Source organism: Balaenoptera borealis, assembly GCF_965194805.1.
Source record: "Balaenoptera borealis genome assembly, chromosome: X".
Classification (NCBI taxonomy): domain Eukaryota; kingdom Metazoa; phylum Chordata; class Mammalia; order Artiodactyla; family Balaenopteridae; genus Balaenoptera; species Balaenoptera borealis.
Window position 1 is genome coordinate 30962039 of NC_138881.1, and position 72089 is coordinate 31034127.

Here is a 72089-nt window from a genome sequence, read left to right on the forward strand (position 1 = left end):
GTTTTGTTTAGGTACCTACTCCATTTCTAGCTCCAGAAGGAGTTCCTTTTTGCCAATGGAATAAGAGCAAAGAATTTCTCTTGGTTATTCTTCTTGCTCCATATAGGCCATGTGACCTAAGTTGGATTTATCAGAATAAATTTTATTCCATGTTTTCAGGAGAAGTTACTCCCTTTTGTTTTAGTGAACAAGAAAATAAGTACCCCTGGTTGGCATTGGCATTCTCTTGAAAAGAAGTTGTTGTTAAGGAGAGCAAACTAGAGAGGTGGATATTTTATTGAATCATTAAATCACTGATGTTTCTGTACTTGACCCTGCACTACCTCTAGTCTTCCTGGTATGCAAGGATATACATTTCCTTATTGTTTAGGAAAGTTTTAGTTTTTTTACCAAAAAAAAATTTTTTTTCTAAGCAACATGGAAGCATCTCATTATCTGTACTTAGGCCTTGATTCACAGTAAAATAATTTGTCATTCCACTGAGTTTCAGGCTAAAATAGGATATGCATAGTTCATGGTTCTTGTCTACATCACAAGCAACAGAAAATAAGTGGATATGTTTTGTTTCATATGCTGTAATCTAATTCTGAAGTGGTTTACCAAACCATCTCCAGGAATATCGGAAGATAGCATTTTCGGTAGCTGAGAGACTCTAAAATCCTCTAAATTATGGAAAACTTCAAGACAAAGAAAAAGCCTCAAATATTAAAGTTTCGCACAAGAAACACAACTGTGGATTGAAGAGGGTTGGACTGAAATATAGCAATTTTAGAATGTTGAGATTCAAGAAGTAATTTCTATTATATCTGCTCTCTGATTTTTGAATGGTCATAGATGGCAATGGCCTTATTGAAGTTTTCTGTGCTGTTGGGGAATTGTGATTCAGTTTCACTGCAGAGCATGAGATAGTGATGAAAAACAGAATGGAGATTATTTCTCTTAAATGTTAGAAGTAGGAAAATATAACCTGTGCTTAAAGTATCATCAATACAGAGACAATTTTACAATGTGAACTTAACCTTCCAAGTCAGGAAAATGAACATCAGTCAATGCTAAATAGGAAAGGATTTAGACTACCGTGAGATGTACAGAAGAATAAAAGATGGGAAAGAAACAAAATCCTGAAGAAAAAAAGCACGATCTTTATGATCCATGTAGCAGAATATCAAGATTATTATTAAAGCCATAAGAAGCTTTCCAGTACAGTACAAGATGGTGACATAGGAGGCTCCTGAACTCACCTCCTCCCATGGACATCGGACATACCGATCTATAGCTACACACGGAGCAATTCTCTCTGCAGGAGATCTGGAAACTAGCTGAACAACTCCTACACACTGGGTAAATGAGAAAATACCCACATCACCCACATTGAAGTGTATAGGAAAGGCTGAGACACTCTCGCACAATAAACCCCACCCCTGGCACAGAACCATACAATCTGGAGGGATCTTCCAACTCCCAGCTTCTCCCTGGGGAGTGAAGGGTTTGGATCCCACACCTAATGCCCCAACTTTTAAGACTCCCGCATGTGGAACAGGCCCCCAAAACACCTAACCCTGAAAACGTGTAGGGCTTGCATCCATGAGACCCGGAAGACTATAGTCAAAAAGAAACATTTCTTGACAGGCTTCTGTGAACTTGCCATTGCTGTTTCCCAGGGCTCAGCACAGAGGGAGCAGGCAAATAAAAATCACATTTCCCAGTCTTTCCCTGAAAGAGACCTATTTGCATACTTTAAAAATTGCCCCCTGAGGATCAGGCTTATAATTTAGCACACATCTGGGGGCTGACTATGATCCTCCCTGTTGAACAGGAAGGCCAGAGACACCACCTTTGCCTTATCACTTGAGCTGACAACAAATCACCAATATCCTCCTGAAAGGAGCTTGTACGCACATCTGGTACACCCGCTTTTGTGGCTGCTGCTCAAGAGACAGGCCCCTGGATCACCTATCTCTGATAGCCAATGGGGCTTGCATTCACGACTCGCGCGGAACTGTAGCAGACAAAAAAATTAATGGGTGCAGGAGCACCCCTTCCCACAGCTATACACCTGGGCCTAGTACAGAGGGAGTAGGCAAAAAAGCCTATCTCCCAGTTTCTCCTTGGACTTTACAATGGAAAAACCTGACAAACACTAGCTCAGCCAGGTGTGCAAGATTAACCTCAACAGTGACAAGTCGTGTTGATAGTATGTACCCTGGATATGATGTGAGTGACACTTTACCTCTGTGGCCATCCTTCCAAAAATACATAGCCCTAGCCCTGTCATGAGAAAAACATAAGATAAACCCCAACTGAGGGAAATTCTACAAAATACCTGATCAGTACTCCTCACACAGTCAAGATCATTGAAAACAAGGAAAATATAAGAAATTGTAACAGACATGAGGAGTCTAAGGAAGCATGATGACTAAACGTAACATGGTATCCTGAATGAGCTCCTGGAACAGAAAAAGGACATTAGCAAAAGTCTGAGGAAATATTAATAAAGTACGGATGTTAGTTAATAATAATGTATCAATATTAGCTCATTAATTATAATAAATGTTCTATACTAATGTAAGATTTTAATAATAGGGGAAACAGTATGCGATGCATGGAAACTGCTATTTCTGCAATGATTTTTATAAATCTAAACCTATTCTAAAATAAAAAATTTATTAAAAATCAGTGAGGTAGTAGAAAAAAGAGAAAGAAATAAGATATAGGAGAAATAAATGAAAAGAAAATAGGACAGGGGAGAAATATGTCATTTAAGTACAACAAAAAGTGTGCTGTGCCCTTTTATTTTAAAAACATTTCAAACATTTGCATTTAAATAACTTTATGTATCAAAAGCTACATTACTTTTTTTTTAATTCAACCTTCAAATCATGGATTCATTCATTAGCTGTTTTCTTCACACCTTTAGTCACATTTATGTGCCTCTTACACCCAAATTCTTAAAACCCTTGAAAGTCCTACTGAAAAATTCCTTTGCTTTCTTCTGCCTTCCAGTTCTTCTATTTGCACTATTTTACATTGTTTTATTTTAACACTCTCCAGAGCACAATGATCATTCTCCCATCTTTTCTGCATTTAAGATTCTTTGCCTTCACCCACTATCTTCTCTTCAATCCAGAAACAACCAACTGTCTTCCTGCAGGCCAAGTTTATCTTAAAAATTAGTGCACATCACGCTTTAAAATGAATTGAATATAATATCAATACTACTAAGCAATTCAAAGTAGCAAACTACTGATGAATGTAACAACATGGATGAATCTCAAAAATATTATACTGAGCCAAAGGACCCAAATCCAAATTGGCTTTGTCATTCCATTTATATTAAATTCTTGAAAAGACCAAATTAAGTTCTGGTGAGTGAAATCAGTCGTTGTTCCCTCTGGGGGAGGGGAATTGACTGAAACTGAGAATAAGGGAACTTTTGGGGGGTAATGGAAACATTCTATAACTTGTTTGGGGTAAAGGTTACATGAGTATATACATTTATCAAAATTTATTAAATTATATACTTTAAATATGTATAATTTATGTAAATTATACCTTAAAAATTTGGAGGAATGAGGACTCTAAGGTAAAAACTAAAAGTTATTATAAATTAATGTTTAAGTGATTTTTTAAAATAACAGGCAACATTTTCAATTTAGAAATCTGTGTTTCTTTTTATAGAAAATGGGAAAACCTAGAAACATTGAACCCACAGTCTTACATAAGCCTAGAATCCATGACTCTGGTCTTATCCCTTTCATTCATTTAGGGCTTTTCTGTTGTTGTTAGATCCTTTGGTCTAAATTCTAGTCCTTATTCCCAATGTGACTGTTGTCCTTGTATTTGGACAAACTGGGAGTATCTTGAGATTACACATACATACCAATAGCACATATGCAGTCTCATTGAAATGACAGACCCCAAAGTTTACCTGATAAAATATGCCGTGTACCTAAGCAAAGGCAGGTCATTACCATTGACTCAGAGACCCTGGAACTAGATACGTTTTATAAAGGTATAAAGATGTAATAAAATAATAAAAAATACGCATTGCCTGTGCATAATGAAGACACTATGGATGATTAAACTTTCCTGGTTATTTCTGAGTTTAAATTTATAAAGATATCAAAGCCTAAAGTCTATATCATTAATATCTCTGTGTGTGTCTCACTCCACAGCGACATTTTTTTTCAAAGGGCTTGCAATTAAACACAGAGCATGTAAGTGATTTTATTAATGAGATTTCCTGCTAATTTAAGGTTATTCCATTTTTAAGACTGCCTGAACATTTATAGGTCACAAAAATATTTTTTTAAAGATTCCTTAGTGGAAAAGTGACCGAAATAGGTTAGATCAAATAAACTTCACCTCCCATCAGAGACTAGGCATGAAATATTTCCATTCAGAAGGAGGATTTGGGGGGGCTTAGATTCACCTGATGAATGAGATATGAAAACCAGATTTCTACTTTAGCTGGGGAATTTTATTTAGGAGACCATATTCCTCTCATTTCTATTCAGCAGCATATCCAGTGAAAACAGAAACACTGCAATTAGGTAATCATCAAGTTTCCTCATAAAAACACACTATGTTTCAGATGATATTAAGAGGACATGATAAGCAATCCACAGGACATAGAAATATTACATACCAGCAGAATGTTTTGAAACCCATTGTCAACAATATTAACTAGGCATGGCAAAATAGGATGGAGGAGAAGAAAAGCAGTAATGACTGAAAAGGTCTTTTAGCAAACACCTGTAGATTGCAATTTGAAAAGAAATTTTCTTAGCATCAAAAAGAAATAAATTTTAAGTAAGCATGTTATTTTCCTCCCTGTAAACATCTCCACGATTCACTTATCTGGGTTGCTAGCCAACAGGGTCCCAGTTGCATTGTGCATTGTAGCCTCTATAGTGCAAAAGATAATAATTTGCATTACTGAATTAGGGAGAAAATACAAATTAAATTAAGCTAAATTTCTGCTCCTCACACTAGTAGTAAACAAAAGGAGGTCTGGTTTGAAATATGAGATTTGATTTTGGCCAAGTATCCTAAGCCCAAAGGGAAGTAAGGGACTAACAGTGATACAATTTTCTTAGACATACTTGGAAGGGTCAGATAAATTTAAACTTTGAGTCATGATAGGGAAATGAAGTAGGGTGAGTAGGGAAAAAAGAGAACAAACAAGGTGACTTTGCAATCAATTGTGCATTGGTGTTTACAAATGTTGGCCTGGATTTAGAGCTTTCGGGAACAGAGTTAAATTATACCAGGCCAGTTCCCTGAATGGCTTTGTGCAGTCAGGCACTTGTCAAGTTCCAGAATGATGCTTCCAAAGCATTCATGGCCTTTCTCACAAAACTAGGTCAGTGGTGTTTGGACATTAAGTTTGTTTTTTCATAGATATTAAACATCCTAAAATAATCTTTTATTTCTCTCTACATGAAATAGTCAAGGGAGAAATAAATTTAAGAATCTGGATTGTCCAGATTATTATCTAACTTTTCTGAATTTGATGGAATACAGTCAATATGTTTTTCAAACTTCCTCTCTAATGCAACTAAAGATAATGATTTGAAACCCCCAAATAATGAGCATCTACTGTACTTTGTGCTTTACGATTAATTATCTGATAGAATCCTCACTATGTCTCTATGAAATAAGGTTTACTTCTATTATAATTCCCATTTTACTTTTGAGGAAACTGAGATTTTAATTTGTTCACAGTCACTATGCTAGTAAGTGGATGATTTGGGATTTAAATTCAGATCTGTTTTACTCCAAAGTATTTTAAAACGTATGTTGTGACACATTATTGCTGGGATACTGATCAAACTTTTTAAAAAATAAAATAAATTACAATAGAACAAAGCAGAGTAGAAAATATTAGACAGCAACAGAGGTAACAACAGTTCACGAAACTTTTCTTTCAGGTGTGTGTGTATGTGTGCAGCATGTGTATAATAAGCTAAAAATAAAATGAATTTCTTACTTTATGACAGAAAAAAAAAGTTTGAAAACTAATGAGGTCTATACTCTCGACCCAAAATAATCTTTGGCAATTATAATATGCAAAAAAGGAAAACCCTAAAATAAAGTACTATAATTGGGAGATGTGATTGGTAACTTCCTCAGCTTTAGAGGCTGTGTGGGCTATTTTTCATTTTTTGTTTCACTAGATATATAAGCAGATATCTCTCAGATGGTTCTCTGGATTCTTTCTGCAAATCAGAGCTTGAGCAACAACTCTGCGGAGTTTCAGTGTACACAGATCTCATTTGATGACAAGTAATAGTGTGTTAGGGCTTATACAAATATTAAAGACAAGGACACTGAACTTAAATATCTTCCCCAAATTCATCCAACTAGTACATGACAGAAATAGGAATCAACTCTGGAATCTGTGGTGTCATGTCCCCTTCTCCTCACACTTCCTTTAGATGGCATACGGCAAGTGTTCCATGTACACACAGCTTTCAGGTTCAGAGCAGAAACAGGATGCTTAAGAAATGCGAGTCCTTAGGGTGTTGCTGGTGTTGATAAGGTGCTAAGGCTTTTTGCATTACTAATAAACGTATGTCCTTCCTGATTTGACAGCACCAACAAAATGCAATCATTCAGTTTCAAAAGCATAAAGTAACAGAGTTCTGCAGTCTCAAAATGATCAGTTTTTCGGAGAACGAAGAGTCCTTTGATACTCCTGACCTTAGTGGAAATAGGTAGGGGGGACGGAATTGGGTCTACTGTAAATAAGATACTAGCTAACAGGTAAGGAGACTTAATTTAGCAGCAATATATGATAATGAGCAGCTTCAATAGTTTATTGCTCTTTATAAATATTCTCACCTTCTGAGCTATATGAAACATTATTTGTAATTGGAGAAATAATTTCATTTCAATGTTCATTTAACTGACTCATCTGAACACACATAGGGAAATCAGTTGTATTGTAACCATATGGCTATTTACTAATCTAGTCAGTAGATTGAGTAGAGGCCATCTGAAAGACAATACATGGAACATCTCTAGAAACATTGTGATGCACAGTTTAGTGTTAAATATGTAAAAATAATCCAAATGTATATTTGTACATAATATATCTGTTTAACTGGCTCAAATATAATGATATATAAGTACAAAATATATGTGAAAAAATACCATGGCCACTGTGTTTAGGAAAATACAAGCAAGATGAGCATGAAATAATGTATTTTGCTATAACTCAGAAATTCTAAAGTGCTTTTGAGATGGCTTTTCTGAGAGTACTAATATAGCATTTAGCTACTACCAGCTTCATTTCTATTTCTAGGAGCTAGTAACCAGGAGATGGAATGCTACGGGGTTATTGTTGGCAGAAGACCAGGTGTTTCAGATATCAGTACTCACTGGCAGTGCATGAGGTTTATGAGGATAAAGAGTTGGGAAATTATGTCTCTGTGTTATATATAAAGTTGTGTCACAGAATTGTTTATCTATCACCAAGCATCTCAAAATGCAGCTGTAATATAAAAGAAGACAACTAAATTCAGAAGACTACATTGAAATAAAAAGCTAAAATTTACTAGCTGATTAACTTTGAAAATTAATTAGGCTTCAGTTTCTTCCACTGAAAATTATAGATGATAATTCCCTTTTACAGGATGTTGTAATAGTAATTTGAGGTTGAATCATATAAAATTGCTGATATCGATCATTTTTATCTACAAAAATGATAATTGCATTTAGATCAACCTAATAGTAATAGCTTCACATTTATTGAATCCTCTGTCTTATATGCTCTTTGCTATGTTTTACACGTTATAGTAGATTATAATGATGGCTTCAATTTTTTACCCTTCCCTGTATTTGTGCCCTTTGTAATATACATCTTTAGTATCCTCCTATCACAAGTGGGCTGACCTTCCCTGTCTCTTGAGTCTGGGTCCAACAACTTTACTTATTTTGCCAGTGGGATGTCAGCATGGGTGAGCAAACAGAGGCTTGCAATTAACTTTAGCAACAGGGCTTCCCTCTTATGCCGTGAGAACATGTCCAGGACAGACTCCTGGAGAATGAGACATATCTAGAACAGAGTCAAGGTCACCCAGTTATTCCAGTCTAGACTATCCTAGATCAACTGACATCCAGCCAACTCCCAGACTTGCTCAGGAGGCCAGGTATGATTAGTATAACCAAACTCTAGCCAACCTGCAGCTATAAACTTACACTTGTATACCACTGAGGATTTATCAGTGCACATATTACTGTGGCAATAACTAACAGATACAAACGATGATCTCATTTCATTTACACAACAGATCTATAGGCACTATTATCATCTCATTGAACAAAAGAAGACACTGTGACCCAGAGAAAAGTTCAGTAGACTGTCTTGGGTCATATTAACAGACAGTAAATGACAGAAGAAGGGTTTGAAATTAGGGAGCCTCACTCCAGAGGACATATTCCAACCAGTACACAGAACAGCTTTGTTCTTGTAAAGATGAAATGAGATTATTTTTTGAAAGTGCTTTGTCAGTGTTAAAGCACACTAAAAATATAAGTCATTATTATGAAACTGCAAAAGATGCTGTAAAATTCCAGCTAAGTTTTCCTTTGTCTCATAAAAAAATTGTAAAAACCCCAGGCAAGCACTAGCTGATTTAAAATGCACTGTTCTTTGATATGCCAGTTACATAGGAAAAAACTGATAAATGGTGAAATTTAACATGCCACCTTCTTTCTGAATCAGTGATAGACTGCTGCTATTTGCTAGGCAACCACCAAGTAAACAGAAAAATAAAGCCACCGTTTTCGTGGCAAGTGTCATTAATAATAGATTAAGTTTACAGTAAATGTAACCTGTAGCATAGATCACACAGACAAAAAACCTGAAGGGGAAATGAAGGCATTAATAAGATATTTCTTAATTTTATGAAGCGTTATACACATCAGACCACTGAACCAAAAAACCTAAGGAAATAGCAATGAAACAGGGCATTTATTCCTCAGCTTCGAGGATGCATGCAAGTATAAATGGTGCAAAACAAGAAGATGATTATGCCTAGAAATTGGAATAAACATAAAAAAGAAAAGTCTGGAGATGTTAATAGGCATTAAGTTCATGGGGTGTGACTTTATTTACATGGAATATTTTCTATGGGCATGAATTTTTAAAATTCCATTAATTTTTCATTTTTACATATATTGAACCCCCCAAAGTTATTATTTTCTTCAAAAATAAAATAAAACTAGATGCTGCACTGGGTGAAATGAATAATGGGGAGAATTGAATGGAAACAGGACTCTGCGTAGAAGTGTGCACCTAAGCTGAGTAACTCATGACCCGAAGAGGGACTTCTTGATTTGGAAGGCTTTTGTCTGCAGGATTCCTCTTTTTATAAAACACAGAGATGACACTTTTAAAAAAAGAGAAAGAAAAAAAATGAACTTAATAGAAGAAAAGAGAAGAAAAATAAAAAGAAACCCCAAAGAAATGGATTAAACAGAATAGGAAAAGAGTTCTGCTTTAGAAAGCATAACTAAGACTTAAATGATTTATACAAAACCTGTTGTTTCATAAATATCTCCCCAAAATCCTAGGTTTGATTTAACTGGCTCTTATTTTAATCATTTGCTTCTCCTTTGATGATTATCATCTAATTTTCTTGGTCCTTTTTTGAATAAAAAGGAAATTTAGAGGGAAAAGAGAAAGAACACTAAGAAGAGTTTTGCTCTTGAGTGTGTTTACTTTCTCTAGTATTCAGCTTTGAAAACAAACCATTCATTCATTCATTTATTCACTTATTCATTAACTAACAAACATCTAGGGAGAAAAATGATGACTCCTTGTTAGGACATACACAATTCTGCTAAGAGAAAACTGATTGCGCTTGATGTAGATTTGGATAGCACTTATTTTTTCCTGACAACTACACCTTCATAAGATCCCACCACCTTTTTCATGTAAAATTCTGTAATACTTAGTCTCTTTATACTGTGCTTGCTCAGAAGATGTAGCTTTGTATAGTTCCTGCTTAATTTTACCTTATTGTCACTGCTTCATTGTCCTAGCCTGTCAATAGTTTTGAATCCTGACACCATAATCCTACAATGCTATTTGCACATTTTTATGTATTCTTAAAAGTCATTGAAAAAGTTTTCTACAGGCCAGGTGACTAAAAAAAAATCTGAAAAAAAAATTGGCACTCTATTACGTGGGAGCTGGGCATGGAAATTGATACCACTGCTTTGGAAAACTGCTTGGAAGTACTTACTAAGTTGAACATGTGAATTCCCTATAACCCATCAATTATGTTCCAAGTTATAAATACACAACAGAATTATGTGCACAGTTTTATCAAGAGGCCTGTACAAGAATAATCATACCAAAATATTTGTAATTGTCCAAACTAAGAGCAAACTGTATGTCCAGCTACATATCCATTTATGTATAATGGATAAATAAATTGTGGCATCTTCATATAATGGAACATTATACAGCAATGAGTTGAACAAAGTACAGCTTATATGCAACAATTTGAACAAATATCAAGAACACAGTGTTGAGCAAAATAAGACAGAAACAAAGCAAATACTGCATAAGTTCACTTTCCTGAGTTCAAAAATCAGACTAAATAAAACTATATAGGAGTGAGTCATTAGGTGGTCAAGCTACTTTAAAAAAAAGGGCACAGGGAAATGATTGTCTCTAGGGTGGAGGAACTCGGGGGACAGTGATGAGAGGAGCATGAAAGACCTCTGAAATGCTGGCAATTCTGTTTTTTGATCTTGGTTATGATTATATGGTTGTTCTCTCCGTGATAAATTACTGAGCTCTACATACGTATTTGTACATTTTTGTGTGTGTTTTATTTGACAGTAAAAAAGTTAAGCAAACAAACAAGCAATTATAATTAGAATGTCATGTTTGGACGCACCCCTATAAGATCATCTTCTGGTTCATTTCCATTCCTTTAGCCTAAGCTGCCATTAAGCATCATACTTTTTTTAATGGGTGCTTTTTTATAGAGCAAATCTTTCAAATAAACTGCTTAAAGTCTTCTCTAATATTTGTCACCATTATTATTTTGTAAATAAGTGACGTATTAGCCTGGAATTGCTAGGCTGGAAACATATTTCAGAAGATATATAGATAAGTCTCCAAAAATTAAAGAAACTGAAAAATAATGACTATGACATATGACAAGTAACTCTTCTTAAATCTCAGATATTTTAATCATAACTAAGAGCTGATTCTGAAGTGAAAGTCTTTTAATCACTTACAAATAAGCAATAACCATATTTCCTTAATCCTAAAACATATTTTTTCACACCTATGAAATCAAGGTCCATCTTATAATCAACTGCATCCTCAATCTTTGTCAGCCTAGATCAAAGTTAAGGTCTTCCAGAGAGAAATTTCACTTACTTTTGCCAGCCAACTTCCAGCACTACCCACCTGAGACCATTTTAAATTAAATTCTCTGCTTGAAGTTTTTTGGACCACACTGGAATTGTGAATTCAGACCTCAAACTTGCATGAGTACCAACTAGTTGTTCAAATTCTCCACCCAGTGCCAAGATTGAAATATTAAGCTTCCCTTGCTGTTCTTTTCTCTGTGGCCACTCTATTGAGTAGCCTAGTTTTAAACTGAAACTAATATAGCCTTTGGTGACCCAGTTTTATTCAAAGGACTCCTGTTAGACCATGCCTCCACCCAAACTTGGTTGTGTTTTTTCCTTTCTTATTAAAGTACATAAATTCTTACAATCCCTGGTATCTTAGATTATACAGGTAGAGATTTTCTTTTTTTCCAAAAGAAAATATTCAGTCTACAAGTGCATAGAAAAACCCAGACTGATTCTTCCATGTATCATTCTGTTTAACCACATTTTAATTTTGGTCACAATCTTGCTACATACTCTATATTGTTAGTAAAATATTAGGTTGCAATTAAAATTAGTGAACTTACTTTGAAAACTGTAAATCATATCACCATGTGAGGCAGAATTATTGTTTCTATGTGCACACTTTGTGTTCCCTACTTGAATTATAAGACCCATGAAGTCTCAAATTATACCTTTAGTAATGTCCTATTGCCTTGCACGTTATTGGGCCCATATTAAAGATGCAATAAAACTTAGTTTGGGGGGCTGAAAAACAACATGAGGTTAGCAAGAAACAAACAAAACTTCCATAAATAGGGGATGTGTGTGTGTCTGTGTGCACCTGAATGCAAAGTAAAAGTAAACATCCGGGCACAGAATCAAAGAAAGCTTCTTTGTTGGTCTTCATTATGAAAATATTTCAGCTTTGTCAGGATTAGATATTATGGAAGAGTGCTTGGGAGGGGATTGGGACTCCTATCTACAATACTTGCTCCAACAGATTCAATTCACAGCCTTAGCAGGTAATAAAAGAACTTTGCCTCTGGACCATGTAAGGGATTGCCCAGGCATAGCTAGGTGCACTGGCCATTTTATGTATTAATGCCAATCTCAAATAAATCACTTTTCTGGTCTGCTGTGGAAGGAAAGAGGATATTTCTGTCAGTAAGTGAATGGAGGATTACTGACTTGCCGACCTTTCCTGACTGTGATAAAAGATGACTTCTTTCCTTTTAGCAATACTTCAAAAATGGAAATTGCTCTTTTAAACGTACAATGTGAGAATGAAGTAGGGAGCCCGCTATTATTCCATAAATAGATCGTGGCAGAGGGCACCCCTTGGGAAAGGGAGAAATTCTCATTAGGGCTATTTTTCTGAGAGCTGTCAATATGCATGCGTTTGCATTTAAAGAATGGAGAAAGGAGGAAGCAAGTCCTGACCGGATGTATTTTTAAGACTCTATTCTTATTCCTGCAGCATTTAAATATAGTGTGTAAAATACAGCACTCCTAAATGCCTCATGCTATGTTTGTTCTGCGGATTCTTATGTCATTTTCCTGATGAAGGAGTCAGGAATGCAAAATTATTTTGCCTTGCACTGTTAGACCCAAATAAGAATGGAAATAACAAGGCATGCACTTTCCCTTGACCCAGGATATGTGACAGTTGCCTGGTATTTCAAAAACAAATGGCTTTTGCTGCTCAGGCCACAGGAAAAAAGAATGTGCTAAAGGACTGGACTTTTTGTTAAATGTGTTTAAGGGTCTTTAAAGGCCTGAGAAATTTAAATAAGTGAGAAAATAATGATGCAGAATATTCAGTGATATCAAATACTAAAACAACTCAAATGGCCCAGAAGTCACACCATATCTCTGGAGTGTTCTATCAATTAAGTCTTAAGTGACCTTTCTTTCAGTAGTAGCAGTTGTCAGAACCACTCTTCTGTTTTATGTTCTGTGTGCATGTGGCTTCTCTGGACAATTTGAAGGTATTGTTCACAAAAAGCAAGGATCCTGCGTTATACCAGTGGATGCTTCTGGTGATGAATCAGTTTGTCTTAAGGGCTCGAGGCCACCTGCTGTCATACAGAATCACAGAAAAATGTGAAAGCTAAAATCCACATCAATCAATAGAACTTTGTTTTGAAATTAAATAGGAAAAAAAAAAAAACCTCTGAAAGTGGATGACTTAGCCCCTGGATGAAAGCTGTGGAGATGACAGATAATTTGACTGCCTATAACGCTTTGCTCTAAGAACTAAAAAAAAATTATGCTAGCATATTATTTAAACACCTAAATATTTTGGTCTCATCACAAGAAAGAGTAATCCTCTTTTTGAAGGTATTTATCTGTCACAGTGCATCTGATATTGAAATACATATTACATCAGTGAATTTTCATGAACAAGCAATGATCTTTTCTTAAAACACACACACACGCACAGACACACACGCGCACACACACACACACACACACACATTTGCCTTTAGGAGGATACAATAGCAAGAAGCAGCAGGGTTTCTTCCCATCTCTTGTTTAATCCTAGGTTGAGTTGGAACACAAATGTGGAGGAGATTAAGCCCTTGACCTTGGGCTCAGTTCTCTGTGCTTGTGTATAACTGCTTTTTCATGTGTGGAGCCACCATTTTAGCCAAAGGATGATCCAGAAATAACTGGAACTGTTAGGTTGACTTCCTTAAGCAGCCATACAGATCAGGTCTCCAGAAGAGTTGGATGAGTAGACTCTTTTACCAAATACAATTAATGCGTACACTCCAGCATGCTTGATTCTAATTGGTCCTGATTCACCTGAGCGAAAAAAGCACCAGAGTGGAGGCAATAGAAACCTTGGTTGATAGTATTGTGTGTGTGAGATATTACTCTGAAATGCTCAAGAGAAGCCGTTAAGTGCAAAGAAACAGGCAAAATCAGCAGGACCAGCATTCTTGGAGAATGCATGTGAATGGTGCTCTCTGGAGTTGTGCAGCAAGACAGCTCTTATGGGCTAAGGTAGATTGCCAGTGCATTTGTGATGTAAGATGGGGGAGAAATGACCATGAGTGGCTTCAGAGATTCCAGGACAGTTTTCATGCCATCAGATAATTATTGATCTTTCCCCCTTAGCATATGACTTTGATCCTGGGAAAAATATAAACACAGAAGGGAGTGTTTACACTAAAATATTTTCACTTTGTTATATTTTACTGTGAATGAGAGAACTGGGAGAAATTCTGATGGGGAAATAAGAGTGTTAGGCACGCTGGGGTGGGATGGGAAGTATGTCAAGAAATCTTCATGTACTTCCCAATTCTTTTTTGGAGATTTAGCACAACCTGAATATTGAATCCTCTAACAAAGGGTGCTTTGTCTAACAAAAGGTTCTATTGGCTCCAACTAAAACTAGTTTAATCAAAACAGGAAATTATTGGAAGGACACAGGAATATTTCAGGGAACACAAGGCAGCTTGACCTTACTAAGAACTGGGACCACCCACTCTTATTCTCTCTTCGTCTTACAGGGTCCCTCCTGACTGCTTCTCTCTGCATATCTATTTCAATCCTTTATTCTCTGCAGTTTTTCTTTGCCTCCCTGCACATACCCCCAAACTCCATAGTTTATGCATTTTATTACTAGCTACATGCAGAGACCAATTCCAAATCAATGGGCAAGAGAAACAGAGGGGACTAGCTTAAGGCAGGAACCATCTCTGTTGTATGTAATCACCTCTGACCAGGGGTGCAGGGTCATGTGGTGCAAATATGGCTACCTGCCAAGTCCTCTATTGTTCTCAGAAAAATCATTATGGGTGAAGCCTAGACTCCAAAGCTAATCAATTACATCAATCTGTCAGGTTTCTACTCTCATAACTGCACAGTCTTATACCACATAGTTATGACTAAATGATAAAACTTGAAAGATCCAACTGTTAGATCTCCTTGTTCTGTATATATTTTTCTCCAATCTTTATGCTCACTTTAACTTTGTATTCCATAGATTGTAAATAATTCTAAAAATGCTCTGGTTCCAAAATAAAAAACATATACGCAAACCATTCTAAATATAAAAATGCACAAAATTTGTACATATTTATACTCGTAAATCAAAACGAGCCTAACTTTAGGAAAAGAGCATGTCACATGTGTTTTCCCCATCCAAAGAGCACAATAGTCCAACAAGCCTAACTGAAGTCAAACAGTGCTTTTGATTTGAATGGGCATAAGAAGTCTTAATTGTTGCCTCAACTTTTAGAGCATTTGTGATTCAAACATGTCATGCAATCAGCAGCAGCAGGAGGAGGTTGCTGTGTTTAGGCTCGTACTTGAACTTCCTAAAGTTCAAATACCTGCCCAAATGTGTACTAATATTTATTGACTTTCTGATACAAATGGGGAAAAATAATTTTATCCATGCCTGAAAAGAATGTGGGAAACAAACTCAGAGCATTCCATGTCTTTAAAGTTGTCTGGAAAGATGTGCTAAATATTGAGGTTTGCAAAGAAATATTCCAAGAATGGATTTTCCAGAATTCTGCTTCATTAAGAAGCACTTAAAAATATCAAGGTCTTCAGAAAATATAACTGGAAATTTTATATGAAACATTATGCCTCCATATGGATTTCTGTATTAAATCAAATTTATGCCAAATTTGTTCCAATAGTGAACAGCACCCATAGCTTGGAGTTGAATGAGAAACATACTTTTCATTCCTACTGTATAGCACAGGGAACTATATTCAATATCCTGTGATAAATCATAATGGAAAAGAATATGAAAAAGAATGTATATATATGTATAACTGAATCACTTTGCTGTACAGTAGAAATTAACGCATTATAAATCAACTATACTTCAGTAAATTTTTTAAAAAACATACTTTTCATGATCATTAGTGTTAAATGTTTTATTACATTATCTCATTTTGCTTCTTTCAGACACACCATGGCTCAAATAAGTAACACAACCATAATGGCTAGATAATGTTTAAGAAGAAGAATCACCTAAAATTTAAAAATGCTAAAACTTGTTCTTGATGTCAGGAATTGCCACATTACCACTGACCAGTGAAATGGCCACAAAGGGGAACTTACTCTCCAAAAATGTTTTGATCCACAAGTTTCCCAGAGAGAGGCTGCCAAGCATGATAGCATTATCTGTATTTTCAGTTAACACACAGTATCAAAGGCCAGCGAAGCAGTGTTTCTCCTCCATTTAACCCTTAATAATTTAATTCCCCATTCATAATCATCTTTTGTTGTTGTTGTTGTTGGGTTTTTTTTTTAACATCTTTATTGGAGTATAATTGCTTTACAATGTTGTGTTAGTTTCTGCTGTATAACAAAGTGAATCAGTTATACATATACATATATCCCCATATCTTCTCCCTCTTCCGTCTCCCTCCCTCCCACCCTCCCTATCCCACCCCTCTAGGTGGTCACAGAGCACCGAGCTGATCTCCCTGTGCTATGCGGCTGCTTCCCACTAGCTATCTGTTTTACGCTTGGTAGTGTATATATGTCCATGCCACTCTCTCACTTCGTCCCAGCTTATCCTTCCTTAATAATCTTAAGAGAAATGTCTTCTGTTCAGTTTTAAAACAATTTCTTTGAACTCTTCCTTGTGAACTACATTTTAATCAAAAAACTAAATAGGTTGTATGATATTAATTTCTTATTTTACCTTTCTGATGATAAATTCAAAGCAATCAAGGGGCCGTCTTCAGTACCATCATGTATATGCAGTGTTTGAAGTTCAAGTCTATGCCTGTCTCTCTTCTGTGTGTAAGAAATGCCTTCCGGTCACACAGAACATCCTCACCCATGCCAAAATTAGTATATAAATTATATATATAGTTTAGATACTATTTTCTTCATTAATCCATGTCACATGCAGAAATTGAAGTATTCAAGGTTTTTGCTGGTTTGATGACATGATTTTCCAGTATTTGTTCCAAGCTTCTTTTATAATCATTATTTCTATGAAGTCATTCAACTTGGAAATAATTGCTTGCCAAAACTGAGTTTCTCTGGTGAACCACTCAACACAGCTTTAGTTTTACAAAGAACACCATTCTTTGTATGCTGTTAATCTTGGCTTACAAACACCACATATTATCCTTCCCACTTGAACAGTTCAGCTCCTGTTCTCTTAGTTATACTTTGGAACCATTAGACTTACGGCTGGAATATAAATGTGTGTCACCTAGCTGGTGAGTCTTTGAAAACAGATTTTCCAAGTATGGATATATGGACCCTCTGCTCGTGGCAACATCTAGTAGTTGTTAAAAATGTGAGGACTTCCCAGTCTGCAAACCTGCCTTATATCAGAAAAATTGTTGGCATTTTATTTGATAGAGTTTTGTTAGTCTGATTTTAACTTTGACATTAAGTATCTATGACATTGTGTTCCCAATACTTGACACAGAAGTTATTCAAGTTAAATTATTCAAATAAATTAGTGCTTCCTGTGAAAATACTAAGCGCTTAATTCTCATTTTTATTTGCTCCTTTAATCTTATCTCATTTAAGGTTGCACTTCTGAAAAGCTATTAACAGAAGGTCGTAACATGAAAATTTGACCAATAAATTAAAAATCCAGGTATTCAGTGGATTATTCTACAGAATACAAAATAATTTCGCTATCAGTTAATTTTCTAACCAAAATGACTTAAAGACCACCAAAATGGAACATTGTGTTGACAAAGCATGGGCCTGACTTAATAAAACAAACCACAAACTGACTATATGGCCACTATGGCAAAGCAAATTAAAATTGTCTTCCTGTTTCCTGTTCACAGTGAAATCTCTGAAGGCAGTGGATTTTCCCTTGTCTAATGCTAGTGAAGTTATCTCTCCATGTCTTCCAAATTCAGAGAATCTGGGTCATGGATAATTACCAGGCAGGACATGACTGTAAAGGTGTTTTGCCCGTGAGAATTCTGTATGAAAATGAAAGTACCTTATACTGAAAATATAATACATCAAATGAATGATGCTGCTCCAACAAATTAGAATAAGGTCATTGAGAAGGAAAATTTCTACGACAGAAAATTTGTGAAAATGTTAGAATTCATAACATAAATGTGCATACTTTTGAACGTTTGATATTAAATACCTCATAGATTTATGAATGATTTACAATATTTTTTTAGCAGAAAAATATACTGTGAACCTGTCAAGATTTGAGCGTTCATGAGAAATGAAAGGCATGACAAAAAATATATATTTTATATTCAAACTGATTTTATCAACACAAGAAAGTTTGCTCAATTATATATGGTTCTATTTCTACCTTCCAGAAAATTTTCTGACAATCATACAAGTGAATTTTTTGCTCTAATATAAATTTCTTTCCAAGTATACGTAACATTTATCTAATACACAAAGGGTGATGGGAAATTTGGACTTTATGAATTTCTACACATACACATACGCACATTGAAAATTTAGTGTCTAATTAAAAAATAGAAATAATGCAAGAAAGCCTGCTTTAACATACCTTGCAACTACTGAAAACTAAACAAAAACCAAAATAGAGTATCAAACCCTTCACTACTCCTCTTTCTACTTGTGTGATTAGACAATAGGAAAAAGGAGAGCCTACACTATATCTCCTCTCTGTGCCTTTTAAGATAGAAAGTTTAAAAAGACACTTAATATTCTTTCTTTTATTGTTCATATAACTCAGCTGCAGAAGATAGAAAGGATTTGGGAGATAATTTGAAACAAAATATAGTTAAAAATTTTTTTACACAAAATGAACATGTCATATCAAGCTATGTTTTCTAAATAACATATACTTTATAAAAGAGAAAATGAACTGAAGACATGTAATTTAGAAACCTGTTAAAGAGTCCACACAGTAGAGAAGACACAAAGTCAAACCACATCAGTGAAGCCACTTTTATTTTTATTTTTTCCACATAGATAACTTCATGTCAGCTACAAAAATCATGAAATGAAGAACTGATCGTGAAACTGCAAACTCAAAACCACTGGAGTGATAAACAGGTTCCCCCCAGAGGACTGTTAAAAAAAAAATAACCAGAATAGCATGAATTCATATTTAAGTATTAAACATGTCATATATTTTAAAATAATAAATATATAACAGCAGTAGAGAAACTAATAGCATAAACAGCATGGAGTATATTTTATTTTTTAAGACAGATGAAATTTCTAGGCACAGTTTTAGGCATTAAAGAGGACACAGAGGCATAGGTTAGTGTGCGCTGCTCTGTACAAAAATACAGTCTGAATAAATTACATTGCTAGCCATACAATTAGACGTCACTTACCAGTCAGTTCATTGCATGTTTAATAATATACAGGTACATGCTAATCCATATATATCATTTATATTTCAAACACATAGGTCTCTCTATATTTATGTCTTTAAAATTTACATGTTGAACTTACAAAAAGCTAAATTGTTGTGCAAGAAATCCAAATAACTAGCCCTGCTGAGTACTTTATGCTATATGTATGTATGTATATCTCTGTCTAAGATAAACAATGGGATTGTAGTTAATAGTTTGGCTTGTAAGAAAACATTAAACAAACCTGAAGCTGCAAAGACATAATGTTATTGTGGGTGAAAAATTCACTTGTGTTGATTCTGATAGACAAAACAGTATTTTGGATGAGCAATGACAACTTTCATGTTATATTGAACTTGTTAGTAATGAAACACTTTCAAATATTAGTGATGGTAGAAATATAGCATAGGGCTCTTCACTGGGAAGGGGAAAAAAGTTATATAAGAAATCTACTTCTCAGTAAACTGCAAATATGTGTGCCTTAGCCTATACTATATTCTGTCACTTTCCAGCTTTTCATATTGACAGAGAATGAAAACGTTGTTAAGACTCAAGATATGATATTGGTCTAACAGCACACTGCATCCTCTACTAGGACTAAGAAAAGTGCCTCACTGATGTCAGCACCAAAGTACTGTTCTTCCATTATTCAGGAATAAAGAGATTCTCTCCCAATAAAGAGTGTTTAGTAGCTGAAATCCCTTTCCAACAAATACCGTTATTTCTCAGGCTGCTCTGATAATATGCAATTAACTGCAAGATAGTCTGGCCCAGATTTTACTATTTCTCAAGAAAATTGCTTCAAAAGATTCTATAATAGTAATATCTTTCTGGAAAATTTCCACTCATAGTTTCTTATGATTCTATACAGAATTATATACTTTTATAAAGGTTTCTCTCCAGGATGCATTTAATCATTTTTGTCTGTCATTGCTAAAATAAGAATAAGCCTGGTTCTTCAAATTTACTTTGTGATTCCATAGAAAAGTCACAAGATAAGAGGGGTTTCTTTAAGCCTTTGAATAATAAAATAGTTTTGTTTTTTTCCTGTTGTTTTGGCAACAGTTCCTAAGACAAGCTGAAAGCAGAACTCTGCTTTGGGAGGTAAAGCAAATTATTAAATACTATTGATGTGGTCCTGCTCTTAACAGATTTTGCAATATAACAGAACACAGGTACATTTTAAATGATTTCTCCAATGCTTCTTTCTGCAAGAGGGCCAAATAGTGTCTTTGTTAACAAAAATAATTATTTATAATTTTTATATTAGAGCTGTATATTTGATATAAAAATATGTTTACAATTAAACTAACCAAATTTGTATATTAAACAGGGTTAACACAAGTTTGCAGTGTAAGACTCGTTGCAAGCTTATTCCCTATTATTGATACTTCCTTCCATTTGACCAGTCAATAAATGATTCCCTTACCGTAAATCCATCATAATTGTGTGCACAAATCAGTTAGCCCATTAGTTAACTTCAGAGGACCAGGTGATAACCAGATGAATTCTACTCCTCTATTGACATTTAGACGTTTATATAAATCTATCACTATTTCTTTATTTTTTAATGAAGACATTTAAAATACTTGGAAAAAAAGCAGCCTTCTATTTTAATGAATTTTAAACAAAATGATCATCCTAGTTGCTACTCTCTTTTGAACTACAGGGCTTACAGAAGAATCATTAATTTTCAGATTAACACCATTTCAGTTTTTCATCTTATACAATTCTATTAACACTTTCCAGTGAAACAGTAGAGAACATAGAGCAAAAGCTTTAGGGTATATGCATTTTTGTACGGTAAATAAGTGTGAATACCGATCTAAGCCTCTTAAAAATGTGTACAAGGTTAGTGTTCAAATCACTTCACTAGAGCAAACATTTATTTTATGTGCAAAAGGCAAATGCATGTGTAGGCCTAGGAAACAACTTATTACCATTTATACTAATGGTTCACCTTCTATAAAAATATTTAAGCTTGTTACATATGCACAACTGTTTGCCGTAATGTTTGGTAAGTGATTTAAAGGGTACTTAGGACAAAAGCAACTCATGCATATTTCTTTCTAGTTGCCCCAAGGAAAGTAGAGACTCAATTTTTCCTCATTCTAGATATGGCTGAGGCAAAATTTCTAACCACATAATGAAAAGCACATGTCTCCAAGTCTTGACTTCCTTCCCAGGGAGATGCTGATTGCCAAAGCATAACCTCCCTTTAAAACAAGTATTCTTGAAGGTGGAACATGTATCATTAACCAGTTACATTCAGAACCCCCATTAGATGCTGAAGGGAAGTTCACTTTTCAAGAGTTCACTCAAGCAAATAACCAACGGTCAATGTAGTCACTGGGTGGGATAAGCAGGCGATAAGGACTCTAACAGTGGAATCCTTGTCAGCACAAAGGAGCTTCTAAACGTTGCTTATGCCAGCTGCTCCCCTGCAGGCAATAGGAGATTCAGGCATTTCTCATTCCAACTAGTTTCTCACAATGGTTGCTGTCATATAGACCCTTCGCTTGTCAAGAAAAGTGACATGAACATATTGGAAGTTTGCAGCATTTGCCTATGTCTAATCAGCTCTCTTAATTTGTGCAGGTCCCTAAAATGGATGTAAAAGCTGGTTATGATGTTGACAGCCAAAAGGCAAAAGATATTAAATCAACTGAGCAAACTGCTTGATGCTCCACAAGTGTTTTAGAAAATAGTGAGTTAGAAAAGATGCAGATGTAATCCTTTTGTTGGATGGTTGATTTTTTTTAAATTTGAGACTATTGGTTCTAGTAGTAGTCTTCGTAGTTCTTAGGGTTCAGGCAATAAAGGATGGCACCCCCAAACGAAAATATAGTTGCACCCCAGGCCAGGCCATAACCCCAATTGAACTCATGGTAAATTTTCAAGCTCACAGTTTCAATGAACTTGATTGGGTAAAGGACCAGGCTGCAAACCTGTAAAACAACTAAAAAAAAAAAGCAAATCAAAATTAGGAAAATGTTATTTACAGGAAATAAAATGATATACAAATATACATATGTATGAGAATTACACTTTAATCAAATAAACAAAAAAGCCAAAAAATTTGAAGCATTGCTTATTCTAGATGGTACACTTTAAAATATGGACAACTTTTTCTGTTTAACACTATTTCACAGTACCGTAAGAATTACTCTATTAATAATCAGCAAATCACTATAATAGTATTTGATGAAATAATTAGTGTAATATAATTTATATGAGCATACAAAGTAATGGTTCTCACTTTACAAACACATATATAATTATCACTATTATGGCAAGTAGTACTAGTTTAGCTAAACTGTTTCACTATACAACACCTGTAAATAGCTTTCCAAGAATAGTGACCCCAAATAGCAGCTAAAAACCCTTGTTATTTATTTATACTCTTGAGAAATTGGGGACTTTGAATTCATTTGTACTGATGAAACTGGTGTACCTGTGATTCAAGATGTGCTTTTGTTGCTGTCACTTCTCAATATCATCTAACTCAGCCCAATATTCCAAGTCCTACCTCGATGTCCTTACTCTGATCAAAAACTATTTTTATTCTTTTCTTTTCATCCAGTCCATACCTCTCATCTTTTAAAATGGGTTCAAAAGTCATCTTTGTCAAGAAGCCACACCAACTTACACCCTATTAGATATAACAGATGACATTTATATATTTATTCCTCACCTACTTTCAAAAAAGAATTAAGTCTATGAAGGCATGGGAGATAATCGTACTAGAAAACCTAAGTTAATGATGTCTACCACAATAGGGCACAAAACTTAGCTCTTACTTCTTAGTTAAATCTTAGTTCTTAGGCAGGGCTAAAGGGGAAATGTGATGAGTCATACTTAATAAAATAAAAGAAACCAGTTAATCAGGAAGGGGGAGGTGCTTTTTAAAAAAATATCTAAAATGCAGTTGGTATTTATCCAGTGGATATTTTTATATGGGAGACACTGGATTATACATGAGGTGATGTCTTCCATTCAAAATCATAACTTTCTATTGGATCAACTATTATATAATTTCTATTTTTTTTTTGGCCACGCGCACGGTTTGTGGGATCCCCGACCAGGGATTGAACCCATGCCCCCTGCAGTGGAGCACAGAGTCCTAACCACTGGACCACCAGGGAATTCCCTTCTATTTTATTTAAATCAATTTAATGAGAATTTATGGGATGCCTTGTTCTGCCTTGTTCTGCCTTATCTGCCTTGTTCTCTACTATATGATGGCTTCCACCCTCAAGAGACAATCTTCACCCTGAAAAATCTGAGATATAGTAATATGTGACAGGGATTGGCAAACTACCAAATCTGGCCTGCTTTTTGTTTTTGAAAAAAAGTTATACTGGAACACAGCCAGGCTCATTCATTTATGTACTGTTCACACTACCATGGCACAGTTGAGTAGCTGCAACAGAAACCATGTGGCCCACAAAGCCAGAAGTATTTACTATCTGGCCTTTTATAAAAAAAAGTTTACCAACGCCTGATATATAACGTAAATTTTGGGTTAAAATAATTATTATTTAACTCATCTTAAAAATACTGTAAATTCCAAAAATGCAACAACAAAAATGTGAATAATTAAGGTGTAGGAGACAAGAATAAACTTTGACACAGTAAAAATAATACAGCTTATTACATTTTTTTAAAACAGCAAGAGAATAGATAGTGTGTTTAATTAAAATGGAATTTCGTGCTTTAAAATCTACTCTCATCTATTCTCAGTACCTGTAAAATATCATTAGTACCAATATGGCTAATGTTCCTAGGAAGTCTACATAACAGTCATCTATCTCTGGCATAAGACTGATGAACTACAGAAAACTCATGAGGGGGCATGATTCCTCAAAATTATTACTTTCGATAACGCTCAGAGTAGGGGTGAAATGACCTTTCTGGAAGCAGATATAAGAATTCCAAACATTTTTGCCATGTAGCTCAACACTGCTCTGGGCCAGCACTAGCCTACCATACTTCCACATTACTACTGACAGTGGATGGATAAGTAGGTCCATATAACAGGAGAATCTCTCAACATTCAAAACAGAAATCACACCTTGTTTATAGTTTAAAAATCTCAGAAAAAGTTTTAAGTCGTTGTTAGAACAACTAACAGCATATTATATAATCCACACTTCTATTTCCAGCCAGTAAGTGCTAAATGTGTATTAATTTAAAAACTGGCTGGCTCTGTGCCTTTGTGATGGAAAAGGTGCTTTCATGTTTTAAATGTCTTAAAACTAACAAGAAGTCAATTACTATCAACCATGAACTACAGAAAAAAAAAAAATCCAAAGTTACTAAGTAAGTTAAAAAGAAAGAAAGGCATTTTTCTCCTTTGGTTTCTATACTCTGGTCACTAGTCAAATCATGACTGATCCTGCCAGGATATGATTGAAATATGAATGTGAATTAGAAACAGTAAAATTCATTTACTCATTCAACAAATACTTGAATGTTTCTAAAGTGACACAGTTTAAGGCACTGGTAACACAAGTTGCTACCCTCATGGCTAGGCACACCATTATCAGTAAATAAATACAGAATACGGCAGGTATTGCTAAGAGACGTGAAAACACAAGAAAGCAAGAAAACAAGACAGAGGGATGCAGGCTGCTCTTTTAAATGAGAGCTGAAGAAGGCCTCTCTGGGGAGGAGTCATTAAAGCACAGACCTGAATGAAGTGAGGGGTGCAGGTCAATATAGTGGGAAGTGAGCGATCTTGGGTAGAGGGCACAGGCAGTGCAAAACTCCTGATGCAGGAGCACACTGGGTACAGTGGAACATCAGTAAGGATGCTATGGATGCAGTACAGCGGTACAGAGAGCAAGGAAGGGAACAGCATGAGATGAGATAGAAAAGACAGCCAGAGGCTCATTCAGGAATAGCCTTGTGAACCGTGGTCAGGGGTCTGGATTTCATTCTAAGTGTGATGAGCAACTGCAAGAGGAATGCGAGCAGAGAAGTAAAAACTGATCTGAATTATATTCTAAAAGGATTATACTGCTTCTTTTGTGAATCAGCCAGTTCCTGGAGTGAGGTGTTCACCTAGCTTGCTTTTTTTTTTTTTTAATTAATTTTATTTATTTATTTATTTACTTATGGCTGTGTTGGGTCTTCGCTTCTGTGCGAGGGCTCTCTCTAGTTGCGGCAAGCGGGGGCCACTCTTCATCGTGGTGCGCGGGCCTCTCACTATTGCAGCCTCTCTTGTTGCGGAGCACAGGCTCCAGATGTGCAGGTTCAGTAGTTGTGGCTCACAGGCCTAGTTGTGGCTCTGCAGCATGTGGGATCTTCCCAGACCAGGGCTCGAACCCGTGTCCCCTGCATTGGCAGGCAGATTCTCAACCACTGTGCCACCAGGGAAGCCCCCTTAGCCTGCTTTTAATATTCATTTCAATGTGTTTTATTTAGCAAATATTTGGTCTTCATGGTATAATATAATGATATAGTTTCCCTCTAGTGGGAAAAGTAGAAATACAACTCCATTAGGCTCCACTGGCTTCCTTCTCTCTCTTGAGCGGCTTTCTTAGAGATGGAACTTTATTGTGTTGTTTGCCAGATGAAATGACCCTAAAACGCTTTATGCTTCTGAATTATTTTACTCTCTTTGGAATCACGGAGAAAAATGCATGTAATAGCAAAATTGAGAAAAAAATATAATCCTGCATTTGTAAATAATTTTCTTCATTTAATATAATATAGAGATGCAGGTTAAAATGCCTCCTTGCCTTTCACAGATGCTGCAAAGGAAACTAACAAACACACCTAGAGTCCAGAACTCAAGAAAATAACACCATACTATGTTTCTACTTTACCACCAATCAATGAAACATAATAGGCATTGGCTGTGGTATTGTCTATGCTCTATCTCAGAGGCATAAGTCAAGTTGTATAGCATTTTAGAATTTGAAGGGAATTTGAGGTTCATTTTATTCCCCCTCCCTACTTTTTGGAAAAGAGGCAACAAAACTACCAGCCGGGGCTTCCCTGGTGGCGCAGTGGTTGAGAGTCTGCCTGCCAGTGCAGGGGACACGGGTTCGAGCCCTGGTCTGGGAGGATCCCACATGCTGCGGAGCGACTGGGCCCGTGAGCCACAACTGCTGAGCCTGCGCGTCTGGAGCCTGTGCCCCGCAACGGGAGAGGCCGCGATAGCGAGAGGCCTGCGCACCGCGATGAAGAGTGGCCCCCGCTCGCCGCAACTGGAGAGGGCCCTCGCACAGAAACGAAGACCCAACACAGCTAAAAATAGATAAATAAATAAACTAATTTAAAAAAAAAAACTACCAGCCATGAAATTGTGCAGACAGAAACATGACAAGAACTTAGAGGTTCTTGTGTTATTTCTAGTTTTCTTTAAGGGGATATTTTTCAATGTTTTCAATATTGAAATATTCAATATTCAAATAGTCAATATTTTCTAACATGGGGATATTTCAATATTTCAACAAACATTTATTGGATGCCCACTGCATTCTAGGTGAAAGAGGTAAGACAGATAGGACACAGCCCTTGCCCTTTGATATTTCATACTCTATCGTGGAGACAGACACACCGATACAAACAAATGTGTTCAACAGTAATAGTAGAGGCATGTTCACTTATAATCCATTCATCATGTTTATTGAGCTCTAATGGTATTCCAAGTACCACTTCTGCCTGCAGAAAGAAGGGAGGGCTTCAGAGACGAAGCACTATTTGAACTGGTTCTTTTTTTTTTTTTTGAACTGGTTCTTGAAGGATGGACAGTACTCGGTCAGAAGAGAAACATGAAAAGACCTCTAGGAAGAAGAAGCAGTTTCCATAAAGCTTAGAGATATAAGAGGCTGTGCCCATAGAAAATTCACATGGGTAGAATGAAGGGCACAGTCACATGGAAATGTTTGGTTTAGACTATAAAAGACTTATTAGCATGTCATAAAAATACAGACTGGTTTCTATAGGGAGACATTTCAGAGGTTATTTGAATTGTAGATGCTGTTGGTACCCTATGCTCTCATCCTCATAATTCCAGTATATGTCAGCCTGACTTTCAATTGTCAGCACCTGCACTTCTTTGCCTGACTTTTCCTCTGGCCACAAAAGCTACTTTGCCTGACTCTGAGGCAGGTACAGTGTTCTGGGAAATTACCATTGCTGTTTCCCCATCATCACCAACAGCCCTTACCAATGACTATCAGCATTTGGTTTATAAATACTCCAATTCCCTAGTCCTTCCAGTGAGGTAACTCTGAGGGGTGTGTTCTGCACTGGTTTCCAAAATTTTTCCAGGAAGATTAAGCTCCAGGTGCTTACAGTGACTACTGGTTTGATAATGTACTCTTTATTGGCTGCCTTCTCTTCCCTGCCTCACGTTCTTTCCATATCCCTTCTTTTACCTCCCAGATTAAGTACTTGCACTTGATTCCTTGCTTCAGATTCTGCCTCTGGGGAAACCAAAGGAACAAGTGACAAGACCAGATTTGTATTTCAGAACTACATCTCATGTGTTTGTATGCAAGACAGCCTAAAAGGGAGGAGACTGGAGGAGGACAGGCCCCTAGGAGGTTAGTCAGTGCATGGATACCTGTGCACAGTGATGACTAAGGTAACATCAGTGGGAAAGGTCAGGGAAAGTAAAGACTATAAAAGAAAAACTGAGTAACTGGATTCCAGGAAAGGGAAAGGAAGGAGTCACATAGTTTAACTCAGACGTTACCACAGAAAAATAAATTAGGGGGAAGTTCAAATTTGGGAACTGAGATGTTCCACTTGAGGAAGAATTATATCCTCAACTAACTCAGTAATGGTGGTGTATAAAAAGAAGCTACAGACTTAGAAGATAATTTAAAGACAAAATTGATAGGACTATCCAGCCAAGTCCCCTAAATATCAAATTCACATAAAGGAAACAATATTTGTAGAATAAAAAACATTTGCCCATGAAAGGTTAACATGAAGCTATCAATTTCTCTCCTTTTTAATTTAATCTATAACTACTTAAAATTAAGCAGTACATATGAAATGAATTCTTGATGGTGATACTGTAAACTGTTCTAACCAAAGGGTAGTTTGATATGGATAAAGATCTGTGAATAGAACTTTTTAGTTTGAAATATAAGCTGGACACTGACTTTTCTGTCAAAATCTAGACTTGAAATACCTCCAGCCATCTCCTTGTGCCTGACAGGATGGAGAGGAGGGCTGCAATACACAAGCCTCTAATCAGAGATGGAAAGCAGGTGCAGGACCCCCTCCCAAAATATCCCCATTCTGCATTAACAATCATTTAGAGGAGGCTTTCTGCAGACATAACAGAAAGGAACATCCTCAATAATACAACTGGGATTCTGTCATTTAAAATCTGAATTATGAAAGACTCAGAATTTTCTGCAACTTGTCTTAAAGGCCATGGGGGAAAAAAAGGAAGCAATCATCCTAAGTCCCAGTGGGGCATAAAAAGATCTGCAAAACCAGACAATAAAAGAAAAGGACCCAGAAAAAGGCAACCCCTCTAATTTCACCAAGTCTTTAGTGAGAACTAGATGTCAGGTAACAGAATCTCCTCATGCATTATCTGTCATTGTCAGTTACACAATAAAAAACATGCTATAGTCAACTGTACTGGACATGTGCACAGTTTTCATGATGTGCTATGTTTCGGTCATGCTGTACTGATCAGCTTTGTGGTCTTTATGACACCTTGAGTTGCTGCCATCCTTCAGGTGTTGCTCCCAAGAGATGGGGTAACTGGAGTTACAGGATGGACTCCAACTGTAGTACACAGTTGGCAGCTGAATTAAAAATTCAAGGCTGATTCGGCTCTTATTTTTCTGTGTTATATGTACCCAAGTACAGATAACTCGTGAAACCTCACTTGGGCTCTCAAATTAGATAGCTGCCCTGAATTGAAACCCTGGCTCTGCAACTTACTAGCTGGACAACACCGGACAATTACTTAACCTTTCTGAGGCTGCTTCTTCACTGATAATATGAGGAAAATAAATACCTAATCTTAAGACTGTTATAGCAGAGATAGCAGTGTGCTACAGGTCTAGCAGTATGACACATGGTAGGTGCTCAGTTAATTATTATTATCATCAACAGTATCATTATAGAGAACATCTTATTCTGAAGTCTAAATTTGTAGGACTGAAGGTAGAAGAGTTGTGGAACATAGGACAATGTTTTAGATGGGTTGCAGCGATGGCTAGCTCTTAGATCTTCTAGCAATTATTCAAGCAGGTAGCAAACCCACCCTAAATCAAGGACCTCAGAGAAAAAGAGAAGACAAGAAAACCTTTAAAATTTGTTTGGCTGTGTTTATAAGACTTAATCATCAGCTTTTAGTAAAAACCCTTTAAGAGTATATTATCTAACACCAAGATAGTGTAGTTGCATACTATAGGCACCAACATATATTTGTTAAATAAATGAATGAAAATATGGATATATGAAAAATAATCTTTACAACTGTTACTTTTTTGAGCTGTTTTGGTCTTAGATTTGTGGTCACAGGGAACTTGCTGCTTCATAAATTGCCAACAGAGAAATGGTTTAAGAAAAACCAAATTACAGTTAGCTAGTTGTTTTCATGCCTGTTTTTCCCTATCAGATTATAAGCCACATTCCTCAGTCTTCTTTCCATCATTCATTCAGCTATTTACTGAGTGCCCCAGAGTACCAGGAACTGCATATGGTACTGAATTAATGATGTAGTTCTGTGTAGAGATGTTTCCAAGTGGTAGTGCTATGTCTGTTTTGATTTTATGTACTGCAAGTTTCAGCAGAAGCAAAAAAAAAAAAAGAATATTTCTTAGTTGAGATAAGTATCATTCCCTATGTGTGTGAATACCAAGATAAAGCTTAATATTATTTGGAGAAGAAAATATTGTGAGAAAAGCGGAGAAATACAGACCATTTTCAAGCAGACCAGGATGAGTAAAAAGGGAAAATAGTCCCAAATACACATTTACAAAGAATCACTAAGCTGGTGAGACAAGCCAACCACTAGAATAAGTATGTTTCCTAAGAAGCAAGCAAGATAAAACAACCATGATTTTTAGCTAGCATTGTTTCAAGTAGGCAGATTTTCCAACTTTGTTAATCTTACACCCAAATCATAAATGGATTATTATGTTTAATAAATATCTTTTCCAGAAGTCAGCTACAGGCAACTCTTTAATGGCTTTTTGCAGATGGGAGAGAGAAACTTTTTCATGACATGTTTCAAATAACCAGTAAGTTTTACCTTGCTTATATGCAAAGTGAACGCTAAACTAATGGTTATTTCAAAAAAAGCTTCCATAAGCACAGTCTCAAAAGAGAATGAGTAAAATTAAATCTCAGCACGTGTACAGTTTTAAAATGTAGCAGTATAATGCTCATTTTCGGTCTTGGCAGGTAGAATAATACTGTATGAATGTTGCTTTAGGGATTCGTCTCGTTATTTTATAATTTACTAATATTTGTGGCAGCGAGAGTTAAATCAAAATCTTTTTTTGACCAAATCCATTACCTTTAACTTATACTCATTTACAATATGTTTTCTGTTACAACCAGTGCTTATTTTCACATTTTCACAAATTTTGCTATACTTGGGAAAAACTATAGAACTTTTTAAGAAAAAACTGGAACTTCCAGTTATTTCTTAAGAATGTTTATAATAGGTGCTTTAAACAACAGATTTCTTTATAGATTCTGCATATGCCATTATAGAGTAAGTTAAAGGCTAAATGGGATAGTAACTAGGTAGCACAATAATACTGGATATTTATAAGAGAATGTCTAGACTGTCTCTATATCTTCATAAATCAGAAATATGAGTATTCTAAAAATTATTCAAAACATAATTCCAGTTTTAAAGAACTGTATATCATTTCAGAACAATTTATCAAGAAATTCTATTATAATTGACTCTCTAATCACTATGTTAATAAATCCTAGCTGCAAAGATAAACTTATACTATAATTAAAATATCTAAGTTATTTCATTGTAAAAATAGGAAAAGAGCCGTGGCAAATCCATGAACTGAGAAATAAACTGGAGAATGATGGAATCTTTAGGAGAATCTTCATGTTATACTAAATGATTCACAATAGAGACCTTTATTACACGAGATCAACAATATAATGATATTGTGGTCACCGCCTAAGACTTCAAAATATTTTTTGTAGTAGTGTTTTCTACTCTATTAGAAAGTATCTGTCATGCTATTTAGCCAGTTTTATAGGTGTCTCAATACAATGACCAGTCCATAATAGGTACCCAATAAAGAGTGAATGAATGAATGAGGGATTCAGTAGTGAATGAACCACCCGTTTAGGATTCAGTAGCCTCCTAGCCCCAGGTCCACCAGTAACTACTATGTGATCTTGAGCACATCACTTAAGGGATTTTAATTAGATCTATTTCTACATTCTTTCAGCCCTGTGGACCGTTGTTTTTATGACCCTTGCATTCTGACCAGTCTTCATGGGTATAAGAAGATGAACACAAACAGCAGGGGGCAGCAGAACACTTCTGATTTTATATTTTTAGACCAAATGACCCTTCAAATCCTGAGAAATTTCATCTATTCCCATCTTTAAACAGCTTTTAAATATCCATCTAACAGGCTAGATGGTTCTGTCAGTGTCTTCATTGTTGACAGTCACAGGGGCTTATTTTGCAGTCTTCAAATCAGATATGACTGACAGGGTAAATTGAAGGCACCAACAAGAATATTTCAGTTTTGGTCATTTATAAGAATATTTAAGGAGATCCTTATAAATGAAAATTAAACTCATATCAAATAATGTACTGGGCTTTTAGTCTTATAAGCCCCTTTTCTAAATAGCTCCCTGACTTTTAGTAAAACTTCCATTTTACCTGGGTTGATATTTTAATCCAAGCTGTGCTTCATAGAAAGATGGGTTGCTAAATTAATGAATATGCCATTGAACTCACACGATTGAATTGTTTGACGGGTCATGTTAAACGTTATGATTTTTCAGTATAACCATGTTTATTTCAAAACAGATTTATACCTTTAAGGGTACACATATTGTAATTTTTTTTCAGTTTTATGTCAGAGAAAAACAATTTTGCCTTAAGATCACCAAGGGGGCAGTAAAAGGAGGAAAAAAGTACTGGATGTGAAGAAAGACTTGGTAAACACATCTGCTGCAATTCCTAAGGCAACAGCCCTTGTCAAGAGCCATTATTTATTCGTGTTCTAGTTCGAAGTTTAGAAATTGCCACTGTGCTCTGTGAAATGCTTAACACACTGAAAACTGATACTATGATAAACCTGTAGCCAATTTACCTTAAAATATAACAAATGCCTCTTGATCTGTAGGTAATACAGCAACCACATTACTGTTTCTGCATGAGAAGGGAGGATGGTAGAAAGGTTCATGAAACTTTAATACTGGTTTGAAAGTAATGAATATATTTACCTGCTGCAAAAAGCATGACAGCAACAGGTCTGTAGAAGCGCCTTCGAGATCCCACGCAGATGGAAATCAAACCCACCAGGAATGCAATGAGAATGATGGCAGCACCGCCCAAGAGTAAAGCCAGAGTAGCAATCTGCCAGTCTGGAAGGAAAAAAGAAAGGCATTGCTTTTTTCAAGCAGTAAACTATGCTCAGCAGCAGTCACCTTGCTGCAGCTAAATAGATGTGATTTTACTGCATACCAACCATCCTTTGGGATTTGAGATGTTTTGCAACAAAAATTACTATAAATGTCCTTATTCAGGAAAGTCTCCTACATTATGCTAAACACAGTTGGGTTTTTTTTTTAATCTTTTTTTTCCATGTACCCAACTCTCACTTATCCTTCCAGACCCACCTTGAAATCTTCACTAAGCACAGTTTTTAGACCACAGGTTTGCCATGCTTTTCTTCCAAGGACTCTATTAAGCATTCATGCTAAATTGGTGCCCCCTGCACAACCTACTGTCATTATTATTATTATTTAATTTTCTATTGAGCTATAAAGTTCACAAATCATAAGTATAGAAAGTAGAGAACTTGATGAATTTCATGTATATTTACACACCCACGTAACTACCGCCCAGATTAAGATAGAGAACATTTCTATCACCGAGAAAGTTCCCTCGTGCCCCTCCCCAGTCAATAATTACCCTCCTACCCAGGCTACGAACCAACATTATTTACGTATTCGATTTGCCTTTTCTTAAACTTTATATAAATGGTATCAATTCTTTGATGTCTGGCTTTTAAGTCTGTATTTATTTTCTGTCTGGCTTTTATGTCTCTGATATTCAACCATGTTGTTGCATGTGGCTGTAGTACATACTTCGTTTTTTAATTGCTGTGCTTTCTTAGAAAGCCTTCCTTTGCACACACACACACAAAAACCTCAACTTTTTTAATTGCCTTTCTCTCCCTCCCCCCCCCAACTAAAACAACTCCCCCAGCAAATTAGCATCAGGAAGATTTGTTGTTTGTTTTTTCCTCTTCTCTTTCCTTTCATTCTAATCTTACTGTTGTATTTACCACCATAGGGATGGTTTCTGAAAGTAAGTATTCCCAGGGTGCCAGAATGGACTCTAAGTGGCTCCTTGGCTCCTTTCTTCATTCACACACGTTAACAGTAAGCATATACTGACCACTTACTATGTGCAGGCCTCTGTACAGATACTTTTGAGTCTCCCATGCCCTGAATGAAACCGAAACCTCGCTGAAATGTATTTGTTATTTCTTATAAAATAAAGATTTAGAAAGAGTATGACACAAAACTGGCCCATTTTCCATTTTACAAGAGTAGAATGTTCTCTAAGAAGTAAAGTGAATATATAAAAGCACTGTCCAGCTTAGGAAGCATCACAGAAAATGATACTGTGGAGAACATTCTTTCGTGGGTTTTGTTTGGAAGTCCCAGGCTGCCTCTTCTGGTCCTCACTTTAATGTATGTGCAAGAAATAAAAATAGACTTTAACCCATGGTTAAATTGCAATGCAGTCTATCCAAAGTCAAGAACTCATGAAAAAAAAAAAAGAACTCATGATATTTTGATGCTGCACTCTGAAATTATCCCTCCAGAGAGCTCCCAAAGTGCACTCTTTACCACTGCAGGATAAGGGACAAGTAGAGGAACCTACAATGCCCTAAGATTTTCTTCTTTTATTTACACTTGTATAACCCTGCCTCAAGCATCCTCTTCCACATCCTATCCTCCTAATAAATTCTGGAAATACAGCTGGCACTGAACTAGAACTCACACAGCATTCAAGAAACAAACAAACAAGGGAGAAAAACAGAACAAATCCATACTCCTTAAAATATAAAGATGAATCACAAAAAAGTGGAGAGCATTTTTTTATGCCATCTATTTGTAACAAAGCAATATAACTTCAAACAAAAGTATATCTGGCTTTCAACTAGAGTTTAAAAGGATAGCCATACTATGGGTTTTTTTGTTGTTGTTGTTCCATAAAAGCATGTAGCTTTGAATTAAAAAAACAAAAGAACAATCCTTACATTTGGAAGTCTCTAAATTTTTTTGAAAAAGTTTATGCATAGCACAATTTTATTACACTTTAACATAATAAAAATCCTTCTGAAAAGTTATAAGTTGAAATTTCTGAATAATAAATCAAATTTTCATTATATCTAAATGTTTGAGGTACAAAAAATAATAATAGTAAAATCAATCCATCCAGACATCAATCAAATTCCTGGAGGCTTTAAGAGCCAATGCTGAACATTTTCTTTTTGGAGTATTACTTTCATAAAATGATTATTGCTTTTAGCAACTTACTCCAATTTATTTTAAATAAATAAGAATTTTGAAAGTATCAATTTTGTTTAAATCAAGATACAACTTATTCACTCACTTTAAAAATATCTTAAAAATAAAAGCACAATAGATTGCTTTTTTTCAATAAGCTCTTTCACATAGCCCAAAAGGCATAAAATGCCATACATTTGACTATTTCTACTTTTCAATCCAAAATAAAACAGGAATTTTGATCACTTTTCTCTACTTTAAATATCCTCAAAGAATAGCTAAAATATATGTATTTATTTGCATTTTGTAAAGAACAAGACTAAGAAAAAAATTGGCAAACTTTCCCTCTAAAGGGCCAGATATTAAAATATTATTGGCTTTGTGGGTCATGGTCTCTGTTGCAACTACTCAACTCTGCCGTGTTGTGTGAAAACAGCCCTAGGCAGTATGTAAATAAAAGGAGCATGGTTGTATCCCAATAAAACTTTATCTACAAAAACAAGTGGTGGGCTGTCAGGCAATAGTTTGCTGACCCCTGGTCTATACCTCATGTACCATTTTTATTTATTTATTTATTTATTGGATGTGTTTTTAAAAATTTACTGATTGATTTATTTTTGGCTGCATTGGGTCTTCGTTGCTGTGAGTGGGGGCTACTCTTCGTTGCAGTGCGCAGGCTTCTCATTGCAGTGGCTTCTCTTGTTGTGGAGCACGGGCTCTAGGCGCATGGGCCTCAGTAGTTGTGGTATGCAGGCTCAGTAGTTGTGGCACGCAGGCTCAGTAGTTGTGGCGCACGGGCTTAGTTGCTCCGCGGCATGTGGGATCTTCCCAGACCAGGGATCAAACCTGTGTCCCCTCCATTGGCAGGAGGATTCTTAAATACTGTGCCCTGCAAGGAAGTCCTCATGTACCATTTTAAAATGTTGAACTTTCGTTTAGGTAAAGGCCTCTCAGACAGTAATAATTTCATAATGAAGTCAATTTGATTAATGAGTAATACAGGAGTGCAAAGTGATGCATATCCAGCATAACAACGGAAAACTGCAAAAAAATCCTAATTTCACATGTTGAATTTCCTTAAAATAGTAATACTTTATTTCATACCGAAAACCAATAAAATGCAATAGAAGCTACAGGAGAATAACAAGTATTAAAAGGGACTAGAACCTAATTAGGAGGGGAACCTCTTGTAGCAAAGGAAATAGTTCTAAAAAGTAGATGAATACAACCAGTTCTGACTTTCTTCTATATGTCCTATATTTAATTTTAAGTATTGAGGCTGTGGCTAATGAGAAAGTCACTTTAGACATAAAGTCAAAAAGGAGCACCAATCACCAGCATCTCCACAGTTATGATATTGCTACCCTTCCCTTTGGTCCACAACCATAGCTATGCCTGCTCAAACAGAAAAGCCATTTTATTTTCCAAGAGACTAGAATTGGGCCACATATGTCTGCCACTGTCCTGGCCAGAAGCTGGGGCTTAGACTGAAGTATTGAGGCTATATCTCTGGTGGACGGTGCCAAGTTTGGGGATTGCTGTCATTATACCCATTTGGAATGATTCACTTGGGCAGGTTGCCCAGGACCAAAGCTTTAACTCGCTGACCAGTTGAACATCAATCAGTAAGCTGAAAAAGCGGTTTGAAATGGCTACCATAGTCAAGGAGGCTCAGGGTAGTTTTCAAGGTTCAGCACTAGGCATATTGGAGCTGAGAACAGTGCACGTGGCATTGTGTCTCTTTCAGTAAACAGCAACAGAATCCACTGTCCAAATATTAGGACCTGCCTCACAGATGAGTTAAAGTCAGGGACTATGTAGATAGGTCTGATACCATTTTCCTCTTTCTTACTGAACAAGACTAGGAGATGGGGGAATAAACAAGTCAAAAATACTTTTATAGATACCCACTAATGGCCATTAAAATAATAGGCTGGGATACATGTTTACAAGGATATGTATTTACTTATCTACCAAATGTAGATTTAACAAGAATATATACATATAAAATATTTTGTTATATACTACAGGACTCGGGCAATTTTACATTAATACTATAATAAATGACTGGAAAACTATACACGAATCGTTTTTTCCATTAGAAGGTTTGCATGCCACAAATACTTGCTATCCCATATTCAGTGTTTGCAAAACAAAATGTCATAAAATTCTCAATTTTCAGCTCCATTTCTTCAAAAAAAAATCATTTATTTTAAGTTCTCATAATTGGTTAATTTCTATATCAATCTTAGTTCCCCTATTTTATAGCCCTCACAGTATTTAATCAGATGAAGTGTTAAGAGTCCTTAGAGATTTATTACTCGGCATTAGTTTTATACATTTCTATAAATGATATACTGATACTGTAGTGGAGCAGTGAACGTAAACCAGCTCTGCAGAACATCAGTGGCCATGGTTCTGTTTTACACATTGCAGTGCTCTGCACAATTAAAATTGGTCATTGTTCAATGTTGGGCCACCTGATTTGAAATCTGAGTTTGGTTTCTAAGACCTGAGAGAACAAGTGATAATAGGTTTGGAGGAAATAATGTACAACCTTGGTCCATAAACTGGTTAGGTCTCAAATGGGCTGGGAGGGATGTTTTGGATCCGGAAATGAAACCTGAAATGAGGCTGGCATAGTATATGTCAGGTTCCACTTAAGAGTATTTTGGCAAAACTGACACAGTGACACACCAGATGCATTGGAACTGCACCTACAAAAGCCAAGGCTAAAGATAAGTATGTGCTTCCCTATGACAGCTTTCTCTAACAGAAAAAAGATAAAAGAAAAAAGGAAAAAAATAATTTAAAAAAAAATATATATATATATAAAAGACAAACACACAATGTTATGCTTTCCCCCGCAGCTACAGAACAAAAATTGGGCAGTCCATACGTCAAAACATCAAGTCCAACATTAATGTGCAACTCAGGAACTAAATTCAAATCCTCTTTCAAAGTATTTTTATTAGCGGGTGCCAGAGTTTCCAATGTCTATAAATGCTTTAGTATTCTGCAGAACTGTGCTGACTTACTTTACAATCTAATACATGAGACTGGCCTGAAATTGCTACTGCATTATGAAAATTCTATGGGCCACATTATAACTGCCAAATTGGAGAATTCACATTCCCTTGGGGAATTCAGGGTCAAAATTTACTTCCGATTTTCAGGAAAAGCAAAATCTAAATGATGATACATTTTCCACACTTTTGAGCCAAGCTCAGTGTACCACACCAGTGCCTAAAGCTTTCCTCCACCCGTCTCATTTCAAAACCTTTAACTCATCAGACACTGGCTAATTTATTTACCTCTGTAGGTATTGTTTATACGCTGAGATTAGTTCTACTGTATGTAAATCCTTGAGCACACAATTGTCACTTCTTCTAGGAAATTAGATATAATTAAAAAGCAATGAAGAAACACATTTTTAACCTTATAAATTCAACTCCCACAGCAGGAGTGGGTGGTACTTCCCCGAGTGTATTCTAATATTTTAATGCACGATTCTCACTATTCCTATAATTCTCATCAGAAAGTAAAATATTGATTTTAATAACTTTTATAATCACACTGAAATGTGCCAGACAGGCACTTATATTTTTACCTTTGAATTCTCCAAAAGAATATTAACCAAAATGATATCCATAACTGCAATCAAAATCATTCACTACTCAACCTAGAAGAGTAATCTTTTCTGTCATCTTGACGCTATCTCACAAGCCATCCACAAGTTCTCCTTAAAGTTACTCTGCATGTGGCAGATGAAATGGAAAATCGGAACCATTTCTGAGTGAGTTTAAACTTTGTTTTCTTGGCTAAGTTGCATCCTGACCTAAATCCATCAGCATTGCGTTAATTTTCCACTGTTCCATGGGATACAGACACAAACAAAGGCAGCCAAAAGAAGAATCCGGATTCTAACTTCAATAATTAAAATGACCATCTCTTTTTTCAAACAACTAATATCAAAACTAACATTCACATGCAAACAAATATTTATGGCAAACAACTACGTCTTTCATAAAATGACAAACAGTATAGACACTGTGTGCACCAAGCTGCACAAAGTCAAGTGGAATGTCAGAGAAGCACCTACTTTAAAACCCATGTTAAGTTGGCAACAATATGATTTAAGTCTCACTCTTTAGGACCATTTATGGATAAAAAATGTGTCAGAAATACAGCGCCAACCCGATTTTAAGCACATAAATGACCTCAGGTAACCATCCAAATACATAATGCAACAATTTTAATGACCAAAGTGCAGGTCAATTTTACCAAAATTTTGGAAAATTCTGGTGGTCCAAGAGTGCCGAACAGGTTATTAATTTTCAAGCCATGACAATTTTGTTCAAGACTTTTGAGTTGTTTTGTGTTGATGTTTGAAGAATACACATACTTTTTTCTTTACCAATAAAGGGGCACTTTAGCTGCTTCACAGAATTCTATCACAGAAAATTTGGTGGAAATGTAATTTATCATCTAAACACCATAACATACAGTGTTTTTTTCCCCAAATAAAACCATTGTATACACTGCTTAGCCAAAGCCCTACTATTAAAGTATGTTTCAGTATTTAGACAAAAAAGAAAGACACCATCGCTGCTAATGGCTGCTGTTTCTTACCAAGTATTCTATTAGAAAGATTTCGTTAGCATTTGATGGTAACTAGTATTATCTAATGGGTACTGGTATTTCTCAATAGTAATTCCTAATCATAGTACATATATAAATTTGTGATGTGTTTGTTACATCAAACATTGTTCCTTCTCCACTCTTTGGAAAAAACCTAAGAAGGTTACAATTTGGAAATCTTGGTTATTTGGAAAAACGAGAAGAAGAAAACCCATGCCAAGACTAGGAGTGGGTGACCTGCCTCTAAGCAACTAAAAAGCTTTTGTGATGGGTTTAGCGTAGCTAATAATAATCAAAGAGCAGATGGAAGACAGCCAGCCAGTTACCCACGATCAGAATTAAAACACCCCCCAGTAAATATGGAGGGATAAATTTGGCAAGCTAGTGCCCCCACCAGTTCCCTGTTAGCGAGCTTCTTTAGATGAGATCCCTTCTTCTACCCCCCTGCAGAAGGTGAATTTATATTTATTTCCTCTTTTATAGTACTTCGTACATTTGTATTATTTCATTAATTTGTTTAAAAGAAACTTTCCTTCATCACCTTGCTCTCACCACCAGAATGACTAGCTGACTTTGTACCAGGACAATGCTTACTCCCTGCTAGGAAATCAATGAATATGTTTCAATGAAGTTAACTACTTGGATACATAGGAGAAGATAGAAAAGACCCTCCCGGGACATTTCTATCTCTCTTTAAGTCACCTACTAGTGCTAGGAAAAGACTCCAGGTTGCCTTCACAAAGCACTATGCATTATGATGAACATTTGGTTTCAGGACCATAAAACATGACAGAAATAAAACTCCTTCTGATGGAAATTTGAGTCCTTTTGAGGGGGTGCCTTTTCATGCATAGAGAATATGTGAGTCGGAGTCCCAACTTCTATTTTTTTAACATCTTTTTGCCTAATACGCATATATTTTGTAAAGACAACCAATATTTGTGACCTTATCTTGAAACATGGCTCATTAAAACTATCATTTTAAATCTCACAACAGTTAATAAGCTGGTAGAGATAAAAATGATCTAGATATTCTTTTTCCTGGTTTTCTGGAAACCATGGATGCTTCATTTTTGTAGGGGTTATTGTTTGTTTTGTTTTGTTTTGTTTTATTAATGGGAGTCTTTGGTGCCAAAGGCAAGACTACAATAGAACAGAAAATTGATGGTCTACTAATGTCTCAAAATCCCAAACAAATATAGGAGCAAAAAAGGGTAAGGAAGGTGTCCTTGTCTAATTTTCAAGGGAGATGATCCAATACTTTGAAAAGACTGGTAAGATTTAACTGTCCATGCCTTTGACATGTGAGGATGAAATTCTGCTTAAGGAAAAATCTGTCTCATGATAAATAAGTGTATCTTTAAAAAAAATAAATAAAGCCAGAATGCAATAATAAGTTTTTTTTGTTTTTGTTTTAATCTTTATTTATTTTTTGGCTGTGTTGGGAATCCATTACTGCTTGTGGGCTTTCTCTAGTTGCGGCGAGTGGGGGCTACTCTTCATTGCAGTGTGCGGGCTTCTCATTGTGGTGGCTTCTCTTGTTGTGGAGCACGGGCTCTAGGTGCGCAGGCTTCAGTAGTTGCAGCACATGGGCTCAGTAGTTGTGGCATGTGGGCTCTAGGGCGCATGGGCTTCAGTAGTTGTGGCACGCAGGCTCAGTAGTTGTGGTGCACGGGCTTAGTTGCTCCGTGGCATGTGGGATCTTCCCGGACCAGGGCTTGAACCTGTGTCCCCTGCATTGGCAGGCGGATTCTTAACCACTGTGTCACCAGGGAAGTCCCCCAGAATGCAGGAATAAGTTGAAAGGAAAAATCAGTCTCTTGATAAATAAATGTATCTTTTAAAAAAAAATAAAGCCAGAATGCAGTAATAAGTTGATCCAGTGAAATTTATATGCATATAATCAATTTAAGAAACTTACATGGCTGGCTTCCACAGACTTTTGGAAGTGTTTTTCAACTTAAAATCAAGCAGTTGTTTTAAAGAACCCTATCATAGAGAAACTTAAAGAAAAATAAGTTTTTGTTGATTTTTAAGGACTAGCCACGGTAACAATGTAAAATTTGATGATAATAAACATCTAAAACTTAATGGACTTATCAACATAAATGAGTCTATTTGAAGACTCTTAAAATTCTATGGGAAATCAAATCTTGGATGATAAATAATCTTCTAAAAAGTAGACAGCTGTTTCACATGTAGTGCTTAACTTCTTCATCCAAAGTTCCATACATGATAGTATTCAACAATCCTTCAAATACCAAGAGATAGTTATCTGCAATATTACTGGAAATTCTGAAAATCCGCCCTGCAAGAATACTATGGCTAAGTACAATCTCTCTATTGAGTCTTTAATATTCTGTCTTGCCTTATTTTTCTTGTCCATGCAATAAATTTAATTGGGCAGGATTATTTTTTAAAATCTTTTCTACTCCAAATGTGCTGTGATTCTGTGATTCAACATATGGGCAATTATCAAGAGAAGAATCATGTTATTAAAATAATGAAAATACAAGCAAACAAAAAACATCCCTGCAACTCTCATACCTTTCTAGCACTACAAAACTTGGCTCCTGTATGGAATTGTTACATTTTAGTGTTCATGTACAAACCATGTCGTCAGACTAATACAAAACCTTCTAAGAAAGGCTAAAATTTTATCATGAAACATGAAGTAGCAAATTAAGAGTTCAGATTCTTAATCAGTTTGATCCTTGATCATTTGAGACTATAAACCAAAAATGACCTAAGGTTGAATATATAGAGAGAAAAACGTTCTCTATTTGTAGACAGGTTAAGTTTTTGAGCTCATTTGATTCCAAATCTAGAGTAACCCCATACAAGCAACTAATCATTAAAGCCATGTGTTGGTTGAGGGCAGTTTTTGCCCCAGCCAAATGTTATTTATACAATTGATTCAAAGTTCTTAAAGAAAGAAGCTATGTAGTTGTCTTGGTTCTTCAAAGGCAATAAGAAAGAATGCAGATTTCTGGCTAGACTCCAGTGTCAGACTATACTTGCAAATGTGGCCCAAGAGCATTTCCTATCCTACATGCTCTTCTACAATGTGACCTTGCCACTGCTCCATCAAGAAGCAAAGCCCAGTTCTCCTCCCCTGGAATCTGGACTATACATATGGCTCCTCTGTGATTTCCCAGGCTGGTTCAGACAGAGACTGATTCTCTTTGAACCCTTGCTCTCAGCAAAACTACTCATCCTGTAAGAAGTCCAACTACGCTGAGACCACCATGCGAGAAAGGCCAGTCCCAGCTGAGTCCAGCCTCCCAGCCATTCCCAACAATAAGTCAAACCCCGTGAAACCATTTGGAAGAGGATCCTGCAGTTCCAGATGTTCTAGTTTCCAGCCATTCAAATCACCCTCAGCTCCAGCTCCAGACATCCTGGAGCAGAGACAAGCCATCCTCATTATGCCCTATCTGAATTCCTGACCCACAAAAGTCATGAGCATAATAAAATAACTGTCATTTGACACCACTAACTTTGGGGGTGGTTTGTTTTCCAGCATTAATAACTGGAACACTCTTGGAGAAAACCTGTCCCTACCACTGATTGAGAACTTGGTAAACTTACAAAAATACCTGGTCTCCTCAATAATATATGGAGATAACATTAGCTAAACTGCAAGTTTATTCAACACTGGGAATAATAGAGATGTCTGGCCCGGAATAGTACTGAATAAAAGGTAGCTATTAGACAATAATTTTGTGATCATGATTTACCAAGAGCACTGTTAAATGCAGGGAAGTACATATCAAAATTTAAATTTGAGACTAACAACATACTTCATTCAATGCAAAAAAAAGTTTACCACTTAAGGAGGAAAAAGCCCTCAATTATTGAAAAAAATTATCATTTTGGGTTTGCTTCTCTGAATATATAAGGAAGAAACGCAACCCTAATGAGCAGGTATGTTTGCATATTTAATCTTCATGACAAATCATCTGACGACAGTAACTGTATGAGGTCATATGATTGGTAAGTGGTCAAGTTCAGGGCAGTTTGAATCCAAAGCCTCATATATTCTTCACAACACTACTCTGCCCTCCTAGAAGATTATGTTATAATTTATCAGAGTTCATAAAGAAGTTTACTGTGATATTTAGGTAATATAATCCAGGGACTTATTTTGGAGCACCTACAATCCTTTTCACTAATATATCCAGTAGTACTTTGCGGTCTCACTAAGTGGTCTTAGTATTAAACAGAAACCTGAAAGTGATTCTTCAAATTTATTCCTGACAGCGGGCAAAATCTATTGCTTGAGATATGCTTTTGTTTGTTTTGGTTTTGTTTTGAAAGGTTTTATGAAAGGCCAGGCTTCTCACATACTCATCAAATCCCTTAGCTGACAAAGATTGATCTAAATGGCTCCCTGGAGATTACAATCATTCTACAAATGTGAACAAAAGAGGAATTATATCTGCCCACAAATTAAAATGTCCTTTGTAAAAGTCAATCTGGGGAACTTCAGAGTCTTAGGAGACCTTAAAAGGAAATCGTCATCAAGATCTTGAAATGTTATACTGGGTTTTCTCTGGATTATTAATCAAGAAAGTTTTGGTGCTAAGTGCTGCTCTTTGAATAATTTTCTACCAGTCTACGCTGTATAGGTTAAATAAAATTCCATTTGTTCTACTTCTGTTCTTTTTTAGGAAGCCAGAATAGAGTATAACTGTTGTGACCTCCAGGCTTGCTGAGCTATTTGTAAACATGCATCAATATCAACTAATTTCAAGCAACAAGCTGAACTTTCCCTGGAGTAAATCACATTGCAAAGTTTTCCAATGAAATTACGTTTCCCAATTAAGATATGGATTCAAAATATGCACAGATGATACACATCTGAACTCAGAATCACTGTATCTCAGATTTTCTAAGATTTGCAGGTGTTTAGGCAGTTCCGTTTATCTTAAACTACCACCCAAGACAGGTTTTCTTATAATGCCTTTTAAAGTGGATTTTTATATCACAGTTTTTAAAAAATGAGCTACATACAAAGCACTCTTAAAAGAACCCCTTGTCAACTGAAAATAATAATATTCACCTGTTATTAGCCTACAGCGCACTGCCATTTCAAAACTGCCAGTGACTCATTACAAATGCAGCTATTTTTAGGACAGTGCGCGAATGTTAATATTCCTTGAAAAAGGAACCAACTATTTAATCAAGTATTTTGTGGATGGAAAGATGGATAAATGCCACTTGTTATATTCCAAAATTACTCTCAGTAAATTGTGTTCATTTGGCCATCTGCACACCCTTACATTTTGCTTAGTCAGTAAATAACACAGACGTCAAAAAAGCCATCTGATTTATATGAAATAGCTACATATTTATAAATTTTAAAGAAGAAGCATAAAATTACCCTAGAGGTTATACAGTACGTTTGAGTCAAGTTTAGGGTGTCAGCTTTCTGTATACACTTGAGTAATCCTATTTGTACTAAGGATTCTCTTATAATTGCTATGGCTGTGAAACCCTATAATTATATTCTAGGAAAAAAGTTATCAAAACTAAATGCGACTAAGCAAAAGTCTAAAACATTACTATCATTTAAAAATAATATTTAAGATGTATTAAAAGTCTGCCAAAATCATCCTTAGAAATTCTGTGGCCAGCAGCCATGTGCGTACTACCTATTCTAAACTTCCTAACAAGCATACTTAATTTATTTATTTTTTTCCTGTTTCCACCGCGAATGACAGTCTATTAGCCATTTTCTCATTTGTCTTTTTGGGAAATTTACAGCTTAAAGATGAATGCCTGGATAGTCCCCCATACACTGAATTGGGACACCGGAGAAAAGCATTACGGTTGACTGACACCCGGATTACTGGTTCGTACTAGAAGTGCTGACGCAACCTGCAATACACCAGGACACAAAAGGAATGGTTCTGCTTTTGCTTAAAACCATAAAACAGGTTATAAGCGGCAAACGATGCACATTTGGTACCAAAATTAAAATGCGGCTTTAAAAATAATGGCTGAGGGGAAAGTTTCCGTAGGAACTGGGCCTAAGTAGGACATATCATCATCGGTAGAAACATTCCTGAAATTTCCCTTCTGTATTTACAAGCTTGCCTCTTCACGGCAGTTTCAATTCTAATTAAGACAAAGGTTTTTAATTAAGCCCTGAAGATGCTGGTAAAGGGCCTTCAGTAAAACTGTCCTTGGTGGTTCCTCCTGAAGTAATTCATTTCGAGAGACAAAGAAGTGGATCTCTTAAAATCTTCAGAGAAGACATTTCCCTCCCTGCTTTCTGCTATTCAACACAGCAAACAGACTGAGAAAAGCTGCCTGCCCTTTGGAACGGGCAAGGAAAACATTGCTCGTTTCACTTCAAGCTTCCCCCTTGTTTCAGAATACTGGTGCACAGAAGCTTCAAGTGCACCGAACACTGTAAGAAAATAGACTTTGTAAAGTGGGGAGATGAGCGATTTTCCAGATTTTGTTTCCTTTCCTCCTGCATCCTCCCCGTCCACCACCACCTTGGGGAGGAAAAACGAACTGCTACTACATAAAGAAAGTCAAGAACTTGTTCCAGATAGCCTCCAACAAAACCATTTCCACCAGCCCAATTTGCTTCTGAAGTATACTTTTTCTAGGATGAAAACTATTTTATTTTCAGGAACGCAACAAGAAATAAATGCTGCAGTATGAGTTTCAGCAAGAGGGTTGAATAACGGGTTTAGAGGAAAAAATCAGAAGTTGTACCAGCCTCCGATTTTTACCTTGCAGAGTCCTATTACAACTATATTTGCATTAAGCTTTTGTCTCCCTATTTCCTTGCTTAGAGAGGAAAATAGCAGAGATAAATGGGTATGGAGGCAATGAAGGGAAGATTAGCAAACACTGCAGACGCGCCACAAACTCGAGCTGGCTTCTCCCCATTCCCCACATTCCTGGCCCAGAGAAAAGGATACGGGCCTGAAAAGAAAATGGGAGTTGAAGCTTGTTTCTCCTACCTATCTGAAAAGTCTTTATGCAATCAGGGGGCTATTATTTCAGGAGACAGTGAGAAAGGGGCAAAAGATTCACGTTGCTAAGGAGACGTGCTGGAGCTGGCATTCCTACATAAATTTCCATTTCTATTGGAGAGGGGAAAGAAAGCATATTTTCTCCAAAGTTTATTTGGATCCCCTGGTTACTGAAGAAAGGCATTTTACCAATTTATTTTATCTTTAGTTGTAAACAACCAACCCTGAAAGAATTAAAAGACCTAAATGTTGACCTCCCGCTGCCAACCAGTCCCCTCCACAGTAAATTAAGAAACAAAGACGAAATCCTTCAATGGAAATTTTGAGGTAATATCAAAGAAAAAGCCTTTTGTAAACAGACAAATTTATGGAAGAAACTAAACCAAGTGCACTAATTTCTCTTATAACAAGAAACCAAAGACAAAAGCAAATCTGATTTTTGTGGCTCTTTGTCCTATTTCAACTTGCCTGGAACTTGACACGTTTCCAGTAAAGCTTTATAAATAGTCCCAGAGAAGACAGGAAACTGTCACGAAGGAATTTAATGAGTTTCTCAGGGGTCCGCGTGTAAGTGTGTAAAATCACAGCCTGGTCCTCTGCCTTTTATTCCCCTTTCTCTGCACTGACACCAGCAGCTGAAGAATCAAGATTAGCGAGGAATAGGGGTTTGCAGCAAGAAATCGGAAGTTGTCAAATTTCTGTTAAGGGCGTAACATTGGGAGGGCAGGGGAAGGCAACCCGGGCTCAAGGAGAGAGTAAAACGGTAAAGGCCCTCCGTGACTACCTTATTCTCCGTCCTCCACCCCATCCCTTTGCTGTTTCCAGTGCTGGCTGAATAAGCCACAACTTTCCAGGCATCTGTGAGTACCTCATGCAGAAGAGCAAGAAAGATCTGGAGGACTGAAGAGGCATTTGGAGTGGGAAAGAAAGAAGAGCAACTCTCAACCAAGGACGGTGTCACCAAAAAAGGCAAGGAAATTAAAGCCTGTCCCTCTCCCAACTCTTCACATCCCTCAAAAATTTAAGGAACTAAAATCCAAACCGAAACTCACGGGAAAACCCAGGTAAAGTGGAGTAGAACAGGCAGAAACGGGGGCACTCAGAGGTAAACTCAGGCAAATTCCTTCTTGAGAGAGAAGTGGGGAAGGCAGAGAGAACCCACAGCATCCTGGTGGGAGTTGGGGCGCTTTTGCTTGTGTCTTTTTTAACGCGGGTGTGGAAGGCGTTGCATTTTCAACCAGCCACATGGTTCTAGCCTTAAATGATAACAATTACCCAAAATAGCATACGTGTTACTCCAGAGCCCGAGGAATGGCCACGGGAAGAGAGGGCGTGGGACATTGCACTGGGTTTGGCGACCGGGACTGGGGAGAGGTGAGGGGTGGAGGAGATCAGGGAGTTGGCTGGAGCCCGAGGATCCGCGAAGGGCCAGGATGGAGGGGGTGGACTAGGGTGGGGGACACACAAGGGAGAAGGGGAGGCGGGTAGAGGCGGTAGCTGTCCAGGCAGCGGGGCGCGGGGCGGTCCGGGGCGGGAGGCAGGGGTCGCGGCGCGCCGGGCCCTCACCGCTGCTGAGTGTGGACTCGCAGTGCCAGATGTCCAAGCTGGCGGGTTTCCGGCAGGACTCCCACAGGGACAGGTAGTACTGGTGGTCGGCCGTGACCCAGGCCGGGCTCAGCACGGCCCCCAGGTCCAGACACAGTGCCAGGAAGATGCACACCAGCCCGACCAGCTTCAGCGGGGTCAGCACCGACACGCGCACCTCCTCCATGCCGCTGCCCGCCGAAGCCATGTCCCGGGCGCCGCAGCCGGCCCGCCCCGCCGGAGACGAGGACGCCAGGCGGGTCCGGAGAGCCGGGAGCCCGACCTCCCACGGAGGGAAGCAGCCGAGCCGCCGCGCGCGGGGACTCGCTCCCTCGGGGATCCACGCGCTTTCCGCCGCACCACGAAGGTGGATCTGCGGGGCGGCCGGCCGGGGACCGGGTCGTGGGCAGCCGCAGCGACGCCGATCCCACCGTGGACCTTCGCCGCCGGCCCCGCGCAGCGCTCTGCCCGCGCCCGCTCCGCCCCGGCGCTGCCCCGCTCGCTCGCTCCGCCCCGGCCCCTCCCCCGCTGCGGGAGGCGGCGCCGAGCGGGGAGGGGCAGCGGTCAGCACCCGGGCCGACGTCAGGCTCCGGCTCCTGGCTCCAAGCTCCCGGCGCGAGAGGCTTGCGCCCGCCCCGCCCCTGCCCGGTGCGCGCGGAATGGGTCCGCTCTCTCTCTGCCCCGCGTGCGCTGTGCGCGCGCAGCGAATCCTCTACCCTAGTGTTCTGCGCGCACAGAGCCCCATGCGAGCCCTCCGCCCCCGAACCGCTACGCGGGGCAATTCCTCGAAGCTGCCCGGTCCCCGGCCTCCGGCCCCGCCCCTGGCCGCGCTCGCTCCGGGGTCGCCTGGCTTCCCGCCCCCACCTCCTCCCGTCACGTGGATTTCCTTTTCTTAGCGAGCTGGGGTGGGTCCTTTTCTAGAAGGCGTCAGCTGTAGATTCCTAGGTTTCTTGGGCTGTGGCCATTGGAGCAAAGAGAGGTTCTCTCTCAGCGATGTAACACACCCCCTCCCGCCCCGCCAATTTCTCATCCCGGGGGGATTTGGAAGAAGGTGGAGAAAAGTGACAAAAGGCATTTTGTTCTCTTTTCAAACTCAGGATGGACCCAGTCTTGGACGCGATCTCTTCCCCCCCGCCCCCTCCCGCCAGTTTTCCCTATTTCCTAACTTTCCCCGCCGGCCTACTGCGGCTTCTATTCTCTGGGCTCGCCTCCTTTCGCGCCCCCTAGGAAGGGCGGCGTGAAACGAAAGAACGCAGGAGCTAAAACGGGAATGAGAGCTCCCACAAAATGTGATGTAAACCTTACTTGCTTCCCCGCTGCTGTGTTCTTTGCACGTTGTTTAAAACCTTTATTCATTCGGCTTTACATTATGCCAAGTGGGATCTGAATCCCTCCATGGCATTAACCTTTTCCTGTGCCCCGAAGACCTAGCCCAGGGCCTGGCATAGGAAAAGTGGCATATCTTTAAGTAATGAACCTACGCATATTTACTGTGTGCTTGGGGCTAAGGATTAAGCCCAGTTCGACCTTGTCTCTGTTTTTAAGGAGACGCTCTATTTTTTCCCCCTGTACATGAGGAATAAACTCCCATTGAAATTGAATTTGCAATTTGTAACTGACTATAGATCAGCTTGTGATTGGTAGGTTATCTGTCTCCTGTATCTCTTTGACTACTTTCCCTTTTTCCTATAAAAGAAACAACTTATTGATAGTTCATTGGGGGTAGGGGTGTTCCCAGATCTTTCACTGTCTGAAAAAGTTGGGGAGAAACCCAGAAATAGTGGTTAAGATCTGAAGAATGGAAGAAATGCCTTCTCTCTTTTAATGAAACACCATCCTCAACGCTGCAGGAGTTCATACTTTTTGCGGATAACAGTTTCTTTTCTTCTAATCACATCTTTCCATAGGGCTGACTACATTTTGACCGAAGCAACATTTTGAATGCAAGAAACAGTTGAGTTAGTGTCAAATGACGAGAATAAGAACCAACCCAATGTGAAATTAAAACCCATGGTTTTCTTACATTTGTTCCCCTACCTCTCCATCGTGATATTTACCGCACTTAACAAAGAATGCTAGAGCACTCTGAGCTCCGGAACCTCTAACTTCCAACAGGATTCTTGGCCTCCCAACCTTCCAAGGAGAAAGAAGCTTACGTGCTTATCCTTGAAAACAGTTCCTAATGGAACACTGCAAAGTTATAAACCAGGACGATTAATAGGGAGGACCAGGCTTGGGATATCTTTCTTTTACCTGTATATGTGTTCGTGGATTTATAAGGTACATTTGAAAATAATATTTAAGAATATTTCTTGACTATGCCCTCAAAGTTATCTTTTTTTTTTTTTTCTCCAAGTTCTATCACTTGCCCTTTAATAAGTTCCAGTCCCAGTCTGCCAGTATTTTCTTTATCTTCGTTCCGTCTAGTTTGGGCTTCCTTCCTCCTCCGGCCCCACCCTCCCCTTGCTTCGTTTTTCCGGCTTGTACTAAACTGCTTACTTGAACAACTCCATCCTTCATTGTACCACCTATAAAATTGTCTCTGTACTGTCTCAAAAATTAGAAAAATAAGGCATTGTTAACAACAAAAAAAAAGCCAAATTCTCCTAAAATACTCCATTCCTCTTTTAATATGTCTAGAATTTGCACAGCATAATACAGATCACCAATCCTTAATCCTCATTTTAAAAATACAAAAAGCTCTCAAGACAGAAGGTTTTTTTTTTGTTTTTTGTTTTTCTTTTCATAAGTTTGTAGCAAACTCATTTGGTAAAAACAAACAAACAAAAAAACAAAAAACAATTACAAACTGATGTGAGGCTATTTATGGTTTTGGTTTATCCCACTTAGTGTGAATAAATATGGAGCCATAAACCCTGTTGGGTGTTGTCTAATTTACAACATATGAACCATAGCATCATTCAACAATCTGAAAAAGTTCCTCAATACAGCTGGCCCCAGAGGTTTCATATAAGGGATGGTGGACCTGCATTTACTCTAAAAAGGGAAACGGTGGAGCAGAGATTCTAACCATAGTTAACATTGAATGAAAACCTACCAAAAAACAAAAAAGGTATCTGGCCAGAGTAGGATGGGAGGTGACAGCTAAGGGGTGTGTGTGTGTGTGTGTGTGTGTGTGTGTGTGTGTGTGTAGGAGGGGAGTAGAAACAAGAATTGAAAAAGACCCATATCTGAGGGACTTCCCTGGTGGTCCAGTGGTTAAGACTCCACACCCGAATGCAAGGGGCCCAGGTTGGTTCCCTGGTCAGGGAACTAGATTCCGCATGCCTCAACGAAGATCCCACACACGGCAATGAAGATCCTGCATGCCGCAACTAAGACCAGCGCAGCCAAATAAATTAAAAAAAAAAAAAAGACCCATAACTGAGAAATGATATGGGCCTACATTGAACTGTGAAGAAAGAGTCCCTTGCTTAGGCGAATTTACTAGAGATCTCTTAGAAGTGATGACATTTTGGCCCTTCATTATGGTGCCACACAAAGGCCAGACACCCCCTCTTTCACCTGAACCTAGCCTGGGCACCATATCACCATGGTCACCCCTATCCCTGGACCTCACGGGGGCAAAGGCTAAGGGCCCAAATTCTATCCCACAGTATAGGAGCTCCGTGAGAATTGGAGTCATAGAACTCTGACGTGGAACTCTGCCTGAGTTGTATAGCCAGGGAAAGGCAGGAAGGAGTCATTCCCAGAATCTGAAGTAAAGGAAGAGATCTGCCTCAGGCTTGCATCAGTCAGGCCAAAAAAACAGGGCAGCAATGTGAGAGGTGAAGTCAGATGGAAGAGATTGGGAAGTTTATTCAGAAAACTAGGGAAGTGTCATGGTGGGAGGTAGAGGATATGGAAGAGATGGGGGGGGGGGGAGCACGTTCCAGACTTTGAATGTGTCTTGAGAGAATAAAGTGGAGTAAATGTCACATTGCTCACAGCCTGTCAGCAAGGGCACCATCTCTACATTTGCTTAGCAGTTGAAAGGTACAACTACTAAGGTTCAGTCCTTTGGGATAACTCAGAAGGGATGTAATCAGTTAGGAAGGGAGAAATGATGTACTGTTTTCAGGAATGAGCCCAGGAAATCTCATACACTGTTCAAGTCACCAAACTTGTCACTGTCACAGCAGCCTCTGGTCAATGTCAATCCTGTGCCCCTTCTTTAGGTAGGCAGTGGGGAGGGGTCATCCAGTTTTTCTGAATCCAGGTCACCATCCATATAAAGTAAGCTTTATCCATCAGGGACAAGGCAATTTGGCTCTGCAATTTTAAGTCATGCTTCTCTTTCCAGCTGCTGGAAAGGTCTTCCTACAGCAGGCACTAGTTTGCTATAGAGAGGAAGAAATAGAATGGAGGGGAAAATTATGAAGCAACCGTTAAAAGATTAGAAATATCCACCAGCTGTTTGTCCAGTGTAACAGATAATAATGTTGGCAAAATAGTTTAGAAATTAGAAACAAAGACTACTTCAGTGGTTTACTCTCTTTACTATAATTCCATTCTCAAGGTCCATGCTAGAAGGATTCTGATGTGAGTGAAACCACGATATAATAAGTCCTGCCTGCTATTTATGATAATTAATAAGGTCCAAGAGAGTTCCAGGTTATGGTGTGTTCTGTATTTCATTATTGAGATTTCTTCTGTTGTCGCAAAATTCTTGGCTTAGAGTTATCACAAATAATTGTGACTAATAATTACAACTTCTGCTCTTTTAAAAAAAGAATATTGATGAAAATGAAGAATTCCACATCCAAATAACTATATTCAATCATTTTCTAATGTCTTTTATGATTTAAAAATGTATAATATTGAATCTGTTAGATTTAAGTCAATAAGAGCACATTCATTGTTTCACATTATGTGTGAGTTTTGACTTCAAGTTACTTCTTATTTCATAATAGCACCTATGACCATAATAATTTACTTGCCCACAGAGAAAGGAAATAAATCATGAAAGGGAAAACACAAGAGGCCACTGGAGTTGAAGGATGATTAGTTGTTTTTTTGTTTTTTTTTTTAATTTATTTATTTATTTACTTTTGGCTGTGTTGGATCTTCGTTTCTGTGCGAGGGCTTTCTCTAGTTGCGGCGAGCGGGGGCCACTCTTCATCGCAGTGCCGCGGGCCTCTCACTATCGCGGCCTCTCTTGTTGCGGAGCACAGGCTCCAGGCGCGCAGGCTCAGTAGTTGTGGCTCACGGGCCCAGTCGCTTTGCGGCATGTGGGATCTTCCCAGACCAGGGCTCGAACCCGTATCCCCTGCATTGGCAGGCGGACTCTCAACCACTGCGCCGCCAGGGAAGCCCGAAGGATGATTAGTTTTAAAGTAAATATGTTTATTGTAATGAAAGAAGTATGTCAGATGCCCGGGAATTAGAAATACAGGGAAAATCAGAATATTCCCAGTGGGATTAATTCTAAATGCTTCTTCCGTCTCTTTTTCAAGCTTCTATTTTCTTAACAAAATCAATTATGGCACAAGTTTTCCTCCATATTTATATTTTATTTGTATTCACTTAGAGCTTTGTGGAGAAATGACCAAGTATAAGCACTTCTAGTACTTCATGACTGCATTTTTAAAAAACATTTTATTGGAGTATATGACTGCATTTTTAAACTTCTGGTTTCTTTGTTTCTACAACTATAAATTGAAACTTTCGGTTACCCTGAAGCAAATGCATGCCTACCCACATATTCTCATCCTGGTGACATTTCAGTTATCCTTGGCCATCATCATCAGGATACATCATTTCTACATCTCTCCTGGTGTGCCCCACGCTTGAGGACTAAATCAAAATTGGAACAATGGAAGCCTCAAAAATAATGGGGTAGGATGACCAGGTTTAGATTTTGCTTGGTGAAGCTCGAAGGGGACTAGTGTTGAATCATGACTTGGGTTTGACTTAAACACAAGTCAAGGGAAGTTAGAGTAGAGATGGATCATCATCATTAGGAATCATCATGGGAAGTTGTTCACATTTTCCATTGCTCTCTTTGGAGCCCATTAACTAAGCTTTCTCTGTGACTTTAGATTTCAGTCTAAAGTCATCTTTGTGCACTTCTTGCTGGGTTTTCATAGAGACCTTTTACTCTTGGACATTTAAATGAAGACAGCTGTGACTTGATGGAAAAATTCTAAGAAGTGCCTGCTTAGAACCTCCCCTCCCAAATTAGACTGCAACAGTGTCAGTTTTTCATCTCAAAAATAGTTTCATCCATGATGGTTGGCACTGTTTTATCCTCTCCCATGTGTTTATTTTTTGTAACATAGATGATCTCAAAATTGTTGTAACTGGAAGCCCTTACAAGCGCTCTCCTGATAGGGACTCTGTAGTGTAAGAAAGTTCTCTTTCATTAGTAAGTGTAGATCCCTTCTCTGTTTTGTGGCCTGAAGCACTCACACTCACGATGGAAAAAAATTAACCCCAATTCATACATCTCAAGTATAGCAATGGCTCAAAGTTAATTGAAGGAAAGGCTGAAATTAAAAAAGGATTAAGTAGAAAGGAGGGTACCTGGAGCAACTGATATTCACACTTCCAAGTAGAAGAAGGCAGCTAAGCTATTTCTCTCTGGAATTTCCAAAAGGTGGTCTTAAATGTCAGCAATGCTGGGGGATTGAGGCTAGTGGAAAAAAGATGCTCTTAGGAATTGTATTCCAGTGTAACTCTCACCTCTAGATTTCACCTTTTAAAATTTGTCGGTAAAGTTAGTGAGTACTGCATGATTCATCAGTAGTCTGTCAAAATTCAAAATGTCAGTTCATTCAGGTCCAAACAGATATTGGTAGAAATATCAGAGCAATATGAAGATCAGAGCTTTTTGTCATTCCCTGAATCATTTTTTTCAACTTTTCCTTTACCTGTTTCACATTTTCCCCTCTTTCCTTTCAAGCTTTCTGGTCTTTGGTAAACAAGAATGGGAATTATTTTGATTCAGCCAGACCAATGTTAAGATAATCACTCTGGAACCTACTGAGTATATGGATTTGGGCTTGCCATTAACCTCAGATCCCTTCTTTATAAAATAGGATGATACCTATGTCATCGAGTTGTTGTGAGGATTGATGAGGTAATCTATATAATGTGTAATGTCTGGCATATGGTAAGCACTAATCGTAATTATTATATTAGCATAAGCCAGATGTCAGCTAAGGCCTTCTGGTCCCTAGGAGATTTAGGTAAACTTTGTTTGACTCTATAATTTCATGATCCTTCAGAATCCAAAATCCTTTCCCAAATCCTTGCTGCTTCTGTTCTTCTCTGTATCTGGTTCTGCATCTAGTCAAATGCTCAATTCTACCCCTAACCAACCTAGGTGCAAATGTCAGCCCTCACCAAATTTCCAGGAAAAACAAAAAACACATCAAGTAGCACCGTATAGTTTTGAATTTATGAAACTTTTCTGATGACTTAAGGAGTCATGAGGAAAGGGTGCTACACCGTAAAGAGGAAAGCCTTCCATATCTTGCTTGTCTCATCAGAACCCGCATCTGTCCTCTCTTCTCTCACTCTCAGTCCCATCCCTTCCTTCTCTCTCCATCTGCTCATTCCTATGGCTCTAAATCCTTGCCACTCGAAGTGTGGTCCACAGATGCCAGCAGTACTGGAGTCACCTCAGAATTTGCTAGAAATGTAGATTCCTGATCTCTCCCTGGACTAACTGAATCAGAATCTGTAGTTTAGTGGGATCCATAGTGATTAGTGTACAAATTAAAGTTTGGGAAGCACCTGATCTACATCATCTTCTCAGGTCTCTTGGGGCTCAACCTCTACTGCAGGTAGCTGCATGAAAGCAGCTGCTAAGAGAATTTTTAAAAATCACCATTTTCTTCCTTACTCTTCAATGCATTATGTGGTGACTAGGAGAATGGAGTTTCTTTCATGTCCGCTTCTCAGCAGGCTCTGATTGTCGCTGATTTTCATCCCATTGGCAATGATTACTCCATAAGGGTCATCAGGGTTTTCTTGATTCAATAGTTCTAAACCACCTTTTTTTGTTGTTTTTTCACCTGCTTCTGAGAGCTGTCATTCTCAGTGTAGTCCCAAGAGTATGAAGATGTGTTAACTGACTGATGAAGACAAATGATGATGCTTCTTCAAGTGCACATTAAAAAGCAACTTTTAAGACTGAGGAACGCTAAGAGTGACCCCTGGCTTTTTCTGAATTCACTTTGAGACATTTATTGCAACTTCACAGTACATAAATAAACTACTAGGGATCAAGAAGTAAAAGGCAAAAGTTCAATTATCCTAGTCATCTGAAAGAGCATCGTAGAACAAAATACAGCAGGACACTGATAAAGACCATCAAATACAGAGAGTCACAGGCCTGGAAATGATATGTGTAGGTAAAGTAAGAGGATGAAGCTGCATTGTTGTGGTTTCAAACTCAGGCCACTTTGACATTTGATCTCCAGACTCTTTTTAAATTCCTTATCTTTAGCCAACCCAGTTATTAGATTTGGGAAACTCACATATACTATTCTTAATTGCTGAATTGACAAACAAAAAGTGGTGTGCCAGTGAACAGTGTTGAGAACATAAACTGCCTGTGGAGGCGAGAGTAAGCTAAAGATGTCATTTGGGAAAGTTTATCCAGGGGACATGATGTGTGGAGTGAATGGATACAGGATTTTTCAGTATGATGAAGAGAAAACTAAAGTGAAAGACAAATGAAATTTACTTTAAAAATTATAAAAGCTCAATTATATATGAATAGTTGGCAGGTCAGGAGAAAAAATAGAAGATAAATAAAAGTTATTGATTATTAGAGTTGACAATTAAGATGGAAAGGACAGGCTAGTAACCCTTGTAGGGACCAATTTTTCATAGCTGGCACAGAATTGGGGTGATTGACGCCACCATTCTATGTTATGACACCATCACCCTACAGTGAACTAAGTGAAGCTGTGATTTCTGATAACCCTTTATTATTTCTTGACAAGATATCTCCAATTTTGATAAAGCCAGACAGATAAAGCAGATTCTTAAACACATTCAGAGAAGTACATTTTTCTAATATATTCTATTCAATATCTTTTGCAATTCTTCTCAACATGTTTTGAACCTTTTTACCAATTCACTGTCACTCTCATATCAATCTCTGGACATTTCTTTGGTCATACATTTTAATGCTTTGTGTGTGTCCAGGAGGGAGAGCACATATTTTGTGTGTGTTTTCTGTGCTTCGGGTTTTTAAATCTTTTTTAACACATTTTTTCATTGACTGAATTAGTGTGTGCTGCTGTTTCTCAGGCCTTTCCTGGAGTACATTTCTCTCTTAGAAATAGGCTTCTTTTTAGGAGAAAACCCAAATCTGGTTTTCATTCTTTGTGCAAGTTTCTGAGTACAGGATCAAATAATGTAAGAAAAAGTAAATACATTAAAGTTGTTCTTTGGAGTCAGCAAAACTAAAATAGAAATTATTTTAAAGGGTGTGATTTTAAATATTGTTAGACTTGCTGCAAAATCCCTTCAGTTATGCCATGCTTCTTAATTCTACTTTCATTTTTCATATTCTTTTAAACTCATGGTGTTTTCCCGATGTTTTTTGGTGTTTACTCCCTTTCCCTAAGTCCAGTGAGAAAAATAGAGAAAGTGGTTAAAACAATCAAAAGGCATTTCTAAAGTATGTGTACATGATTTACCTTTTCCCATTTTAAAAATCTTATCTCTTTTTATTTCTTTTTCTGCTGTTGTCATATTTAGTCTATCACATGATCCACATTCTGGCTTTATTTTTTTTTTTTAATAAGCAAGCAGTAAATCAAATTGTCTGAAACACACACACACACACACACACACACACACACACACAGCACAACACAGCACACACAACCCATACTCAATTATTTGTATGACATCAAATACTGGTGAATATCCTTGTCTCTCCCCAGGAAATATGTAGAACCTTCCTTCGCTGAAGTACAGTCAAATTTCACTTGGGTGTGAGTAATTTCCCCAAACTGAAAACTGTCTGCATATTTTGGGATAATATTCCTACTGCTGTTTTACTGAATATGGGGCTGGTTTTGCCATTACCAAGCCAGATCCATGCCAATCAACATGTCATCAAACCCAAATTTATGACACAAGGTCTAACCAACGAAGTGTTCTAAAGGAACAACAAGGCAAAATATTAAAAATCAAGAGTGCCCTGCAAAATCCAGACATAGGATTGCTGAATCTGTAGTGCAAATGTTCACTCTGTCTTTGATCCCTGCTCTCAGCCAGACTTCTTTACTATTGAAGCGTCTTTTTCACCACTCCATTTTCCCTTCACTCTTTCAAATGGTTTTCCAACTATGTCCAAGTTTCTCATCATATCCGCTAATGCTGCAATGTTTGGTCTTGTAAGGGGTTTCTTGCCTTCCCATCATCCCTTCTGGGTAGTATCAGAACAAATGTTAAGATAGTAAATTGTGTACATAAACGAGGTTAGTGTTGGTGGTAATCATTAATGGTGCTTTAAATGGAAAGAGATCAGAAATAGAGAAATTTCTCTAGATTTAGTTAGAGTTGACTATACTTTCAATAATGTATTTGACAACGACTCCATAAGAAGAAAAAGTTTGGAAAAGCATTATATAGAAAAACATGCAAAGCCTGTTTGGAAACAACCAAGGTATGTGATACTAAAGAGTGAAGAGTTGAAAATGATTCCACAATTTAAGTCTGTTTGAAAAAAATATGATTCAAAAGGCAACTTACAGAAAGTAGAATAGTGGTTGCCAGGGGCTGGGAGGAAGGGAGGCATGGGGAGTTACTGTTTAATGGATTTAGAGTTTCAGTTTTACAAGAGTTCTGGAGATTGATAGTGGTGATGGTAGCACATCATTATGAATGAATTTAATTCCACTGAACCATACACTCATAAATGGTTAAAATGGTAAATTTTATGTTATGTGTATTTTACCACTATAAAAACATTGGAAGGAATAAAAGGCAACATTTTTTTTCTTTCCTCCAACGTCCCTTTAAACATTTTTAGTGCAGAGTAATCTTCCTCCACTCTTTGTTGAAAACTCTTATAGAGCTCATAGGTGTCTGTTCACTTTCATGTAATAGGGAGTCCCATGTCAATTTAGGTGGCAAATATAATCTTGATTCAGCGATTAGAATGTCCAGCTGTGGGACTTCCCTGGCGATCCAGTGGTTAAGACTCCCAGTGCAGGGGCCATGGGTTTGATCCCTGGTTGGGGAACTAAGATCCCACATGCAGCACAGTGTGGCCTAAAAAAAAGAAAGTCCAGCTGCAATATATTAATCAAAGCTCCAAACTTCATTTAGTATTAATTCTTTGTAGGTTGGACATATAAAGCCACTCTTCTATAAAGGGGTGCTGCTTCTATTCTAGGTCTATTTTTATGCTGCTGATCAGGCTGAGGGGTTCAAGAGATGGAACTGATCCTACTCTTTTCTTTGTAAATTCAGTAATGGGAAGAGGGAGTCTCTGTCACCTTCACTCTGGCATGTCAATATCTTTTCTATTTGGTATCTCATCTAAATTTGAGGGAAGGAGAGTTCCATTATAAGACCCTGTTATGATGTGCTGTCAAGTTTGGCTAGAAGGTTGGGAAAGAGAGAAAATACTGTGGGCATCACTCAGATGACTGGTCAAGGACTGTCAGAGACTTGAAAGTTGTGACACATGAGTATTAATAACCTGGTGTGTGAGAAATGTAAGTAGCTCCAAATCAGATTTCATTGCACATCATTTTATTAATATTATTATTAATTATAATTTTTGAGCACCTATCAACTTCTAGCATTTTCTAGGTGTTTTACCCATGCTTTTTAAATTTCTTAAATGAATACAGCCACACAAAGAGGAAGGTGCCAGTGCTGCTTTTCAGGTGAGGTAACTGAGTTGCGTAAGGTTTGAGTTACTTACCTAAGGCCATGCAGTTAAGTAGTAAAGCTGAAATTTTTCTCTTCTGTCATATGAAATTGATAGAACATCAAGATCGCTGCATTATTCCCAACTAATGATTTTTTTACAAGGAGGCCTAAAGCTATGGTATACTGAAGGAACAAGAGTTGACAAGCACTGCTAATTGCCTTTTGTTCTATTCCTGCTAGAAGACTTCGACTCAGGACTGACATCCCCCCACCCCACCCTTTTTCTTCCTCTGGCATTGCTAGTCACCTTTTTCTCCACCTTGAAATTTAGTCTTTCAGACTAAGCAGTATTTGTAAAAAACACACACCAAGGTCACTTTGTGCAAAGCATGATCTGAATACTAATACAGACCAAAAATTTGTAAGACTATTGTGTTAACCAGGGATGAGTGATGTCATCTTAAGTGAAAGATATTATATAGGGACACAGTATCTCCTAGTTCAGATATCTTTTGTACTGTCATACTTTATATGTCTTTTTTTTCATGGTCATACCCTGCACAGCTTGTGGGATCTTGTTCTCTGACCAGGGATCGAACCCTGGCCCTCGGCAGTGAAAGCACTGAGTCCTAACCACTGGACCACCAGGGAATTCCCTGTATGTCATTTTAATGTATCATGATCTCATGTAAGAAACCTATTTCTATACAACCAACTAACTAACCAAATTAACTAACACTCTCCACTGTCTGGGTAAAGCAGGCCAACTGATGCCCAGGGCATACTCAAGACTCAGGGCTACTAGGCTAATCTATTGTAGCCCCACTCACTGTGGAGATGAGTGTTTACTAGGAATTATTTGTTTGTTATGATATCTGTTTATGGTGCTTGCCCATGTTTTAGTAATTGTCAAATTAACTGTGGGAGAAGCAATGGTGAAAAGTTTGAAATAATTAGACAAAAATCTAGCTGCAGTCCAACTCTGGAATAAGTCCTAAGTGTCTAAGTTCTCTTTGTACTTAAAATAAAAGCAAAAACAAAACCCAGATAAGCATTCATTTATGAAAGATGTTAGGAGACTTCTAATAAGGAGTCTTATTCAAAGGAAATGTCTTGGACCTATATCACTAGATTCATAAACAGGTGCTCCTTTATGAGGAGGTACCATTTTACTTGGAAGAACAAGGGCTGAGAATGTGAGTGCAACATTAAAGATACATACACATGTGTACACACATACATACACACAGAATGATAAAGTTAGAACCCTAGACCAGGGTACTCCTTTGTCCCACAAAGGATCCAAACCACCAAAGGCCTCACCTCAGCAGTGGACAAGGAACCATCAGACCTCAGAGAACCAAGGTCCAGCTGTGACTCCATATGACAACACCATGGTATTAGAACCAGACTCTCTAGCCCTCTGTGTGCATAGATTCTGGAAGAAGAATTGACCAAGTAAATTCTCTTTTCCTTGGTTAATGCAAGCTAAAGCCCTCAAAAAGGAAAAATTGGACATACTGCTAGTAAGAACATGTGAGGTTTTAAGCAATCAATTTGAAAAATAAAAGAGATATGACCTTGTTTACATCCCAACCTATTGAAAAAGGTCATAAACATTAAACCCCATTTTAGGAAAAATTGTTAGATTGACTATAAAATGATCTAGCTTTTCAAGACAAGAAATACATTTATTTAATATCCATTTATTTCCAAATGTAAAAAGCTACAGATTTAGAGAAATTCTGATTTGTACAAAAAAGCATTATAATTTCTGCATTTAATTTAAAGTTATTTTCTTGCTTTTGGTTCATCCAATAATTTCACTTAGAGGTACATATCCTAGAAAAATTCTTTATAGCTTTAATATTAACTTTATAGTTTTGATATTGCAGTTGGACCAATATTTGCACTCAGCTCCATCCAGGTTAGTTGTTTTTTGCATCACAAAAATGATGTGAATATGCAGTTAAAAGAGCTAAGCTAAAGCCGATACATATGCCCCTTTCTCCCTCATGAAAGAGCAGGGCAGGTTCTGGCCCTGGGCTGGAGCATTACTTGTTCATGGGCAGTGCAAAGAATGCAGATAAAGGATTAATATATGAACCTGCATCCTGGGGAGAAGCCAGGTAGACCACATAAACAGATTTTCAACCCTAAAAGTGCCAGACCAAGAAGTAAAATCCAGGGATGTGGCAGCCAGTGGAACTGAGGGAATAAGATGATATTTAGGAGGTTCACGATGGAGAGGGGAGAGGTACAAGGCATCCAAGGCCTCTCACTGTTTAGGAGGGAGCTTTCACAGGCTCTCCCATGGCCTGAAGGCCGTGGGTTATTTCTCAGCTAAAAACATATTTTTCAGTTTCCACTGGGCTTGTGTATACTGTTCTAACTTTGTGGAGACACTACTGAGCATGGGTGAGGCGGTGATGGGTATTGGAGCACAGTGTAGTTAGGTCCCTAGAAGGGGTTATGTCCAAATGACCATAAATACTGTTAATGATTTCCTCTACTCTAGAGAAGCAAGTCTACATCTGACAGAGTCTACCTCTGAGCAAACCGCCAACCCTAAAGCTGTTTTTCTTCACAATCACATTTTTTATTATGAAATACAGCGTATTTACAAAAGGGAGGTATATCAATTTAACCAATAACAAATTAATGAGTGCTTGTTAACCATATTAGAATAGAATATTAGCAGCTCAGAGCCCCGTGTATGCTCCTCACTGATCTCCCCTTCCTTTCTTCAACCTAGATGTGCACATGGTCTAAAAATTTCTCTTATTTATTCTCTTGCTTTTACTTTATACTTTTACCACATAAGCAATTTAGTATTTAGCTTTATCACATTTAGTGCTATATGAATAAAATCCTATAGCATGTCTTTTTCTGTGACTCTTTTTTGAACTTCATAAATGCCAATGCATGCAGCTACTATACTTTCATTTTTTTCTCTTGCATAATGTTCCACTGCATATTTATACAATGAATGAATGTTTGTTCTTCTGTGGAAGACCATTTGGACTGATTCATATGCCTTTAAGAACAGTGCTGCTCAGAATATTCTGCAAGCATTGCTTAAGGCCTATGTGCAAGTGTTACGTGCTAAGGAGTGGAATTGTGGGTCATCAAGTATGCACTTGTTTACCGTTATTGGATTTATACTTCCACCAGCAGTGCGTTAATGTCTGCATTAAAAACTGGGCATGATCACCAGTTGACCTGCAAGCTGGACCCGGTTAATGAAAGGCTCCTCACCCACCCCCCTGTCCTTGGAATTACACCCACCATTCCCACGCTAGGAGCTGTTCCAAGGACGCAGCCTTGAGAGAGTAATGTATTGTTGAGACCATCTGGATGGTATATGTGACTAAACCCTGTTAAGGCTTCTATATAGACTTTGAAGATTCTGGTGGTTGGGTGCAGAGATCTGCTCATCTTGCATCCACCCAAGACAAGCCACCTAACAATATGGAGTGGTCAACCCCTTTGGTCTCTCCTTGCCCTTCGTGTACAGGGGCCAGTTTGCAAACTGAAAATGAAATATATTTTCTGTTGCTCCATCTCTTCATGAACACTTGAAATTTCTGAAGAGATCTAGGAAAAACATCTCAAAACTGTTCAGCTGTGGGAAGAAGGAGGGAAGCGCTGATTGATACTTTTTTTTTTTTTTTACCCTGTTGTCCAAGATGGGACATTGGGTGTTAACTACTCTGTATTTTTAGGTTTTGCATGCATAAGTGCAAGTGCGCTCATGCAGGTAACCCTGGACAGCATGGGTTCCAGGAAGGGAGAGGTAGAGGATGCAGCCCCCGGAGAGGGAGCTCCTGAAAGTAACTGTTAAACAAAGTCATTAAAGGCAGCATGGTAGTGGTTGCTGCAGCAGGAGATAAAATAAGAGTTAACACACAAGAAGTTTTATAATTTTTGTCAGTTTCCATTTTTTTAGATGTCCTGTATCAAGTTAATTAGTTCCTTTTCTAGTTTTGTCAGCTTTTTGAAGTAAAATATACATAAAGTAAGTTCACCAATTTTAAGTGTGCAACTTAATGATTTTTTAAATTCATTTTTTATTGAAGTAACATTGGTTTATAACATTACATGTTTCATGTGTACAACATTATATTTCTACTTCTGTATATACTACAGCGTGCTCACCACCAAAAATTTAGTTTCCATCCTTCACCATACAGATGACCCCCTTTATCCATTTCATACTCTCTCTCTTCCCCTCTGATAACTACTACTCTGTTCTCTGTATCTATGTGTTTGCTTTGTTCATTTATTTTATTTTTTTGGTTTGTTTGTTTTTATATTTCACATATGAGTGAAATCATACACTATTTGTCTTTCTCCGTCTGACATTTCACATAGCATAATACCCTCAAGGTCCATCCATGTTGTTGCAAATGGCAAGATTTCATCTTTTTTTATCCTTGAGAAGTATTCCATTGTGTATATATACTACATCTTCTTTATCCATTCACCTGTTGATGGACACTTAGGTTGTTTCCATACCTTGGCAATTGTAAATAATGCTGTCATGAACATAGGCATGCATATATCTCCAACTATCCCACTTCTGAGTATTTATCCAAAGAACATGAAAACACTAATTTTATTTTTGACTAATGCATATAGTTGTGTAACCTCCACCATCATCATGATATAAAATACTTCCATCACCCCAGTATGTCCCTTCATGTTCCTTTGCAGTCAATCCCTCCTCACCCCAACCCCACCCCAACCCCTGTCACCTAGGCCTTGGCAACTGCTGATCTGCCTTCCATAGTTAATGATAGAGGTTAATGATTTCCTATTATTTCTAGTTCTCTAAAAATTCTTATTAGGAGAGGATGTTGAATTCTATCAAATGTGTTTTATTGATCTATTAATATGATCATGTGTTTTTTCTCTCCTATAGTCTCTTAATGTAGTAAATTTTACTAGTATTTTTAGTAATATTAAAATAATTCCTGGATAATACCAATTTGGTAATGATGGGGTTTTTTTCAACAAGACTATATTCAGGTTGTTGTTTGTTCATGAGTAGTGCATCTGTATTCATGATTTGTTCCTGTAACTTTTCATAGTATACTCTTTGGAAGGAAGTTATTATGCACAGTTCACAATTAAGGAGTGGAGACTTATGCTCTCTCTCCTTAAGGGAGGAGGATTTACATAAATTATTTGGAATTCTTCTGCACAAGAGACTTGTTTCTTCTCCCTTTACTTTTTTTTTTTGGCCACACCACAAGGCTTGCAGGATATTAGTTCCCCGACCAGGGACTGAACCCGGGCCCATGGCATTGAAAGTGCCGAGTCCTAACTAATGGACCACCAGGGAATTCCCTAATTATTTGTTCATTTAATTATTTATTTATTTATTAATATCACTATGGACTCATGGATACTTATTTTATATTTTGGGTTACAACTCAATGCTATGTTATTTATTTTGTTACTCAAATGTTGCCTCCTATGTTTCTTTGACATACCCAAACCATTGAACTATTTTGTTTTGTTTCATTTTGTTTTTTTAAACGCTTTCTTTCTGGCACTAAAAGTTGCTCCAGGCTTATTGTGTACATTTTAAGCCCCAGTCCTAGAATCAGCCATTTCTCCAAGGATCCCAGTTCTGTAACTTTTTAATACACTATTTTAAAAATTGCTATAAAGGTTATTATGTCATCACCAAATGAGTTGGAGGAAATATTCCTTCTTTTTCTCTACTGGAAAATTTGATTTATTGTTGGAATTCTTTGTTATTTCACATTTTCTGGAACTTCCCTGCAAAGCCATCTGATTCTAGTGTGTTTTCTGGTAGGATAACTTAAACTATTGATTTTGTATTTTAATGGCTTTCTATTTGTCTAATTGTACCAGTTTAGGTAGGTTGCATATTTCTAAAAATTTTTTCCCATTTCATCTAATATTTTAAATTTATTAACAAAATTATTCAGAACATGATTTTATCTTTTTAATCACTGTAGTATCTGTAGTTGTGTCATCTCTTTCACTCCTAATATTGTCCATTTTGCCTTCTCTATTTTGTTTTATTTGTTAATATGATCAGAGATTTGTGCAAGTTATTAGTCTTTTCAAATAATTGTTTTGTGGGGCTTTGTTGGCCTCTTTTGTTCCTATTTTATTTATTTATGATCTTTATTATTTATTCCCTGCTATTTTGGGGAGGTTTATTATGTTGTTCTTTTTTTATTCTTAGGTTGGATGCCTGGTTAATTATTTTTAAATGATTTTTCTTTTTGAATATACATACTGAAGGCTATAAAGTTCCTCTAAGTACCACTTTGGCTATATTCTACAGTTTTGATATGTGTGATTTTGGTCATTTATGTTGAAATATTTTATAATTTTATTATGATTTTTTTTCTGACTCAAAGGTTACATAAAAAAGTGCTTTTAAATCTCCAAATTCCTTCATTCTTTATTCATCCTACCAGTATTTGTCACAAAAATACCAGGAACTGCTCTAGTCATTAGTCATATAGCGATAAATAAAGCAGAATAAAACCTATGCACCCTAGGAATTTACATTCTAGTCAAGGGAGGCAGGTAAAAAAATAAGTAATGTTTTAGATGGCATGAAATGATTTAGAGAAAAATAAAGTAGGGAAGAGGGAAAAAGAATGAGTTATGGATAGGGTGTTGGAGGCCTCAGTAAAAAAGTAATATCTGTAAAATAACCTAAAGGAGATGAAGGAGTGAGTGTTCAGAGATCTGCAGGAGGGATCCTGACAGAAGAACCACCAGTGTACAGTTCAGAGGTTGAATCAGGCTTACTGTATTAATGGAACAGCCAGTGTACCTGGAGCACACTGAGGGAGAGGGGAGGAGATGAGATTGGAGAAACAAAGCCAGCTTGGAAGGGTAGGTGTGTAGGCCTTGTGGACTACTGTAATGACTATGGATTTCAGCTTTCACTTGTAGTATGATGTGAAGCCACTGGAGAAATTTGAACAGAGGTATGACTCATTCAGGTTAGGTTTTCACAAGGATCATTGGGGTAGAGTTGAGAATAGATTGGATAGGAACAAAAGGGAAGCAAGAAGACAAAAAAATGTATTGCCATTCACTTCGTAGATTAGAATGTGGTCAATTTTCATAATGTTCCTCAAGTTCTTGCAGAAAACATGTATTTTTCAGTCATTGTATACAATGTTACATATACATTCTTTAGATCAAGCTTATTTATTGTGATATGCAAATCTTCTGTATTCTTGCTAAGTTGTTATCTCTTTAATCCATTAGTTACTACAGATGTGTCAAAGTCTCCCAATGTGATAGAGGTTTTGTAATTTTCCATTTAATTCTGTCAATTTGTGCTTTATATAGTTTGAGGCTATATTATTAAGCCCCTGTGAGTTAAAAATCATTATTATTGGGACTTCCCTGGCAGTCCAGCGGTTAACACTTCGTCTTCCAATACAGGGGGTGCAGGTTGGATCCCTGGTCGGGGAGCTAAGATCCCACGTGCCTCATGGCCAAAAAACTAAAACAAAACAGAAGCAGTATCGTAACAAATTCAATCAAAACTTTAAAAATGGTCCACATCAAAAAAAAAATCATTATTATCTTCTGGCAAATTGAAACTTTTGATCACTATGTAGGCCTCTCTTTATCTTCAGTAATGCATTGGTCTTAAAATCTACTTGGTTTGCTTTCAAATACATTGAGACCACCTTTGTTTTGATTAGTGTGTGCCTGGTTTATCTTTCCATCATTTGACTTTCAATCTTTCTGAATTTTGATAATTTAGGTAGGTCTCATGTAAACAATATATGGCTAGATTTTTCTTTATTTTGTTTACAGTCTGGAAAATCATTATCTTTCAAATCTAGAGTTTAGTCCATTTACATTGTTATAGGATTATGGATATATTAGAATTAATTTCTGCTATCTCCAGGCATTCATTTTGTACTGTTTATCCCTTTCATTGCCATTGCTAGTTTTTCTTCTTTTTTATTATATTTTCCATTAAGTTATTTTAGATATTATACTCTATTTCTTCTGGTATTTATTCTAGCTATTTATACACGCATACTTTATTTAGTCTCTTTCACATTTTCCAAATCTTTGTCTCTCTGAGCTGCTTTCAGGAGAGTTCTTATGGATCCATCTTTCATTTATTCTCCTCTCTTCAGCTGTCTAATTTGCTGTTTAACCCACCATCAAAATTTTCATTTTAATTATTTTGGTTTTAGTTTCTACAAATTCTTTTGATTCTATTTTAGATCTGCATTCTTATTTTTTATTGTTCGTTATTTCTTGTTTAAATATTTAAACCTCTATTTCATGTTTTGAAATATATAACCATAGTTATTTTACGTTCTGGTTCTGAGGATTGCAACATTGGAATTCTTTGCACATTGGGTTCTTCCTCTTAGTTGTGGTAACTGGTTTCTGTGACTTTTGTATTTTTTTTCTGTGATCTCATGTCCCTTAGATTGTTATCTGTGGGAATTATTTGAGGGCTGGGTTGCAACTGTTTCCCCCAGAAGGGTTTGTTTGTTTCTGCCAGTCATCTAGGGGTCCAGAGCACTTATCTTAAATGCTTCTCTTGAAGTTTCTGGTTATGTAAATTTGGGCTACAGACATACGTGAGAACTGCTTTTGTTTAAATATTCTCAGGGCAGATTGTACTCCCCTTCCATACAAGGTGAATGTCAAAACAGGCAATTTCACTTGCTGTCCCCATGGTGGGCCAGGTTTATTTCTCATTACCATTGCATGGAAGGTCTATCCCTTCTGGATCCTAGCTTTAACCTGAGAGTTGTATTAGACTCCAGCCTTGGGCAAGCCTTAGGCTCTGCTCCTGTCCCTGTGACTTTCAAAGCAGCAGAGAATGCTCTGTTCAAGGTCACCAATGCTCTGTTCAAGGTCACCAAGCAGATGCCCTGAGGATAAAGCCTACCTTTATTTCTCTTACATCTTGGGATTTCTATTTTCATTTTATTTTTTGTTATTCACCTGTTCTTTATTTCTTGCCACATCAGTAGTAACATTAAAAAAAGATGTTTATATTCTATGCAAATTTTTCTTATTTTCCTTAGAAGGGATGTTCAAGGTCTCAAGTCTGCCATACTGCTTCAAATAAAAGCCACTTCACACATGCTCTCCTTCCTTACATGTATATATATTATTTTTCTCTTTTATGTATTTCATATGTAAATATGAAATATATTGTTTCATTTTGACCCTCTCCCAAAAGATTATATACTGTGAAGAAAGAGGTAACTGTGATGATAAGCTAAACCTGATAATTTGATAATTGTTGGTAAAAATTGGAGATAAACAATACTTTAGTATGTCACAGGAAAATATCCAATTATACTATCACCTATGTCTACTAGAAATCAGCAAAATGTAAACCATAGTTATTAGTATAAAGTGTGGACAACCATTTTCCAAATTGGTAGTCTGAAAACTAGAGGTAAAAACCAGTCAAGTTAATCTCTATTTTAATGTTGTTTCTTCTCACTATCTCCAAAAATACTAGGAAATTGACAAGTGATGTGACAGAGAGATGGATAAAACACTATCCTGAACTTCTTTCTGATTTCTCCCTAGTCATTAATTTCCATTTTGACAACTATGGAATATATACTTAATAGCTTTTGGAATTTGATTATCAAAATCAGAATCTTTTAAAATACTGACTATAAGCTCCTTGACAAGAGAAGCTTATTTTCTATTAAGAGTTTGGATTAAAGGAAAAGTGAGATATTATCTCTATATTCAAGGAAATCACTGTGTGCTAGCTCAGCCTAACCAACAAAAACATGTTATATTGGTATAATGAATAGAGATTTATAAAAAGCATTAAGATATCACATAGGAAAGCTCTCTGATCTAATATCAGAGGGATGAGATGTTGAACCATGATGCACAATGTAGAACAATTGGAGAAATGAGTAGGGAAGAAACAGTTGGTGCTCACCAATTATCCCACGTATAATTTACAATCTGCTTTGCAGTTAAGTTAGGCTATATGACAGGTTCTGGTCAATGGACAATGCATGAAAGTAGCATAAGTCACTTCTTAGCTAAGGCAGTTAAGAGCGGGGGTACCTCTTTCATCCTGCTTTGCCTGCTGACATGACCTGTGTGTTCCAGATGGTATGGCAACAATATGGAGAAGAACTGACCAGTCTTCATTAGACTTCACAAAAGTGAGAAAAAATATTAATTGTGTTTAGTTATGAGATGTCTGGCTATAGCTGCAGGTAATGTTAATTACCTAGATTAATACAGTAAGGTCTTAGTTTGGGATCCACCCAAAACAGACCCCAACACTGGCATTTGAGAATGAGTGGTTTATTTGGGAGGTGACACCAGGACACACCAGTGAGGAAGTAAAATGGTGAAGAGATGATGGTGAATAAAACACTTGTTTTCAAGCAGTTGCTATGGGTAACTTGAGCTTCATCCTGCTGGGGAATTCTGAAGGACAGTATAGACTATACACTTCAGAGTTATTCCTAAGTGATTACTAAGGGATGATGGGAGTGCGAGTTTTTATGCACCAGCTTCTGTTAGCCATTGATTATAGGTTTCTCCTGGGAGTTGTTGATTCCCCAGCACTTTTTGCCTGATATACAAGTGAGAAAATGGGCCTTGATGGCCAGAGGAAGCTCTCAAAGAAATGCAGGTGTGCACAGCGTGGTTTCGCTTGTATGAAGGCACAAGACAACATGACATATCATAGGAAGTATAATGTGAGAGGCTGCATGGCATGAGATAGCACTGAAGAGATAATATGGCATCCAATCATGGAGGCTCTTCTTTGCCATATGAGGACCTTTTGTCTTTTGGTCTTGTCAGTGGCAGAAAGCTGTGGATGGATTATAAGTGTAGGAGTGATGTGGTCAGCTTTGTACTCTAGATTGGTCACTCTAGAGGGCATTTGGAGAATGGAATTGAAGTGGACCAATTCAGTGATTGTTATAGTTCTCCAGTGATGAGACCACAGGACTCGAAACTATGACAATGATAATAGAGACAATACTGATAAAAGCTAATATTATTTAGCAGTCAGTATGTGCCAAATACATAATTTTAACATAATGAGTTATTTAATACAACAACCATATCAATAGAAATTATTATTATATGTGTTTTTAGGAAACTGTAGTGGAGAAAGTTTGAGTACTTTATTGAAGATCAGAGTTAAGAGGTGGATGAGCTTGGATGTAAACCCAGGATATGTTGTTCCAGAGTCTACACTCTTAACAAGCTCAACACTTGCTGTTGGTAAAAAAGAATAGATTTGTTTATGTTATTTGGTGAAATGAGCAAATCATGGTGATTTTTTCTAAGGAAGAGGATGACTCCAACATTTCTACCACGGATAAAAGGTTAGATGCACATTTATAAGCAATATTTTTAAAACAAGAGAAAATTCTTCATTGTGTAAAATGTTGCTAAGAGGCATTTATTTTAACAACAGCAAAAAAGCTTCTGAAGTTTATTTTATCCCTATGGTTGTAATAAAAGAAATGAACCCTGAATTGCACTAATTTCTTCCAAGAAACTGGTACACTAATTTGGGGCCAAAGAACTAAAGTATGAA

The 72089-nt window shown here is 37.4% G+C and overlaps 1 protein-coding gene across 1 annotated transcript; it reads right to left on the minus strand.

Moving 5' to 3' along the window:
* Window positions 1-19255: 19255 nt before the first annotated feature.
* TMEM47 (transmembrane protein 47) lies at window positions 19256-49278 on the minus strand. Its single transcript, XM_082378295.1, has 3 exons — window positions 48626-49278; window positions 33120-33260; window positions 19256-22644 (listed from the first exon to the last, which is right to left on the minus strand). Exons 1-3 carry the CDS (start codon window positions 48849-48851, stop codon window positions 22466-22468), a joined length of 546 nt encoding a protein of 181 aa, XP_082234421.1. The 5' UTR covers window positions 48852-49278; the 3' UTR covers window positions 19256-22465.
* Window positions 49279-72089: the final 22811 nt, after the last annotated feature.

Coding starts and splice junctions, on each gene's coding strand:
- TMEM47 (XM_082378295.1), bottom strand. CDS start 48,851: ATGGCTTCGGCGGGCAGCGGCATGGAGGAGGTGCGCGTGTCGGTGCTG. Junction 33,261..48,625: donor CGAGTCCACACTCAGCAGCG/GTGAGGGCCCGG, acceptor TTTTCCTTCCAG/ACTGGCAGATTGCTACTCTG. Junction 22,645..33,119: donor TGTCATGCTTTTTGCAGCAG/GTAAATATATTC, acceptor TTTTTTTTTTAG/TTGTTTTACAGGTTTGCAGC.